Source organism: Lolium rigidum, chromosome 6 (assembly GCF_022539505.1).
Source record: "Lolium rigidum isolate FL_2022 chromosome 6, APGP_CSIRO_Lrig_0.1, whole genome shotgun sequence".
In the NCBI taxonomy this organism is placed as follows: domain Eukaryota; kingdom Viridiplantae; phylum Streptophyta; class Magnoliopsida; order Poales; family Poaceae; genus Lolium; species Lolium rigidum.
Genome location: NC_061513.1, coordinates 212,264,006 through 212,336,094, shown reverse-complemented (window position 1 = coordinate 212,336,094; position 72,089 = coordinate 212,264,006). Strand labels below are relative to the sequence as shown.

Here is a 72,089-nt window from a genome sequence, read left to right as displayed (position 1 = left end):
AGATGAATTGTCTTGATTTGCTTGTTGAGTTTTGTCTTGAACTGCCTCATAGATCAACACCTCTAGTGGTCAAGCAAGCAACTCACCTAATAAAACACCTATGTGACTTAGGAAAAGTTGTTTTCCTTTTTCTCCACATCAAACCTTTCTACTCTTGGCAACATGAGTGTGCCATCTTGTTTTTCCTCTTTGTGTTAGTCTAGCTCAAACCAACCTTGAATCCAAAACTTGGGATCATCTACCCCTCATCACATCCTTCTCTTATACCCACTCATCCTTGTTGGTTTGAGGCCTTGTCGACCATCTGTGTTGACAGGCTTTGAATATCCAGATTTTGGCAGTTGATCTCTAAGCACCCACAATTGTTTTTGATGACCTCACTGCATGGATCTCATCTGTGCAATACCCTCTTCAATCTCCACGTCTTGCATGTCTCAGTCTACCCTTGCAACTCTTTTAATTCACTTGACCTTGCACTCTATCCTTTGTTTCAACTCTGCATCACTTCCTTCACTTTTACCTCTTGTTTTTATTCAAGTTTAATCTTCACAAAACCAAGACTGGGAATGATGAGTACATTTTGTAGCCACCATCTACCCTTGAGAACACTCCTCCCTAAAATAGTTTTCCTCCTCAAAAACCCTATTGTTTTCCTTCTCTGGTTTTGATCACAAAACTACTTCTAGTTTAATTAAAGCTTCTCAAAATATTTCTTCAAAGAAAACAAGGAACTGAAATGGATCTTGTTTTCCATCCCATTTCTACCACGTACTGATTTCTGAAAAACTTTTATTTCTATTTTGCTTTTCTTTTTACAAAAAGGCTTGGTATGGTATCTATACCATTTCTTGTTTATTTTAAGTTTGAGAAAACTCTACTTTACTTGAGAAAGCAAGTAGAATATTTTGAACTCCTATGTTCCAACTAGTTTTCTCTCAACCTTTTCAAATTCCATTTCCACTTGGGTTCTTCCCCAATTGTCTCTAGACAATTGAGGTGTGCCCTATACCTTTCAATTGAACTCTATTTCAAATAACAACTCTTGCACATCTTGTGTACATTTCTGATCTACCCCATTCTGTTCCTTCATCCTCCAATTCTGGATCAAATGGATGATCATTTGATACTTTCAAACCACTCCCAATTGACCTCTCATTTGTAGAGCAACTTATATTTCATCATACCCATCTCAATCATCTATTCTTTTCCATCATGAATTGATGACTTATGTCAATATATTCATCCTTGTGAGTATATGATTACATCCTTCACTATCTCTCTAAACCTTGGACTCTTTATCACTTGAAGGAATCCATTTTCTTTGCATGACACAAGTGGTGCCGTGTGTCTTGCATGAGCACTTGAGTGCCATGTGTCTCATCTTGTTTTTGCTTAATTCAAATCTCAAATCTTGTGGCGGCTATCTCACAAATGGCCTGCACTTGAAACCTTGTACACCACCATCTCTATCGTCTCCTTGGCATGAAATAATGTGGCACCACCTTGATCAACATGCATGATGAAAGCTTCCTTTTGGATGACTCGTTTTTGCATGACCCAAAAATGGGCGCCGGCCATGTCCATGCAATGTGTGCATGCATGTGTGCCCAACTCACTTCTCTCTCTACTTCACTCCACCTTGGGAAGCCTCTCTTTCTTTGTCCCTTCCCAATGCTGCAAATAATTTCAGCTTAGGTCAAATATCTCTTTCCCAAGCCAGCCACCCACCTCCACCAATCAAAGAAGGAGGCAGCCACCCCTCTCCCTCTATAAAAAGGGCTTGGCCGGCCACCTCCTCCCCTTTGCTTCATTTTCTCTCACTCTCTACACCCTCATAACTCTCTCCTACCTCTCCCCCACGAAAATGCTGCTGCTCCTAGCTCCATGGCCGGCCATGGCCATGGAAACCACTCCAAGATGAAGCTCCCTCCTCCCCCCAAGCTCATCCTCACCATGAGAGCATCTTTCTCACTCTCTTCTCCCCTAATCTTTGATGAATCCAGCTCCCTTCTCTTTTCCCCTCTCACAAGATTGGATCTTGATGCAGGTGCATGTTGGTCCAAGCATGGAGAAGGTTGAGCAATCCTCAGATCTGAAACTCTTGATCAAAGTTCGTCCAAAACCTTGCAGTAATTTCTGTAATCTTGCTATTTCAGATTCTGGTACGAACTTATAAAATCCACCAAATCTCGTGTGCAGATCCAAATCGCGTGATTCAAAGTTCCACAGAAAGATACGAAAAAGATCTACAACTTGGCGTTTGTCTCATCCTCAAATTCGTTACGGATTGTCCGTGGTAAATAAAGTTCTGTAAACATGCAGAATCACTGCTTGTTAGATTTCTTCCGTTTTATAAAACCTTTTTGAACAAACTCAACTGTAGGTGAAAGCCCTCTTCAATACCTTTATTTTGGCGGTGGTTTCACTTCGATTAACCTCCTGAAACTGAAATGGTTCACAAATCAAGATCTGGTCAGATCTGACTTTGTCGAATTAAACCAGGAGCTTGGAAACTAATTTTTCAATGAAACCAGCTGGGTAAGAACCAGCTTCTCAATATCTTTCAGATGCAGCTGACCTCATATTTTTGTGATTTGAGTATGATTTTTGGTGAATTAAACTTGTTCTGTGTGTTCTGCAGACATGGCTGTTAGCTTTTAAATCACCAAAAATCCATCTTTGATCCAAATTGAGTGATTCCAATTTGGTAGTACTACTGGATATTTTCTTAATCATCTCAAACAAGTTTCAAACCCTTATCTGTTCTGTAACTCCAGAGGTAAAGCAAATGGTATATACATGCAGTAATATTGTCAATCCATTTGTGAGAGTTTCAGAAACTTTTTGAACCCAAATCCAATTGTGTGTGCATCTCTGTTTAAATATCTTTCAAATGCCAGTGGTCTCATATTTTTAGGATTTTTCTACGATTTATGGCTTACAGATCTTATTTTCTGTACAGTCAGATTCAAAGAAATTCCTAAAATTGTAGGTTTAATATTTTGAGGTGATTCCAATTGTGTTAGTCTTGTATTAGTACTGGCCATCTAGGCAAAATAGTATTAGTCTCTGTTCATGCATATTTGTTACTGTTAGTAAGGTATATGTGTGACATGCATTGTTGGTTCAAAACTTTTTGGTTTACTTAAAACCCTTGTCCAACTCTTTTTCTTAGAATTGGACAACCTTTGTTTTATGCTTGCAAAACAAAACCTCTGCAACTTAACATTAGCTCTTTTGTTTTGCTTAAGTTTCCAAATGATGTGGTATTTGGTTTGCTTCCTATTTTGGATGTTGTGTTATGTGAGCAAATTATGTTAGGAAAACTGTTTTCTACTTTTCCAAAAATGTTTAAAACTGTTTTCTACTTTTCCTAATGCTCTTGTCCTCTTTATGATGTTATCTACCAGGGGATGTTTGGTTCATACCATGGTGATAACCGAGAGAGGCAATTGCTAAGTTGTGATGCACTCATACCTTTACTAGGTAAATTAATGGGGTTTTCTAAATTAAAACTCTTAGAGTTGTTTTGTGGTATCTATAGGTCCTTAGTATGTTATACCTTGGCTTCCTGGTTAGTTGTTGATTGTTGCATGTTTGTTTCGTTGGTGCAAAGTGATTGATTGTGTTCCTTTTATATTTTCCGGCGATAGATGCGAACAATTCCGGAGAAGAAGAAGAAGTGGAATCGGACAAGGATTTTATTTATGTTGTTGGGATTCTTATATTGATGGAGTTGAAGAAGTCCGGGGACAAATAAGCCAAGGCAAGCCATCTTTTGATCTCTGATTTGGTGTCTAGTTGGATGTCATTTGTTGATGTCCAAAGCACCTTGATTCTATGTGTGTTATTCTCTCTATTTATGTCATCTATGTGTGATTGCAAGTGGGGTACTCCCTAGTGGTGATACTCCACTATTGTCCTTGTGCTATGGGATGCATGGTATCATGGTCGTGCTATTCCTCTTGGTTATCTTGTATGCTCGACTTGAGCATGTTCCATCTCAAGATAATGACTTACACCACACCCACCACTTTCGTAGTATGGAGGTATCAATGTCATGATCTTGGTGTATTCTCAACTTGAGAGGAGTATGTCGTGTACCCATTGGAGAGTATGTTGGATAGTGATACTCCACTATCTAGGTTGTATATTTAGCACCACAAATCTGAAAGTATAATCCTCCTTGTGTTGTCATAGTACATGCTTACCTTAAGCAAGTATGATCCACTCCATTACCACCTTTTTACACCATCTATGGCGTGATGACCCTCATCTCGGCCGTAGTGCAATAGTAGTTCAACTCATGAAACTTTAGGTTGGGAACCCCTCAAGGCTTACCTTGTTGTAAATGTTTGTGAAAACCTTGGGTAAGTTAACTCTACCCAAGTGTTTGTTTTGGAAAGACAAAGTTTTTGAACAAGGTTGTTCGGAGGAGTATGGTTGATTGTTGGCAAATAAGGGAAATGTGGGTAAAATGTTTTTAAAGGAGCACTGCGTATAAGTGTACGCCAGCCCAACTTTTATCGCGCAACCACGCTACCCCAACATGGGCACGGGGCTTAGCCCTAGTTTGTGGAGCTGGCATGAGACACCTTCACAACTCTCTAGGAGGGTCACGATGACCTCTGACACCGGGTTGCGCTCTGGAGGAGGCAATACACTGTCTTAACTGATAGCCGGACGATATCGAGGGTCTTCTGTCATGGCGCCGGAGATACGCTCAAAAGGAGGTATGCTGCCGGGGTGCCGGGAAGGGGTAAGCCCGCAGGGAAGGACTCATGTCAGTAGAGATAAGCGAAAGGTTATGTTCGGGTATCCGTCGTGGAATACGTTGTTATGCGGGGATGATGCCCACACGATAGGTATCCGGATAGTTGTGGGGAAAGTGTGCAAACTCTGCAGAGTCAAATCTATTCGAATAGCCGCGTCCGCGGTCATGGACGGGTTGCAAAGGCCTACCTTAACCGGGGCTTGAGTTTTGTTTTGATAAATGCTTTGCAAAGAAAGTGTTGTGTTGGATGTACCGGAAGGGTACGGAAAAAGGGCGTGTGTCGACCATATGGAGATGGTCGTGGAAAAATAAGACCAAGTGGGGAAATCTTTCCTAATGTTTCATGTAGAGGAACTCTTCTTTAACAAAGATATAGAGATGTCATAGGACTTCCCTAGTATCCCCATCACCTGAGATGGCGGTATACTAACTCTTCTTCAATAAAGATATAGATATGCCATAGCTACCTTTTGAAGTATCTTCTTCAATAAAGATATAGAGGTGTCATAGTACCACTTTAGTGTCTCCATCAATTGCGATGTCAAGATGCTATATCCACAAGAGAAACAGATTCTCTTTCACATGCTATATCCACAAGAGAAACAGATTCTCTTTCACATGCTATATCCACAAGAGAAACTGATTCTCTTTCACATGCTATATCCACAAGAGAAACTGATTCTCTTTCACATGCTATATCCACAAGAGAAACTGATTCTCTTTCACATGCTATATCCACAAGAGAAACTATTCTTCCTCTCTTGTCTCTTTTAGTTAGCTCTGTTAGCATCTTTCTTGATGGTTTTGCGAGTACAATTCCAATGTACTCACGGCTTTGTCCCTGGCTATTTACTTGGCCAGACTTGGAGGAACACGATGGATGAAGAAGGAGTTGGCGACGTCTATGCGAGCTAGGAACGTCTTCCCGATCGGTTGCTCGTAGGGTTATGGCGGATGACTTGGGTACTGCTGCTGCTCGAAGTGATGATGCTACTCGATGTTTAGTTAGGCCATTCGAGGCTATTATGTAAGTATTGGTCATGTGACCATGTTGTAATTTTCTTATTCCGCTTTGTAATGGATGGTGTAATTTGATATCAGTTCGGTTATGTGTTCACGGCGCACTGATCATGGGATCGTGAACTGTATACATAACAGGGTATTTCGGACCGTTAGTCCGGGGTCCCCACAGAGCTGGTATCAGAGCTATCCTGACTGTAGGAGACCTTAGTTAGCATGGACGTTAGTTTGGAAACAATTACTTGGGAAAAACTATTTACGAAACAAATTCATTCTTCAGTCGGAAGCATAGCTTCTACTCCTCTTGTTTCTTCAAAACTTCTAAATTCTTATCCCTCTGCTTTATTTATAAATGCTTGAAAATTTCTTACTCTACTGTCTCATCCACTTCAAACCTACATATTGGACGATGTCCCTAACTCAGACCGGAGACTCGAACTCAAATATGGATCAATCCCTCGGGAAGACTTATGTATCTCCAACAGCAGCTATTGAAGATCGGATGCCGACTTAGTGTGCCCACAAAAGGATAATTAGATCATGTCTTTGGTTGTCACCAAAGCCTGTCAGGGAGCTGACCTTGTTCCACCATGGACTCGCACTTTTTGCAGTCATCTGGAATCAAGCCCTCAATTCTTGACTAGTAATTTTTAGGCCAGCCACCAGAAGTTGCCGACTTCGGGAGTACCTCAACAACTACCCCTTCGAAGACCTCACGTCCCCGGGATGTTGAACAAGAATACTACGCAGTTTTTGCCTCCACCTCAACATCGACGAGACAACACCAGGCCTGCTTCGCCACTAACTGCTACAAGGATCCAAGTTGAAGTCAATGACAACAAAATGAAGACATCAACATATGTGACTAGCCCCCAAACCTATAGGATGGATAGGACAAACTCAATCGCTTCGATTGAGCTACCCCCACGTATTAGGTATCTCTGGATACTTAGAGTGCCTTGTTTGGTGTGCTGATTGCTTGTTGTTTCCTTGTGTGCTCCCTTGAGTGTCTTTTGTTTGTTTGTTGTGTGTATAATTGTCTTGGCCTTTTGGTCTGAAAAACATTCTTAGTGTGATAACCCAGCATAGGAAGCCTCCCTAAGATGTTTTCACTCTCACCTACCTCGCCGATGTTTTGCTGACAATTAGTTAGTTGGATAGGTTACCAAAAAAAAAACTCTAACTCTAAACCCGTTAGAAGTTGTTTTTTCAACCGTCAGGAAAACTAACCCAGACCCCTATCTATGCTGACTACTCTCAAGATCATCTGAAGCATCCCTACTACGCCAACAAAAAAAATCCAATACCTTCAAGATCCGCTGAAGCATCTCCACTTTGTCAAGAAAGCAGAAGCCCCTACCTTCAAGAGTGACTGCACCTCTGCGAGAAGACATACTAATTTGGTCTAATCTTAGAGCATAATCGCGCTAACCTCGAGGATATCTTCTTGAAACCACCCTCTAACACGCCGTCTAACAAAATTGAGAGGACAATAACGTCAAAGCCAAGCTACATCACCTGATTCATCTGGTCCTCATCAAGTGAAGCTCCTGAAGATACTCCAAGACTCAAGACTTTAGGCGTAGTTTACCCGCTAACTTCTTAGTTGTTACTGAAGTCAGCACCGACCCTCAAGCTGAAGATTGTCTTCGACGACCCTTGTTGCTGCTTCATATGGGTACCAACCAGGCGTTTCATCAACTTACTAACTCACTGCGCGTCCCCTATGGTTTAGTTAACACCGTGAGTGCCTCTTGAAGTTGTGGTCTGCACGTCGCCCCTGAAGATTCTTCAACTGAACAAGGAAGATCGACGACTTCTTCAGAAGCCCCTGACAGGACCGCAAGGCAGAAGCTCTGAGTTTTTCTGAAAACCCCGATGAAAAATCTTAAGGGTGGAAGACTTCGTCTTCCACTAAAAATTGGAGCTGACCCTAAAATTTTAAACCTTTCTAAAACACCGTTGGGAACTTGTTGGGATGCACTAACCCCTCTTGAAGCCGTGGACTACACAACGCCCTCTGAAGATGTTCGACTCAAGACGAGAGATCAATGACCTCTCCAAAAAGCGCCCGACAAGACTCCGTGGCCGAAGCTTAGAGTTTTCAAAGACCCCCGTGAACAATTTTAAGGGTGGAAGACTTCGTCTTAGTCTTCCACTAAAATTTAAAGCTAACTCAAAAAGGTTTTCATCCCTGCTAAATCCCCGTTGGAGTACACTAACTCTCCCAGAAATCTTGAACCACCGCTAGGATCATGAAGAAGCTACAGATCCAACACCTGCCTGGAGTAGTCAACCTCTTCATGAAGCTCGCCATCGGCAGGAACCCATCATGTCTCCCAGAAGATGAAGCAACGACTTTCTCTACAACGGCACGTCTACAGAAGAATGGAGTTTGACTTTGGTTAAACTTTACGACCCCTCTAGTTCTACACTCAGTAATCTCGGGACGAGATTATTTTAAGGGTGGAAGAATCTGTAACGCCCCACTTTTGCAACCTTGTTTATTTGTCCTTATTGCAAAAATTAGGGGGAACAAAAACTTTTTCTTTAGACTAATTAAGATGAATTGCCTTGATCTTTTTGTTATGATGAATTGCCTTGATCTGTTGGTAGATGAATTGTCTTGATTTGCTTGTTGAGTTTTGTCTTGAGCTACCTCATAGATCAACACCTCTAGTGGTCAAGCAAGCAACTCACCTAATAAAACACCTATGTGACTTAGGAAAAGTTGTTTTCCTTTTTCTCCACATCAAACCTTTCTACTCTTGGCAACATGAGTGTGCCATCTTGATTTTCCTCTTTGTGTAGTCTAGCTCAAACCAACCTTGAATCCAAACCTTGGGATCATCTACCCCTCATCACATCCTTCTCTTATACCCACTCATCCTTGTTGGTTTTGAGGCCATGTCGACCATCTGTGTTGACAGGCTTTGAATATCCAGATTTTGGCAAGCTTGATCTCTAAGCATCCACAATTGTTTTTGATGACCTCACCGCATGGATCTCATCTCGTGCAATACCCTCTTCAATCTCCACGTCTTGCATGTCTCAGTCTACCCTTGCAACTCTTTTAATTCACTTGACCTTGCACTCTATCCTTTGTTTCAACTCTGGATCACTTCCTTCACTTTTACCTCTTGTTTTTATTCAAGTTTAATCTTCACAAAACCAAGACTGGGAATGATGGGTACATTTTGTACCCACCATCTACCCTTGAGAACACTCCTCCCTAAAATAGTTTTCCTCCTCAAAAACCCTATTGTTTTCCTTATCTGGTTTTGATCACAAAACTACTTCTAGTTTAATTAAAGCTTCTCAAAATATTTCTTCAAAGAAAACAAGGAACTGAAATGGATCTTGTTTTCCATCCCATTTCTACCACGTAATGATTTCTGAAAAACTTTTATTTCTATTTTGCTTTCCTTTTTACAAAAAGGCTTGGTATGGTATCTATACCATTTCTTGTTTATTTTAAGTTTGAGAAAACTCTACTTTACTTGAGAAAGCAAGTAGAATATTTTGAACTCCTATGTTCCAACTAGTTTTCTCTCAACCTTTTCAAATTCCATTTCCACTTGGGTTCTTCCCCAATTGTCTCTAGACAATTGAGGTGTGCCCTATACCTTTCAATTGAACTCTATTTCAAATGACAACTCTTGCACATCTTGTGTACATCTCTGATCTACCCCATTCTGTTCCTTCATCCTCCAATTCTGGATCAAATGGATGATCATTTGATACTTTCAAACCACTCCCAATTGACCTCTCATTTGTAGAGCAACTTATATTTCATCATACCCATCTCAATCATCTATTCTTTTCCATCATGAATTGATGACTTATGTCAATATATTCATCCTTGTGAGTATATGATTACATCCTTCACTATCTCTCTAAACCTTGGACTCTTTATCACTTGAAGGAATCCATTTTCTTTGCATGACACAAGTGGTGCCGTGTGTCTTGCATGAGCACTTGAGTGCCATGTGTCTCATCTTGTTTTTGCTTAATTCAAATCTCAAATCTTGTGGCGGCTATCTCACAAATGGCCTGCACTTGAAACCTTGTACACCACCATCTCCATCATCTCCTTGGCATGAAATAATGTGGCACCACCTTGATCAACATGCATGATGAAAGCTTCCTTTTGGATGACTCATTTTTGCATGACCCAAAAATGGGCGCCGGCCATGTCCATGCAATGTGTGCATGCATGTGTGCCCAACTCACTTCTCTCTCTACTTCACTCCACCTTGGGAAGCCTCTCTTTCTTTGTCCCTTCCCAATGCTGCAAATAATTTCAGCTTGGGTCAAATATCTCTTCCCCAAGCCAGCCACCCACCTCCACCAATCAAAGAAGGAGGCAGCCACCCCTCTCCCTCTATAAAAAGGGCTTGGCCGGCCACCTCCTCCCCTTTGCTTCATTTTCTCTCACTCTCTACACCCTCATAACTCTCTCCTACCTCTCCCCCACGAAAATGCTGCTGCTCCTAGCTCCATGGCCGGCCATGGCCATGGAAACCACTCCAAGATGAAGCTCCCTCCTCCCCCCAAGCTCATCCTCACCATGAGAGCATCTTTCTCACTCTCTTCTCCCCTAATCTTTGATGAATCCAGCTCCCTTTCTCTTTTCCCCTCTCACAAGATTGGATCTTGATGCAGGTGCATGTTGGTCCAAGCATGGAGAAGGTTGAGCAATCCTCAGATCTGAAACTCTTGACCAAAGTTCGTCCAAAACCTTGCAGTAATTTCTGTAATCTTGCTATTTCAGATTCTGGTACGAACTTCTAAAATCCACCAAAACTCGTGTGCAGATCCAAATCGCGTGATTTAAAGTTCCACAGAAAGATACGGAAAAGATCTACAACTTGGCATTTGTCTCATCCTCAAATTCGTTACGGATTGTCCGTGGTAAATAAAGTTCTGTAAACATGCAGAATCACTGTTTGTTAGATTTGTTCCGTTTTACAAAACCTTTTTGAACAAACTCAACTGTAGGTGAAAGCCCTCTTCAATACCTTCATTTTGGCGGTGGTTTCACTTCGATTAACCTCCTGAAACTGAAATGGTTCACAAATCAAGATCTGGTCAGATCTGACTTTGTCGAATTAAACCAGGAGCTTGAACCAGCTTCTCAATACCTTTCAGATGCAGCTGACCTCATATTTTTGTGATTTGTGTATGATTTTTGGTGAATTAAACTTGTTCTGTGTGTTCTGCAGACATGGCTGTTAGCTTTTAAATCACCAAAAATCCATCTTTGATCCAAATTGAGTGATTCCAATTTGGTAGTACTACTGGATGTTTTCTTAATCATCTCAAACAAGTTTCAAACCCTTATCTGTTCTGTAACTCCAGAGGGAAAGCAAATGGTATAGACATGCAGTAATCTTGTCAATCCATTTGTGAGAGTTTCGAAACTTTTTGAACCCAAATCCAATTGTATGTGCATCTCTGTTTAGATATCTTTCATATGCCAGTGGTCTCATATTTTTAGGATTTTTGTACGATTTATGGCTTACAGATCTTATTTTCTGTACAGTCAGATTCAAAGAAATTCCTAAAATTGTAGGTTTAATATTTTGGGGTGATTCCAATTGTGTTAGTCTTGTATTAGTACTGGCCATCTAGGAAAAATAGTATTAGTCTTTGTTCATGCATATTTGTTACTGTTAGTAAGGTATATGTGTGACATGCATTGTTGGTTCAAAACTTTTTGGTTTACTTAAAACCCTTGTCCAACTCTTTTTCTTAGAATTGGACAACCTTTGTTTTATGCTTGCAAAACAAAACCTCTCGCAACTTAACATTAGCTCTTTTGTTTTGCTTAAGTTTCCAAATGATGTGGTATTTGGTTTGCTTCCTATTTTGGATGTTGTGTTATGTGAGCAAATTATGTTAGGAAAACTGTTTTCTACTTTTCCAAAAATGTTTAAAAATGTATTGTGATTGTCTGTGATGTCAAACTAATGCTCTTGTCCTCTTTATGATGTTATCTACCAGGGGATGTTTGGTTCATACCATGGTGATAACCGAGAGAGGCAATTGCTAAGTTGTGATGCACTCATACCTTTACTATGTAAATTAATGGGGTTTTCTAAATTAAAACTCTTAGATTTGTTTTGTGGTATCTATAGGTCCTTAGTATGTTATACCTTGGCTGCCTGGTTAGTTGTTGATTGTTGCATGTTTGTTTCGTTGGTGCAAAGTGATTGATTGTGTTCCTTTTATATTTTCCGGCGATAGATGCGAACAATTCCGGAGAAGAAGAAGAAGAAGAAGTGGAATCGGACAAGGATTTTATTTATGTTGTTGGGATTCTTATATTGATGGAGTTGAAGAAGTCCGGGGACAAATAAGCCAAGGCAAGCCATCTTTTGATCTCTGATTTGGTGTCTAGTTGGATGTCATTTGTTGATGTCCAAAGCACCTTGATTCTATGTGTGTTATTCTCTCTATTTATGTCATCTATGTGTGATTGCAGGTGGGGTACTCCCTAGTGGTGATACTCCACTATTGTCCTTGTGCTATGGGATGCATGGTATCATGGCCGTGCTATTCCTCTTGGTTATCTTGTATGCTCGACTTGAGCATGTTCCATCTCAAGATAATGACTTACACCACACCCACCACTTTCGTAGTATGGAGGTATCAATGTCATGATCTTGGTGTATTCTCAACTTGAGAGGAGTATGTCGTGTACCCATTGGAGAGTATGTTGGATAGTGATACTCCACTATCTAGGTTGTATATTTGGCACCACAAATCTTAAAGTATAATCCTCCTTGTGTTGTCATAGTACATGCTTACCTTAAGCAAGTATGATCCACTCCATTACCACCTTTTTACACCATCTATGGCGTGATGACCCTCATCTCGGCCGTAGTGCAATAGTAGTTCAACTCATGAAACTTTAGGTTGGGAACCCCTCAAGGCTTACCTTGTTGTAAATGTTTGTGAAAACCTTGGGTAAGTTAACTCTACCCAAGTGTTTGTTTTGGAAAGACAAAGTTTTTGAACAAGGTTGTTCGGAGGAGTATGGTTGATTGTTGGCAAATAAGGGAAATGTGGGTAAAATGTTTTTAAAGGAGCACTGCGTATAAGTGTACGCCAGCCCAACTTTTATCGCGCAACCACGCTACCCCAACATGGGCACGGGGCTTAGCCCTAGTTCGTGGAAGCTGGCATGAGACACCTTCACAACTCTCTAGGAGGGTCACGATGACCTCTGACACCGGGTTGCGCTCTGGAGGAGGCAATACACTGTCTTAACTGATAACCGGACGATTGCGAGGGTCTTCTGTCATGGCGCCGGAGATACGCTCAAAAGGAGGTATGCTGCCGGGGTGCGGGGAAGGGGTAAGCCCGCAGGGAAGGACTCATGTCAGTAGAGATAAGCGAAATGTTATGTTCGGGTATCCGTCGTGGCATACGTTGTTATGCGGGGATGATGCCCACACGATAGGTATCCGGATAGTTGTGGGGAAAGTGTGCAAACTCTGCAGAGTTAAATCTATTCGAATAGCCGCGTCCGCGGTCATGGACGGGTTGCAAAGGCCTACCTTAACTGGGGCTTGAGTTTTGTTTTGATAAATGCTTTGCAAAAAAAGTGTTGTGTTGGATGTACCGGAATGGTACGGAAAAAGGGCGTGTGTCGACCATATGGAGATGGTCGTGGAAAAATAAGACCAAGTGGGGAAATCTTTCCTAATGTTTCATGTAGAGGAACTCTTCTTTAACAAAGATATAGAGATGTCATAGGACTTCCCTAGTATCCCCATCACCTGAGATGGCGGTATACTAACTCTTCTTCAATAAAGATATAGATATGCCATAGCTACCTTTTGAAGTATCTTCTTCAATAAAGATATAGAGGTGTCATAGTACCACTTTAGTGTCTCCATCAATTGCGATATCGGGATGCTATATCCACAAGAGAAACTGATTCTCTTTCACATGCTATATCCACAAGAGAAACTGATTCTCTTTCACATGCTATATCCACAAGAGAAACAGATTCTCTTTCACATGCTATATCCACAAGAGAAACTGATTCTCTTTCACATGCTATATCCACCAGAGAAACTGATTCTCTTTCACATGCTATATCCACAAGAGAAACTGATTCTCTTTCACATGCTATATCCACAAGAGAAACTATTCTTCCTCTCTTGTCTCTTTTAGTTAGCTCTGTTAGCATCTTTCTTGATGGTTTTGCGAGTACAATTCCAATGTACTCACGGCTTTGTCCCCGGCTATTTACTTGGCCGGACTTGGAGGAACACGATGGATGAAGAAGGAGTTGGCGACGTCTATGCGAGCTAGGAACGTCTTCCCGGCCGACTTGCCTGTAGGGTTATGGCAGATGACTTGGGTACTGCGCTGCTGAAGTGATGATGCTACTCTGATGTTTAGTTAGGCCCTTCGAGGTTATTATGTAAGTATTGGTCATGTGACCATGTTGTAATTTTCTTATTCCGCTTTGTAATGGATGGTGTAATTTGATATCAGTTCGGTTATGTGTTCACGGCGCACTGATCATGGGATCGTGAACTGTATACATAACAGGGTATTTCGGACCGTTAGTCCGGGGTCCCCACAATGATTTCTATTTGCACCAAGGATTCTTGTTTAAAGCTAACAAACTTTGTATACCCGAGTCTTCTCTTCGTAAGTTTCTTTTGCAAGAGTCACATGGCGGTGGTCTTATGGGACACTTTGGGCGAGACAAGACGCTCTCCATGCTATCTACCCATTACTATTGGCCAAGAATGAAGCGAGATGTGGAGCGCCTATGCAACCGTTGCACGACATGCTTACAAGCTAAGTCTACCACCAACTCTTACGGTCTTTACACACCTTGGCCTATTCCTTATGCTCCTTGGTCCGATATAAGCATGGACTTTGTGCTAGGATTGCCGCGAACCAAATATGGTCATGATTCAATTTTTGTAGTGGTTGATAGATTCTCCAAAATGACTCATTTGATACCATGCTCCCAAACGGATGATGCTTCACATAGTGCCTCCTTGTTTTTTAGGGAAATTGTGAGACTCCACGGTGTACCAAGAAGCATTGTTTCGAACCGAGATGTCAAATTCATGAGCTACCTTTGGAAGACACTAATGGCCAAGTTCAACGTCAAGCTTTTGTTCTCATCATCCTCACATCCACAAACCGATGAGCAAACCGAAGTGGTAAATCGAAGCCTCTCCACACTACTATGAGTCCTTGTCAAGAAGAATTTGAAATCATGGGAAGATTCCATCCCGCATGCGGAGTTCGCCTACAACCGCGCCAAACACTCTACAACAATGAGAAGTCCCTTCATGGTCGTATATGGGTTTGAACCACCTACGGCGATCGACCTACTTCCTCTTCCGCTACATGAGCAAGTAAACATGAACATCAACAAGCGAGCCCAATACATGAAGAAGCTACATGAAGATACAAGGGCAACAATCGAGGAACAAGTCCTTCGTCAAGCCACTAGACTCAACATGAGAAGAAGGCAAGGATCTTCAAGGAAGGAGACTTAGTGTGGTTACACCTTCGCAAAGACCGCTTCCCTCAAGAACGAAACTTCAAGCTCAAGCCCCGAGGCGATGGTCCCTTCAAGGTTCTCAAGCGCATCAACGACAACGCCTACGTCATCGACATACCAACATCCAAGTACTTGGTGAGCAACACATTCAATGTGTCCGACCTCTCACCATATCATGAAGATGAAGAACATAGAGTCGAGGACGACTCTTTCTCAAGGGGGGGAGATGATGTAGCCCTACCCAAGGATGACACTACATCAAGATCGACTAGCCCTCCTCGTGGCCCAATGACACGAGCTCGAGCCCAAGCCATACACCAAGAGGTGAATTCGCTCCTTTCCACGTATACATTTGATACCTCATTGGATGGCATGCTACTTCATGCAAATACCCTATGTTCAATCAGGTACATCGACCAAGACGCAAGCCATGGAGACCAAGCCAATGGAGAGGGAGATGAAAATGAAGAAGATGGAGACCCAGCGCTCCAGCCAAAACTTCTGCCCCCCAGGACCGGAACTTCCGGCCAGATGCCAAGGAAGGAGAATCCATCCGGAACTTCCACCCCGAGCGACCGGAACTTCCGGCCACCGGAACTTCCGCCCAAGTTCCACCCTCGTTCCAAAAATGCGCCAAAACACCCCGGGATGTTACTGCAAGGAAACCGGTCATTCTTGGAACTAGACCAGAAGTTGGCCGGAAGTAAATCCGCCCCGACCAGAACTTCCGGCTCCCAGCACCGGAACTTCCGCCCAGATGCCCTGTGAAGAGAATCCAGCCGGAAATTCTGCCCCGAGCGACCGGAACTTCCGCCTGCATGACTTTCAGCTCAAAACAGCACGTTTCTGTAACTTACCCCTTCGCCCCACCAACTATAAATAGCCTTGTTGGCTCAGATCTGAGATTCAGACTTGATGTAAGAGAAAACCTGAGCTTTTGCTCCTCCCTATGGGAAACCCTTCTAGATCCACAAATCTATGAAGTTATCTACTCTTCTAGGTAGTTGATCTCTTCCATTCTAGAAATTCTAGTGTTGTGGATCTTTTTCTTTTGCAATTCTATCTATTTGCACTCTTTTCCTCTTTGGAACTCTATCAATTGCTATTGCCAATCTTTTGTGAGGGATTCTACTCCTTGTGGGTCTTTTTCTTGCAATTTCATTGGGTTGGTGTATCGGGCCAACGAAGAACAACAGTTGTGTGTGTGTGTGTGTTGCGTTTGTATCTTTGATCCACCCCGCTTTCCACCCGTGCTCTTCGCGTTCTTCCACCTCCCTCACGAATCCCATCCAAATCCGTGAAGATCGGGCCTCCCCTAGGGCTTAGCCCATATCATATCTTTAATGGATTCTATAGCCCTTTTATGTCCCATGTGTTATAAGTTAAACATGACATATCAAGAGTAGAGTTTGAAGTTAATCTTCAGGGTATCTATTGCCCCTTTGTACGAGTAATTACACCTCGTTCACACCATCGTGTTTATACCAATGGCTATCCATACTCCAATGACAATAAACTCGGTTTAATATGTTCTTAGATGAAAAGGTCCATCACGTAAGCGTGGCTTAAGTTAACGGTCCAAAAACAATGTCAAACTCAACTAGACAAATGACATATGCAACATATCTCATGAATCATTTTACTAATATTTTACTTTTTTTTCATAATGATAATACCACCCTTGATTGGAGGGGTTTTACCCTCATCTTTTATAACTCATTTTTTTATTATAAGGGTGGGTGGGTGCATGTCAAGTTCGTGGTCACCCCACAAGTACTTCCCCATGCCAAGCATCAACAAAAGTATAAAATATTTGGAATCTAAATAAAATAGCCCATGTAAATATACATGGAATGGAATTTAAATCCATATATAGGTAGATATGGTGGACCCACTAGAATAACTTGGCTCAAGATAATAAAGTGCTTTGAGAGATATGTTGCATCCCTTCGTCTTTATTTTATAGCATCCGAAGTTAGAATTAAACTTATTGTAGTATCTAAATAACAAACACTAGTCACATCTACAGGTGGTGGTATTTTACTAAAAAGCTGGATTGCTAAACAAAACTAAAACTAGATAAAGACACTCCAATTTTTTGCGAATATCAAATGTTGCTAAAAAAAGTATAAAGGTGTGCAATAGGTCCACTGGGGTGCGTTAGAAATTCCCAAGCTTATGGTTTTCACCATTCTTTGATAGCTCCTTGTTTTTGTTCGTCCATCCCTATCAGAAAACTTCGACACAAAACTTTCTTCCACTTCTTTTTTTGGGGTGACATTAGTGGCATAAAAAATATATTCAAACTCCTATCAAAACTTCAAATAAATTAGAATCTCAAATGTTCAATGAGTTGCTTAAGTGGCCAACATTCAAAGTATTTCAAAAGACTCAGAAATAATCAAAAAAGAAACTCAAGGAAACCTATTTTGCATCAAAAGACAAAAGGCTGGGCATGCTGCAAGGTGTCCTGGGGACTCTCTGATCGTCTTAACCATGGAAGCTCTAGCTTCGCGAGATGTTGTTTCTCTCGCGGTGAACAAAGACTATAATTGGGCACTCTTTGAGGTAGACTGTGTTGAGTTGGTGTGTATCTCGAAGGAGAACGAAAAGATCGGTCAATTATTTCGCCAATCCTATATGATGTTCATGAGCTAGGTTTTTCTTTTGAATCTTTTAGTTTAGTCCACTGCACAGGATACCATTCGGCTCGCAGTTATCCTAAATTTGCTTGCAATAATGTGGTGTCTAATGTTTGGGTCTGAGTCATCAGTGTTTAGAACACAACCTCTTGGCTTATTGTGACCCCATGTGTTTGAATTAATAAAGCTCTCAAGTTCTCACAAAAAAAGGTAGTACTAGAAGTTCCTACTCAAAAATTCAATACGTCACAACTCAATGAATTCGAAAAAAGAAACTCGACGAGTAAATCACCTAGATCTTAGCCATTGCAAATGAAATGGGGAAAATATATAACCAGCAATAAAAGCTGAGATTGATGTACAGCAGTTCAATTCATAGGGAGGGACAATATTCCCAACAATTGCTCAGTTTCAGATGCAAATGCATGAACATTACAAAGAGACATATTACGGTTCTTCTGCACTTGTACGAGCTGCCAAAATTGCGCTCTCAGTTTTACAGTTTGATCAATACTGAGGGTCACAAATGAGCGACTGGGCGCATAGCATGCAGGCATCCGGCCAAGTTCGTGACGTCGTACCCCGTGTGCTCCTGCATATCCGTGCTCCACGCCGCTACGTCCCACGCAGACCTCGCCAGGAAGATTGCAGACGACGCGACGACGGACGGCAGGTACCCGAGACACGCGTAGTTGCGCAGCGACTCGTCGGTGAGGCGATGCGCCATGCGCTGGATCTTCAGCTCCTCCTCTCCTTGTGCGTGCTTGGTGAAGCGGCTGAGGAAGGTGTGCGCCGTGGGGCCGCCGAGCTGGTACCCGAGCGCCACCACCATGCGGCGCTCCACGTCGAGCACCTCCTCCCTCGTGGCGGACCCGCCGACGTACCAGGAGATCTTGTCGGGGTCCAGCTTCGCCAAGGTGCGCTGGCCGTCCTCGTACTTGGCGGACACGAAGATGGCCACGGCGCCCAGGAGGCGGAGCTCGTGGTCGGTATGCTTCCTCATGGCTCGCGCCGACAGAACCCGGTCGACGTAGGCCACGGCGTGGTGGAGCGTGCCGTCGACGAGGTCGTGGTTCCGGACGAAGTCGTCCATCCAGTCGATCATGCGGGCGCGGTCCGACGGGGTCACCCGGTCCTGCTGCACCGTCTTCAGGTAATCCGGCCGCGGCCGCTCCTCGGGGCTCCGCTCCGTCCTCCGGAGGTTGGCGTCGATGTCGTCTTCGTAGTCGGGGCACACCCGCCGGCGCTTCGTAGTCGAGGGCTTCTCGTTCTCGGAGACGGCAGCGGATAGTGGCGGCGGCGCCGCGCGCTTTGGGAGCTTCGGCGGCACGGGGATCTCTCTGGGCGATGGCGGGAGCACCTCACTGCAAGGACGGGAGAAGACGGGAGGCGGAGGTAGAACACGGGCGGGCACGTCGTCGACGGGCAGCTGATCGCAGAAGAATCCGATGCTGGGGGGCGGGGTTCGAAGACGGGCGACGGGCTGCCGAGCGTAGGAGAAAGAGAATTCGAAGCCGGGGGGCGGAGGTCGACGACGTGGTGCGGGCAAGTCGGCGACGGGCTGCCGAGCGAAGGAGAATCCGAAGCCGGGCGGCGGAGGGCGAGCAAAGGCCCAGGGATTCACGGCGCGCTGCATCATCGCCGCCGATCGAGGGATGAAAGGTGGATTCTTTCCTGCTTGTGCTGGTCACACGGTGTGATCAGGGAAGGGCAGGGGTTGTGAGTTTGTGACTCTTGTGCTGTTGTGCAGCACCCATATATACTCCACCCATATATACTCCTTCGGGCTCGTGTCCGACTCTTCTTCCATGCGCCTAGTACCAGTTGTCCAGTCATCCTCTTTTTCGTGGCGCCAACGCCAACGGGGTCTCTCACACAGCCAATTCGCAAAAGGAACAAAAAGATCTCCCCAAATGCTAAAAAACATCCGGATGCTATCTGTCAGTTTGGGCACTCGTTTTGTGACCGTCCGATGAAGTTTATCGTGTCGCGCTTGGTTTCCCCCGTGAGACAAAAACTGGTCAAAGCCTTCTGCAGTTCCTCCCGCATCGTCTCGGTCTTCCCATCTCCACTCCCATGGGCCATGGCGTGATCCAATCGGGCCACCGGCGCGGCCACGCAACTTCAGCGGCCGGCCCTCCGCGCCACCGCCTGCCGCCGCCTCCGTTTCTCTACCCCGGCGGCGGCTGCATCGACTCCTCGCCGCCGGCCCTCCCGGCCACCACCCGCCGCTGCCTCCGTTTCTCTACCCTGGCGGTGGCTGCCTCAACTCGTCGCCGCCGGCCCTCCCCGCGCCCACCTCCTCCAGCAGGTCTCCGCCGCCGGCGTCCTCAACCTGCTTCAGGCGTCTCTGCCCCGACCTCCTCCTCGAACAGCTCCGGCAGGCAGCCTCAACCTCCCGCTCGTCCCGCATCACCAGCTAAGGTGAGGTCGTCCCGCATCCCGCCAGGGCACGTGCTGCTGCACCTCGTCCTCCATGTGTGCAGCGAGGAGCAGCTCCAGCCACTACATACACAATCAATCGATTGTGAAGCTGAATTACCTGATGTGCACGTACAGATCAGTCCTACTACTACTAGCAACCTACAGGTCCTAAACTGAGAGGTGTACTAGATGGGTTGCGTGGTGGTTTATGAAGGCTGATTTGTGACCCATGGTTGGTACCATGCTATGATACAAGCGACTCATGATACAACCCATCCAAAGACGTTGCTTGGTTGATTCACTGTTGATGCACCGCCTAACATCCGCGGCGGGGGCAGAGGGCGAGACAAGCCTGCGGTTGCAGGCTGCCGCAACAACACGGTCGTGACCAACAATCTCCTTTCATGCTAGAGCATCAAGTGCCTTTGCACCAGCCACACATTCTGCCATGTCTCCAAAGAGTAAGTTGGTTGTGTGTTGCAATTTATGCGGGGGTGCACCAGGTGTTCGTTGAATTGCCTTCAGGGCATGATAGTCTTGATGCATAACATCTGCACCTTGTTGAGTTGTTTTACCAGTGTCTTTTTATCTATGAAAATTACATATGGTTTAGATGATTCGTTGTTACTTCATATGTTTTTGGTGTTGTTATTTTCTTCTGAACATTTTTACGAGCAATGACAGATTGTTAAACTAGGGAGATACATAACCATGAAAAAATTCGATTTATTGTGATATCCTTTTTTCACTAGTGGTATTGTCAGATGTGGGTGACACCATCTAACTAAGTTGTTTTTATAACCTAACCAAGTTGTTGTACAAGCAATATCCTAAGTTTGCATAGTGATTTAATTAAGTTGCTTTTATCAGTATGCAAGTTGGTTCCACTATCTTACTAAGTTGTTTTTATAATCTAACCAAGTTATTTTACAAGCAATGTCTTAAGTTGCATAATGATTTGATTAAGTTGCTTCTATCAACATGCCTAAGTTGGTTCCACCATCTAACTAAGTTGTTTTTACAGTAACCAAGTTGTTTTACAAGCAATATCCTAAGTTGCATAATGATTTGATTAAGTTGCTTCTATCAATATGCTTAAGTTGTTTCCATCAATATGCATAATGATTTTTATCACCTAACCAAGTTATTTTACATGTAATGTCCTAAGTTGCATAATAATTTGATTAAGTTGTTTTTATCAACATGCTTAAGTTGGTTCCGTCATTTAACTAAGTAGTTTTTATCATCTATCCAAGTTATTTTTTCAAGCAATGATCTAAGTGCATAATGATTTGATAATGTTGCTTCTATCTATATGCTTAAGTTGTTTCCATCATCTATAAAAGTTATGGTTATCACCTAACCAACTTATTTTACAAGTATTGTGCTGATTTGAATAGTAATTTTATTAAGTTGTTTTTATCAACATGCTGAAGTTGGTTCCACCATCTAACTAAGTTTTTTTTTGTCATCTATCCAAGTTATTTTCCAAGCAATGCACTAAGTTTGCATAGTGATGTAAGTAAGTTGCTTTTATCAACATGCAAGTTGTTTCACACATGCGCAAAGTTAATAAAATTACAATGAAATGTGGATTTTTATTTGAACAATGAAATGTTTTTAGTTTCTTACATAGGTCAATGCTTTGTATGTTTTTCTCTGCTAGATTGTTGGGACATGCAACGAAAAAGGAAAATATCGGAAGTAACTGTGGTTCTTTGCAGCCCAAGGACAATAGAACATAGGAATTGCTTGCTGCTGCTTTCTTTGGACAAGGAGAAATCTGGACAGGACAAGGTCGCATGCCCTGGAGCAATCAGAAATAACCTTTCTGGAAGGCAGCAAGCGTCAATTATTTTCTTGTCTTTTTTAGACTTTTCAATCACCTTTGTTGTGTCAGGTAGTCATGCTTGTAGCAAGTTGTAAGACATTTTTCCTGTGCCGTTGATATTTTGAATAACGTCAAAGCAAGGCAAGGTATCAAAATTTTGAAGTTGCTTACCATTATTACTAAGTTGTCTACCGCTAGTACTAAGTTTGCTAACACCACACATATGTTGGGTACCACTAATACTGAGTTGGATAGCAATAATATGGTGAAGTTGGGCTTCATTTTTGTGAACTTATGTATCATGGTGTCTAAGTTAGCTACCACTAGTACTAAGTTAGCTAGCATTATTGTTTGTCAAATGACGTACCATTATAGTGAAGTTGCATATTGATGCACCACTGTTTGATATGAAGTTGTATTTTCGTTGCTACTAAGTTATGTACATTGAAAATCAAGTTATTAGCAGTATTAAAAAGTATGATTCACAGCTAACTGAGTATCATAAAATCTAAGTTGGTACAAAATATTAAAAAAAATAGTGTAACCAACTAAAGTTGCTTCCTCGCAATAATGAAGTTGCGTTTCCGCAATAACTAAGTTGGTTTTCGAAAATAAAGTTTGTCGAAACATATACAAATGGGATCTAGTTTCGAAGATCTTGTCGTGAGAAGTCCAATGGTGAAAACGGATCGCAATTTCGATAAACAGTTTAAAAGTTATGACTTTTTTTAGAAAAATTACATAGCATTAAATGCACGTTACATGTTGTTATAGGGAGTGCTTAGATAGACTAACAAGCATCCGAGTGCTCCCTAGCCATGTCCATCTCTGCGACAGTCCGAGTTCACGTTGGCCTTTTCTACTTCAACTAACCGACCTTTTAACGCGTCATGATCACGCGACTAAAGCCATACTCCCTCCGTCCACAAATAAGTGGACATCTAGCCTTTTAAGAAATCCACAAATAAGTGTACATCTAGACTTCTTGGTATATTTTTTACGTTTAGACCCCTAGTGCATGCCTTGATCTCAGCTCCCATTAATTAATTTTGGTTTCTCAATGTTGTTTTATTGGGTACTAGCATGCACACTATTTATTAGCGCCTAAATCAAAGCAACTTCTTGATTAATGAGCAGATTGATTGAAGGAATGAGGGTCTTTTTTACAAAAAAAATTAAAGTCTCTTGAAAACCGCGTGCGTCCACTTATTTGTGGACGGAGGGAGTAGGCAGGATGGCCGCATGCTGCCGGGCACCGTGTCCGTGTGACTTCCGGTTCGTGGCAGAGCTAAACTCCTGTCCGTGTGAGAGACCTATTTCACATTGATATATGCTATTTCTTGAAATCTAAATGAATTCGTAATGCAATTACCATTAAACATAATTGATTTTTTAGGTAATACAGAATACAGTACGTGTCTTATTTATAGAATATAAATACTTAAATTACAAGCCACGTAAACATCGACATGATAGAACTGAAAGGATAGGAGAACCCTAGACCCTCAGCAAAAAAAAAAAATTTATAATCCTAACCGAAGAAACCCTTGAGCAAAATACGAACGCCTGTCACTCAGCCTCTGGCATCACCGTAGCAGCCAACCAAGGAAAGGTGGACGGACTACCTCTTCACCCGAGCTCGATACGGCTCCATCGTTGTCCAGCAGCTTTGCAGATCTTCAAGGTAGCCTGCCAAAGGTAGAGCCATTGCCATTGAAAGAATCAGCATCGAGCTCCAGATCTTGCACCCTCACGCGACGATGTCGGAGAAGGAATCCAGATCTATCCGCCTCCAACCACAAACCTAGAACAAGATTCACCATCTTCTAGTTATCGCAACCGCATATTACAGTTCCTGAAAACCCTTCTGAGCTTTGCTCCGTCCCTGGAGCGAGCGCCATCGCAACGATAGAGCCCGATGACACAAGTCCGCCACAAGGATGCCACCGTTGCCACGCCATCCCCGCTTGAACAAACCACTAGATCTCGCTAGATCTGAAGACCGCCGAGAAGACCATGATGCCGATCTAAAGGACCGAACAACACGTATTGCCATCAACCCCGAGACACCGCCCTAGAGGTCGTCGCCAGTGTGGGAGTAGAGTCAAGGCAGATTTATTCGTTCAGGCGCCGATCCCACCACCCCAACAACGCACCATGGAAGACAAAACCTAACCCTAACGAGCCCCCCCCCCCCTCCTCATGCCACCACCAGAGCGGCAAGCAAAGGGATATGGAACCAGGCCCAACGCCCTGGCCAAAGATTGGAAGGAGTCCAACGTCGCCACCGCCTCTCACGAGAGGAAGAGGGCAAAGGATTAAAAAAACTACTGAAATACTCCATCCGTCTATAAATAGATGTCTGAGGTTCGTCTAAATCTCTGGATGTATCTAAACACTAGATAGCATCTAGATACATTAGATTTAGACGAATCTTAGACGTCTATTTATGCACAGAGGCAGTATTCTAAATATGTGGAAAATGTATGTGTTATGCTTTTGAAATAACTAAATGTATGTGGAGTACAAGATTTTATCACAGTTTTATTTAATATATTGAAAAGATTTCATACCAATGTGGAACAGGTTAGGCTCAACAGTTTTCAAATCTACGCTCAAAATCGTGGACAACATTCTAGACCAACTGAACTGACCATATAAAGTTAAAGAGTATGGAAGTCCAAGACGAGGCGCTACTGCGCTAGTTTGAGGCATAAACCCTATTTCCCTATAAAAGTTAATAGCTAGCTAGCTAGAGAAATGGCATAAACCCTCTAGGCGGAATTCGCTGCTCTAGTATACACCCTTAACAAAAAAAAAGTTGTAGTACGTGTACTAATACAAATGAGCAAAATTCCCTTTACAATTTTACCACTACATCATGTTTGCAAATGGTATTATAATGTTATCAAGCTTAGAAGATAGGGCCCTGGTGCCAGCCTTCGAATGTTCCGCAGATTCCAAAGAGCGTGATGTCTGAAGGACCATCTCGGAGTGCAGTCGCAGGCAGTTCATGGCCATCTAGGAGACAAACATGGGGAGTCAATAGTTAGTAACAAGTGGAAAGAGTAACTGCATATCAAACATATCAGTAATTGGTTTATCTTCACACATTACTGAGAGAACAGTACCCGGCGAATATAAAGATGGTTAGCTACTCCTACTTAGCAAGTAAAAAGACTGAGACAATACAAGGTTAATAGCAGACGAACTAGTAGTTAGCTTAGTTTACATTATCAGAGATATTTGTGCAGTCAAAAATCAAATATTGTACAATAATGGTCAATTTACATATAACACTTGCTATATGCTTATTATCCTATCATGGCTAATACAGATGGCGTAGAAGAGACCAAGAACTGATTCATTCTGCAAGATGGTAGGAGTACTCACGGATGTGCACTCTGTATCAGGATCAGCTTCAGCAATTTGCAAGGCCCATGTGCGTATCCATTCTAGACCAGTAGAAATGTCCCGGTTGCCTTCTATAAGAATGGATGCCACATACGACGGGTGCAAAGCAATCAATATACAAGAAGCTGCAAACAACACAGACCTTCTCACATATGCTTCAGCATGCTGCGAAATCTCCCTGAAGAAAAAAAAATCATGTCAAAATACGACAATTCGTTACCACATAAGGTCCCTAACAGCGGAAATATTTATCCTGACATGGAATACCTAGATCCTATCATATCCAGAAGAGCTGGGGCAAGAGCTGATGCTTCCAGATACATGGCCTGATGGCCATGCACTTCATACAGACACCAAGCATGTATATCAATTTACCGAGGACAACAAAGTCCCGATTGAGCAGGTCCACCCCATGTCTTCTTTTGTCATATCCTTGCATAACAGGGAGCATAAACGCAGCAGCATACAAAGGAAATTTGTTTTTTGACCCATCCACCTGCAAATCTTTTGCTTTCCTGAGACCCCATTTGCGAGATTTTCCTGATTTAACCTGACCTGATCTAGATGGAACTTCTCTTCATAACGGTGTGACCAACTCAAAAGTGATCCTGGTTCTGAGACCTCTCTCCAAGGGATTGCGCCAAGAGGTCCTCTGTCACTAGGAACCAACCAGGACGGGGAAGTATCAGAAATTAAGTTCCCATGCCGCTGTTGTTTATTTATAATTTTAGTTTCAGCAAGCTCCTGCGCTGCCTCAGTCATAACATCGATAACTAAAATACGCTGACTTATATCCACACTCGATGAATATAGCAATTTGGTCAGAACATCTAATGATTCAAATGGGTTGGTTACCAGCAAGGCGACTAATGCCTTCTGTCGCTTTTCTTCAGCAGAATCTTCCTCGCTTTCCACTGCAGCATCAGAACAACGTACATGCACCAATGCTTGAACAAGGTCACCTGCGTTGTGGCGCAATTCATCAGGTGATGCTCTCACAAGTTTTTCAGCAGAACTAAGAGCTCTTTCAACCTTGTGAAGACAAAAAAAAAGAAAGGTCAGGATTGTGCAGTAGTTTTGTATGAAGTATTCGTAGCAGTAAGTGGAAACTTACACCATCCAGATCGTCAGGTTTTCGTAGTGCAGCAGCAAGATCACTTAGATGTGTGAAATTCTTCTGCAAATCTGTGTCATCATCTGATAGATCATATGGCTCCAGCGAGGAATCACTGGAAGCATCAATGTCCATGCTTTCCTCATCACAGTGCTCCTCAAAATTTGTAGCAGCACCAGACATTTCATCAGAATCTAATGGTTTGATCTCTACGATTTTTACTCTGTTGTCTGAAATATCATGCCTGATAGCCTTTGCCTTTTTCTCACCAGCATTTCTCCTGTTCTCATCACGTGAACATGGTTTTGATTTGCTTCCAAGTTCTACATCATGTGAAGGAGCTTTGATCCTCTTTGGGGAAAGAACCCCGAACTCCCAGTCAACATTCTCAGAACAGTCGTCATCAAGGTAAAGAGGATTTTTCGGATCAACAATTTTAGAAAATGTCAATGCAACAGCACTGGCCATCTTCCGGACTAAATCAATTGGGCTCTCTAACCTACCTATAATCAAAACAACATTCATTGAATAGATATTATGATTGTGCTAAACTGCTAACCGCATTCTGGTAAGCTGATGCAAGGCAAGAGAAGTACTTACAGGTTACTCCTTGAAGAATACAATTCAATACATCTTTAGTCATCTCTAATTCTCTTTTTGACATGTTCTCCAAACATAACCCTATGCTGCAGTGATATCTGCATATTACTTAAGGAGAAGAATGCCAGATGATAACTTGCATTGATAAATGAAGAGAAAATTACAAAAAATCACCACATATCAGGTAGTCGTTTCAAAAAGCAACCACTATTCAATTTTTTTTCAAAAAACCACCAGTTCACAGGTAACACGTAACAAAAAGCACTAATTTCCTTAAAACGTTAGTCTAAGTGCAAAACTGACAGGTGAGACCCGATGTCAGGCTGACGTGGCAAGCTGTGACGATCAACAGAGTTAGATTGGTGAACACAAATTAAATTATGGGTTTTTTTGCAAGTTACCACTGGGTCCACTGTCAGTTCCATCTTTGTCCCTATCTCTTCTCTCTCCCACATCTCCTTCTTCTCTCTCAACGGGGAGAGCTCGCCAGCACCGCCCCATCCCGCTCTCGTCCGCTGGCCCTGCTCGTGCACTGTCCGGAGCTCGCCGCCATGGCCGGAGGGAGTACCCCGCGGTCGACCACGCTCACCTGCGCCCGCCCACGGCCGGAGATCGCCCAGCCGTGCTACGGCCGAGCTCGCCCTCGCCCGCTCCAGGGCGCTGGCCGCCCACCTCATCCAGGAGATCACACCCAGGCGGCCAATCCTCTCGCGGATACCATACCTCACTGGTGGTGGGGAGCGCTGTTGCCGGCATCCGAGCAAGGGGGCTGCCGGGATTGACAAGGACGGTGGCGCCCCGGCTTGGCCTGCGTCGGGGTAGCGCTCTAGGACTCGCCGGAGTCTATGGAGAAGCCTGGGAGGTGCGCTTGGCCTCGTTGATGGTCCTCAGGCTATCATCTTAGGACATAGAGCCTTACTCCGACGTTAATTTCTCGCCGGAGCCTTGGCGGCGGCGCGACGAGCTGTGGCTGGCTTGCCGCTGGTAGCGGGCGGGCATGAATTGGGGGAGCCTTTGGCTGCCTCCGGCAGGCGCGGGCAGTCTCCGGCGAGCGCGAGCTCTCCGGCAGGGGGTGGCGCGGGCGGGCTCCGACGGGAGCGGGGCACCCTGGCAGGGTGTTGCGGAGGCGCCGGCGAGCGCGAGCGCTCCGGAAGGGGGTGGGGCGGGCGGGCTCCGGCGGGAGCGGGGCACCCCGGCAGGGTGTAGGGGAGGCGCCGGCGAGCGAGCTTTGGCGACGGGGAGTGGCGGCGCCGGCGGCGATGGGGAGCGGCACGGGCGCCTGAGGTGGAGATGGGGGGTGTAAAAGAGAGGAGAAGATATGCCGTGTGGGTTCCTCAAAAAATGAAAAAGAAATAAACTGTAAAAGAGAGGAGAGGATCTGACGTGTGGGTCCCCCAAAATTTATAATGTATGAAGGGCTTTTTTGCAAAGTGCACATGCCACGTCAGCCTAGCAGCGGGACCCACATGTCAGTTTGGCCATTAAATCACTGTTAGACATGAATCAGTGCACCTTGCAACGTGTTAACCGTAGACTGGTGGTTTTTTGAAACAAATTCAAATAGTGGTTGCTTTTTGAAACGACTGCCTGATATGTGGTGGTTTTTTGTAATTTTCTCATAAATGAACAATATACATTTTCGAAAAAAATAAAATAAATGAACAATATAGTTTTAAGTGCCTCAAAGGATACAAGCTTGTTGCTCCACTGAATATGACTGAACAAACTCTTTCTTGGACCAAATACTAACTAAGGTTTGCAATGTAACTATGAAGTTTGATGTCTTTTGAATCTGAGTTTCCATGACTGAATTTGGTGGAAACTCAAAGACAGCATAGTGAAGAATCCATCTGAAGCGACACAACCTGAATACAGATTGAATCTCTGTGCTTTTCTGTGCTAGTCCCTTAGATCAATCGCTAGCACACACAGTTCGATGAATAACCAGAATAGCAAATGCGTCAATTATTACAACGTATGATCCATGGTATAATTATTACAAAGCACATAGCTCAAGGCTAGCTGAAAATAACATAGTTCAAGCAGCAAATAAATAAACGAAGAGCTCCATCACGCCACAGGCGAACATGTTGGGTGTAAGCTCGCAACCTACGGTATTCCTTACTCGTCTTCAGAATAACCTGCAACATAAAACGTTGCAGCCCCGAAGGGTCATTACACTTGGAATGGAAATGGCAAGATGTCATATGGTGGCTTTTCTGGCGCCTATAACTACATGATATTTGGCAGGTGGAGTTCATATTTGCGTAAAGCCAGTTTTATTTTCCCTACTCTCAAAACATTTCTTAAAACGTAGTATTTCAATAAGACTAATTACTACCCATAAACCACCTGGTGCATTAATTTCAGAAATTCGATCGACGAGATCATCCAACAGTTTCAAGCTCTAATTGCTCATAGATGTCCGTAACCGGGGACACGGCTAAGTACTTAGTTTTGACACTCTCGAGAGGCTGTACACATTCCACACATGACCTAGTCTGTTCTTCTTCCATGATGCGCATTTTGCTCAAATGGACAGATGCCGACTAGGACAAGACCTTTCAGAAGCAATACCTCAACCACAATGGACGCGCTCCGTCCTACCAATATCTACCACCCTCTGTACATTGGGTCGAGTTCTCGCAACCTACTCAATCTAGCAAGAGCCCATATAGCATGTGGTTGTACTGGAAGCTACTAAAACAAGAAAACCGGGCTAATCTCTTTGTTCCTGGGTGGCCAACCTCAAGTGTGATGCACACGGTGCTGCCATAGAAATGACCCCGGTGCAACGACTCAACATAAACCAAGCATTACCACTTACCACCCAGGGGTGTATTAATTTGACCTGGTTGTTTTCATTAAGAGAATAAAACATTTATCTCTCGCAACCTCTCCACTTTTGATAATATCCCAGGGCCAGCAATTTGAAAACATTATGCACATAAAACAACTACCAATGCATAGAAAACAGTAGGATATTGAGTTTGTGACACTTGCCTTGATCGGTGTTCAGACAGTCGTCGCAATCGCACTCGTTGCACTCCGGGCAATCTAACGCAAGAAAAATAATTCACAATCAAACACCAAACAACGCAAACAGGTAAAACACATAATGAAATTATGCATGCATGCTCTACAAAGAAATTTGATATCAAACCTTTTTATAAACAATTATTTTATGCAATAAAGGTTTTAAATAGTCATTTAATCATGGACAAAATATATATGTATAAAATAGTTTCTAATATCATTTGCAGGTATACTGGTGGATAGACAATTTAAGTATCTGCAATTTTGCGTTGGGTTCATATTAAAATAGTTTACAGAATTTAAAATATACTAAAAATACTATATAAACGATTTTAAATTGAAAAATTCGCAAGTTTCGTAAAAGCACAAAACTAACAGTACCAAAACGTTCCTCTCATTTTTCTGAATCCAACGATATATTATTTGTCCAATTCCGAGTTACGAAACTTTAATAATGAATTTCACAAGATTAAACATTTCGCGGTTTATCAATAATTTTATCCGAAAAGCTGTCAGGAAAAGTTTCTCGGATGGAGAAACTTTCTACACGAAAGTTACAGAGAATTCAATTACGAACTCAATGCAAAAGGAAGCATCTAAAACGGAGCTATAGATTATTTGTTATGAATTTTCAAAATCTTTATGGACGAACAAGCTAGCACATAAGCAGTGATCGATCGATTCGGTCGTAGCACATGCTGAACCGATTCAGTTAACTTGGATCTTCAGATTTAAATCTAACGACTTAAACGCTACTGCATACTACATTGATTATTCGAGTTGTAAAACCAAAGGAGATGCTCACGGTGGCAGGGCGCGGCAAGGTGACGGCAGGACGGCTCGGCTCCGATGGTTCTTGGCGTCTCCGGACGGTTTACGACGGTGGTCCGACCGATGTGGCAGACAGCGGCAGTACTGGTGTGGTCTTGGCAGCGTCTAGTTCTTCTTCGACGGGCGGCAACAATCAGCTGATCGTTCTTGTCTTCGGCACAACTCCGGCGACAATTTCCCGGCTCCTTAGTGGTCTGTAGATGGGGTAAAAAGAATGAGAGCGAGGTGGTAGATCAAGGGGAAAAATACTGGAGCAGGCGAGAGGGTCTCAGGAGGCCTGAGACGACGGCGACATCAACCTTCGAAGCTCAGCGATGGCGACGGCGCCGCGAACTCCGGCGAGAAATTTGCGCAGCCTGGCGGCGTAAAAATTGGGGATTTAAGGGAGCAAAAACGGAGGAAATTATGGGGTATTTATAGAGGGATTTTCGTGGCAAAGGGAACACGAAATCGAACGAAACCGGGAGATTCTTTCGGCTTCGTTTTGGAATAGAGTTTGTTTCAGATACGAAGCTATAGTGTGGAGGTTGGAGATGATCAGGAAAGAAAAAAAAAATGAAAAGGCAAAGGGCACGTAGCTTGCCAGACTTTCCCCGCGTGTGGTCTCGCTCGCGAGCCCGCGTGTGGTTGGCTGGCCGTTTGGCCTGGCAGGCCGATCGGTTCTCTCTTTTTTTTTTCCTTTCTCTGCTTTCTTTTATCAAATTACTGAATTAGCTACAGTTATAAAACTGACGCAAATCAAAAAAACGAAAATTTGTAAAAACTCTCAGTACAGTACTGGATATACTGGGCACAGCCCCAATCCAGTAAAGCACTAGGGTAAAAATAGTATGCATATAGATTAATCAACAAGGAGCAATACTAGCAGTATAAAACTTTTATGTAAGATACAAGTAAAACATTTTCTAAAACTGAAACTTTAACATGCTGATATAATGCAATGCATGAATTTGAAAATACACAGTTTTTAGGATGTTACACCATCTCAGGCAGCATAAAGGAAATGTTTTCCAGAGCAAATATTTGTCAATAAACATTGACCTGAAGCACAGCAAAATTTATGTTAAGCAAAAGAAAAGGGTATAATTTATAAGAAATAAGCAATTTAATAAATTGCTTTCAAAGTCATGCAGGTTTGGACGATCTAATAATAGTTGAACATACATGGACCATGTGTTTGTCCATCATAGTAAAACAGCAACAGTAATTTTTCTTTTAAAGGGCCTGAACAATATTAATTGCCTTATCACCTAACATGCGGACTAAAGAAAATTAGAAAAAAGAAGAGCTTAGAGCCTTAGACATGACAACATATCAAGAAAATATAGCTTTCCAACCGCAGCAAATGTTAGGTCCTTGATATGAGCAAATATTACTTTATGCTTAGACATCTATAATTTATGCTTATACATCCATGCTTTTCCTAGATATATGTCTTCAACATCTATACCTTACATGTCCACCATTCCATGAAGGAACATCGTGGCAGGCACCAAACATATCAGGGACAAGCTTATTGGATGTTACCTGAACATGCAACGCTGAACCATATGGCAATGATGCATGCAAAATACATCATCACAAAATAATCTGTACCCATTAACAACTAAACCGCATAAAACGCATTCAACAAGTTTAATGAACACATACCGGGCAGATTAACATGTGTACCCCCCCGTCCCATAATATAAGATGTTATTACAATTTACAACCAATATACTAACATCCTATATTATGGGACAGAGGGAGTACTAGTCAGCATCCACACAACAATCTTCACAGAGAGAAAAAGGGAACCCTGCAGTGACAAATACTGGTTTGCATAGTTGTCAAATTGGAAATTTGTGAACTAAATCCTGGCCAAGGAAGCCTTTTCAAGTATACTTCCTTCCATATAGTAACATAGCATGCCAAATAGACAGTTGACTAAGGAAATAGCTAAGCTAGAACAAGCACTTAAAGTATTTAGTACAATTAAAGTGGTCATAGGTACTATCTCACCTCATAACAGTCATATGCATGATACTCTGATTAAACAGCATCCACAAAATCCAGTAAGCTTCTTCATCACTTATATGCTGTGATGCGAGTTGGAGCAACATCTCTTCAGTCAATCTTTCAATAGAATGTTGATCTCTCAATGCTTCAACCACATTGAACCAAAATCGAGACTGAGAAACATTCTTGACCATGTCAGGAATTATCGTCTTACGATCTGATGCTACACATCTCTGTAAGTGATTACGGATCAAAGGAATCAATTCAGCAACTAAAACGCCTGAAAAGATCAATGTGTCTTATCAGACATGAAGATCCTGATGCCTTTTATGTGCCATAACGATAGTAAAAAAAAGGGTACAAATCTTATGAAATATAAATTGTTGTGGACCAAGTACTTGATATGCTAACTATCAGGAGATCCAATCCATTGGCCCAAGTCTGGTCAACTTCGAAGAAATCGGGATTGCAGACAACAGCTAAAAACAGGAATCAAGTGTAAACCGAAATTTACTTTTAAATCAAATCAACCAACCGATTGTAGTGGTAGTAATCATATCCATGTCAAAAGCATTACAAAGAGTGGAAAAGAAGCTGCTGCCTCATCCAAGCCATAGTAGTAGATCACATAAATGCAGAATCAAGATGCCAACCTGAAGCATAAGGAGTTGAATGTACTACAATTATTGTATCCTACCAACCGACATGGCAGAATCATTACTGTAACAACCAGAATTGGGCACACTGTTTGTCGAAATGATTTGAGAATTCGTAAATGTAAATTTCAAGAATAAGCAAGTCAACAGCACATATGAATTTGCATTCTGACAGATGAGGTCTCACCAGTAGACCCACGACGGCTAATACGTGACAGCACTTGACCCACAAAGAGGAACACGGGACTTAGCACACCCTGTTCATTGCCATCTTTGTCAGCAGATGACTCGATAGCTGCTTCTTCGGCTCGAACAAGAAGTTAGCTGACAACACTCTTGAAGAATGATCTTGCTTGTGTTAAGGACTTCAAATTTCAAGTGAATATTGTGCCAAATAATGGAGAAAATTAATTAATTAAGTCCTACCCCCCACCCCCTAACCAAACCCACATTTAGACCATTCTATACTTGCGACCCACTCACATTGAAACATGCTAGAAGGATGGAATGAGAAAATTAAGCAGGGAAGAACCCTGAGTGATTTAATTTAGACTTGAAGATATACAGTAGATACAACAAGGATACGATGATGTAAGAGCAGATGCGGCTCCAGTTGTTGCTTTATCTGGAATAGATGCAAGTAATTGTGCAACTCTTGAGATGAAAGTCGATTTTTCTGGGTTGCGAATGCCATCATCTTGCTTAATGGAAAAGGTAAACTCTTCAACAATCTGGCACACCCCCTTATTCTCAATCAAGCATAGAACTAATATCCTACAATGAAGGGAAAATCATAAAATATCAATAACAAAGCAAAAAACAACTAGCAGGAATGCATCAAGTATTGGCTTATGGGGTAGACGAGTGGTCAAAGAGATATAGAGTGGCCTGCTTTTCTACTTTTACAATATTTTCTTGCTTAAGATCATAGTTGGAGAAATACCATAGGAACAAACTTCAAGGAGTTCATACATCAGAAACTAATCTTGGTTAACTTCAGGAGTTAAAATAATAATTACAGATTGTTGAATTGTGCAATCAATTGCTCTTCATGACACTATGTTGTCTCCATTCCATTCCACACTTCCATCTGTCCTTACCACATATGCCCCTTAGCTCCGCTAAATCGTTCAGCAGCTTTCAAGAGCCAACTTGAAACGACCAGTTAAATATATTAAGATATCATATAAGCGATTACCTCCTTTTTATTTTTAACTGGACAACTTTGGACATCAATAGTCTCCACACATCTTTGGCCAATGTTTTTTCTAATTATTGCTAGCAAAATTAACCAATATAGCATGCTTTTGATAAGAATATCTAACATAGTAATTTTCATCTCACAAATCCAAATACTTTATGTCTATCTGTAGTTGTGCACATTCTTAAATGACAAGTATAAGAGAACAGGTTGAGTATCAAGTGTGATCTGCATCTGTATACTTTTTTTGTTTGGTTATATTGTGTTATCTCCTCTTCCTCAGCAACCTTCCCTGATAATAGATTATCAGAAAATGTTCACATGTTGCTTCTGCTATAGCTACATAAAATACAATACTCGGAAGTGCAAGATAGGATCTGCACAAAACTCTGCATGCTGAATTGTTTGGCACCACATGGCAGTGATTCAGTAAAAATACAAACCAACCATCAGGAGAAAAAAGAAGGCATGATACTCCCTCCGTTCCTCAAAAGTAAGGCCTATAAATTTCTTCAGAAGTCAAAGGACGTAAACTTTGACCTTTTTCTAAAGACTTGGTCAAACTTTACACTGTTTTGACTTTTGAAAAAAAATTATAGGCCTTACTTTCAGGAACAGAGGGAGTACTAGTTAAGACTTACATAGTTCAAGTGTTGAACTGTCATGCAAGATTTGTGTGTGCTAAGAGACAATTGTTGGGGTTATCTGATGTCTAATAAAAAAAGCTTGATAATTGTCCAGACCAAAACAGTTTAATTGACACAATATTCAGGTGTGATGACATATCATAGGTAGAGGGTTGCTTAAGAATAGACCTTTCAATGTTCAAACAGAAAATGTTATGATCCTCCTTAGAGCATCTCCAGCAGGCGCGCTATATCGCGGCGCGCTAAACCTCAGATTCTGCGCGCTATAAACCTTTGCGGCGCGCCGGAGAGATTTCTCCCCCGCCGGACGCGCCATTTTGCAGCGCGCGTTGGCGCGGTAAAATAGCACCTCCGCCGGACGCGCCATTTTGCAGCGCGCGGGCGCGGCGCAAACAAGAAACACACACAAGTATGCATCCAACAAGATCAAACAATACATAAAAATTCACATAATAAATTGTACCATCGAAATACAATACATTGTTCACAACAATACTTCACACCAAATACAACTCGTCCAACATACAACAATACAACATGGTTTTGATACAATACAACACATAGTTTTCAAACAAATACAACAAATATTCAACTATTGTTGTCCATTCCAATTCCACCATTCTTCCATGAGATCTTTTTGAAGCTCATCATGTGTGTCGTTGCACCGAATGGCATGGTATGAGGCAATGAATCGGGCAATCCTATGCGCGGACCTCCTCACTTGCACGGAAACCCCCATCAAGTCGTAGTGGGTATGATCCACATCTTTTCCGCGATCATCCTCTATAATCATGTTGTGCATGATTACACACGCGGTCATGATATACCAAAGGCATTCTTGATCCCAAAATCTAGTCGGTCCTCTAACAATGGCAAATTGGGCTTGCAAAATCCCAAATGCTCTCTCTACATCTTTCCTAGCCGCCGCTTGTGTATTATGGAATTGGGTTTGCTTCTTACCTTTTGGTTGAATATTTGGCTTCACAAATGTTTGCCACCTTGGATATATTCCGTCGGCGAGGAAGTAGCCATAGTTGTACTTGTGGCCATTTGCTTCAAACTCCACCAATGGACCTTCCCGCATTGCAAGTCTTGTCATTAGTGGTGACCGTTGAAGAACATTGATGTCATTGCAAGATCCGGGCATTCCAAAGAAAGCATGCCATATCCAAGTCTCTTGGTCGGCCACCGCTTCAAGTACTATGGTGGCATCCTTCTTGTAGCCTTTGAATTGTCCATGCCATGCCGCTGGACAATTCTTCCAACTCCAATGCATACAATCAATGGAACCAAGCATACCGGGAAACCCCCGGTTGGCATTGATCTCCAAAAGCCTTGCCGTGTCTTGAGCATTGGGGGCTCTCAAGTATGTGGAGCCAAAGACATTGACAATTGCAACGACAAAGCGCTTCACACACAAGATAGAAGTGCTCTCTCCCATGGCCAAATGATCATCAATAAGATCCGCCGGTATACCATATGCCAACATACGCAAGGCGGCGGTCACCTTTTGATATGTGCTATGACCAAGTTCTCCGGCGGCATTCCTCCTTTGCTCAAAGAAACGATCATATTTGGTGACCTCCGTTGCAATGTGCCTGAACAAGTTGAGACTCATCCGGAAACGCCGCCGAAAATAGCTTACGGGGAAAATCGGATTCTCATTGAAATACGACCGCATCAACATCTCATGCCCTTCAATCCTTTCTCTCCACAACTTTTGTCTACCGAACACCGATCCACCAAATTTTGGCCTCTTAACGGCGCGGTATGCTAATAGTATCGATATGTTCTCCTCTTCTTCTTGGTCGAACTCGTCATCTGATGAATCATATGATGAACTCCACAAACATATGTATGAATTACTTCACTATGAACTATTGTAGCTAATTGGCGAGTAATAGAGGCCGGCCGGCGGAGGTTCATACCTTGCGAGCAAATGGGCGAGCACCATGGGCGCGCCATGTTGCTAGCAAGCTCGAGGACGACGAGGACGACATGTCTACGCCTGCGCGGAGAAGAACGCGACGCCGGCGCCAAGGGGGCCGCGGAGAATGACCGCCGACTAAAACTCATCGCTGGCGGCCGCGCGAGCGACACAGTCCGGCGGAGCGTCCGCCGCTGCCAGGAGGAGGTGCGGGCGACGCGGATCTACGACGCGGCGGCGCGCAGAAGCGGGGGCGGCGGCGGAGTCGACCGGCGGCGGCTGGATTTCGCGCCGGCGGTAGGTGGGGAAATGAGGGCGCGGGGGAGGAATTTTCCGGCCGTTGTATTTTTCGCGCTTGGACGAGCGATGCTCGCGCGTCGTAGCCGACGCGCCGGATATGCCGCTCCGGATTGTGCAAAACGCCGCGCGCCCTAAAATTTTTACAGCGCCGCGCCGTTTACCGCGCCTGCTGGAGCGCCACATTCTCTCCCGCGCGCGCTATATCGGACGTTTTTATGCCGCGCGGCCTATATAGCGTGCCTGTTGGAGATGCTCTTAGAGCCTTTATTTTGAGATAAAGCCGGAACAAGAGCCTGAATCACTTCAGTAGGAGGACCTCTGACAAAAAATGAATCGTAGATTTCTTTTCTCGGAGAGCTGCGAATCTGCCGTAGCCACTTCAAAGCAATATCTGGACAAACAAAGTGCAAAAGTAGGATTATAAACAGAAACCATATGCATGGGACTAGCAAACTGCAAGAAGCTTAGTGAATGAGGTACCGCTCAACACTATAATAATCTATGAGAACATAATAAGCATATCTATATCTATACCTAATAATAAAGGAGCTAAGGTTTCTGCCAAAAAATTTCGTCAACGTTTTTTTTGGACCGTTTTGCCCTCCCATGAAATCCCATATTACGAACAGATGCCACCGGATGACGAACCGTTTTTTCTGCCGTCCGCGGAGTTTCCGCGTCATCTATTGTCCCTGGATTCGTCCGTCCCTTGCGCACCTTGGAAAGTCCAGAATCCTGCCAAAAGAAAACCCGATCGAAGCTTTTGATACTCCAACTGCAGCACGATGCACGTAAGAATTATTACTTCTATAAATGTTGAAAGACTACCCTCTCAACCAGGCCATCTGAAAGGGGCAAATCAATCCTGGTCGCACGTTTGTGAAACCCACCTCCCACTTTCTTCCTCAGCCGTCCGATGTGGTGAATTTTTCTCACCGGTTGCTTCTCTGGATGAGTCTATGACGCTCGGGGCCAGCTACATGCGGGGGCCAACGGTTAGAGACAGCCACGTACACTCGTTCGGGTCACCTTCCGTCTCCATCCGCGGGACAGTGAAAACCTAGATCGAGGCATCCAAAGCCGCGACCCAATCCCCGCCCCTCCTCTCGTCTCACCTCCTCCCCAATCAGCGGAGGCCAGCGGCGCGCCGCCTCTCCCGAATCCGCGGCGCCGGAGAAGGAGCAGCCAGCCCGAGCAGCTTGGGCGGCCCATTCAGGTGGCGACATCGGTGGCGGCGGGCGGAGGTGAGGCGGGCGAGGCCGGAGACAGGCTGGCGCGGGCGGATCCTCGGCAGCGGCGAACGGAGGCGTCGGGCGCGGCCGGAGACGGTTCGGCGCGTGACGGAACCGCGGCGGCTTCGACTGGAGGCGCCGGGCCTCAGCCGCGGCGCGGAGGCCCGGAGCGCTTGCCTCAGTTCCACCTCCATCTAGAACACCAGCGGCCGGATGAGGCCACTCCGCCATGCCTCCGTCTCTGTCCAACCAAATCAGACGGCGGAGGCAAACCGTAGAGTGGTTGGCGGCCGTGCGGCGCGAGATTGAGGTCGACAATGGTTGCCGCAGCAGGTGGGCGCCGATGGCCGCTACCATGCCTATAAATATGTCTGAAAGCCCTAGGTGAATCCCCATCTTCTTTGATTTGGTTTAATTTTGTTTCTAATTTTCGAAGGAATAGGTAGCCCATGGAGATCCGTTCTTGTTTGTGTTACGTGCGACTGTTTTGAGGGCTTCCGAATCGGATTGAGAGCCCTAATGTGGCAGTCCGGGATGCAGTCGGTGTCTTTGTCCAAGATGGTGAGATCTTCTGGTTCGGCTCGTGTTCCTCCGTAATGACCTCCCACGGTGTGATTTGGCCAGATCCATCCCCTTCTCATATTATTTGGGTACTATGCTGCCAGACTGTGGTTCTTTTCTCCAATATAATCCTCTGTAACTTCTTTGTTTCTGAAGATCTGGTTGGTGCTCTAAAAAAATTGCTAACTAGATTTTGATTATCGTCTCATTTATGGATATTCAGGATCTCTGGTTCGTCTCCATATGGTTGAAAATATGATAAGCCTAATAGTCCAAGTTCGACATGTATTCTACAAATGCTATCTGGCCTTTTATCAGTTCACTCCACGTAGTCACATAGGTCTTATTCATTCATGTAGTTCTGTCAAATTGTGTGATCACATTAATTAAGTTTCCATGGTTTCATCTTTTCCTTCCTCTAACTTTGCTTTTAGCTGAATAGCAACCCCTGCTGGTATAATTCTATCCATGTTCTACACGAATACTGGGATTCAAATCTTAGATGGTGTTATTGACACGTTCTGCTATTCTGCAAGTTCCTCTCGATTATGTTCTTTTCTTGGATACTTGGTTGTGACTCGCGAAGATAAATAATTCATGGAAACTTCATTTTGCGGTTTCCCTTTTTCTTTGTTTCGATTTACTAATTTATTTGATGATCAGTTTTAGTTATGTTATTTAAAGTTGTGAGAGAATCTGCAAGAAAAGCAGTGTAGACAAATTTATGGAACTCCAAAGGCTAAATAAATCATATTCTTTTAGTCGTTTTTTATGCTTTCCAACTCCCAAGGATGACACCCTGGAGCAGTTTTACCATCCTGACATGTATAGAGCTTCTAAGTTTTACAATAACAACTTATAGTTTAGCTAGATTTCCGCCCTAGCCTATTGTAATGTCGATAAATCCATTTGATATGGGCATCATATTCAATTGAATATCTTTTTTATTATCAAGAAAATTATATTTATATCATAGCCTATGGTGTAGTGATGTCAAATTCCCAATGTTTAGTTGTACATCTTATTGTGCTTCCAGATTGTAAAATAAATTCAGCAAGAGTTGTTTGCAATCAAGCTTACCACATTACTGACAATCATGTCTATAATGAGCATATTGCATATCTTTGTTTTAGAATATAGCATCCGATTTTGAGTTCACTGAAGAAAAATGTGGAATCTTTTTACACAGGGTGCATGAAATGTGGACTACGTATACAAGATTGCAGCATCATGAAATGGTTTGATACTTGGCTTGGTAGGTCCAAAGCTAATGTTTCATTTTCTTGTTTTGCAAAATCTTACGACTATTTGACTACACCAAGATAACTATGTATGCTCCTGAAAAAAATCATTCTTTTCTTCTGTAGTTTGATTACAAGTGTTCCCTATAACTTCTATTATATACTGCATCTGAAGTAGAAAAATGTGCTTATCTGTGGATTTGTAGCGAATAATTATTTCTTTGTAGGAGTACCTAAGTAACATGGTAGACTGATAGTCAAGCTGATCCTTGCATATAAATTAGAATGATTTATCGAATATCTCACACCTTTATATAATATCTTGGTAGCTAAGATGGTAAAGGAATTGTTTTACATTAGTAGCGATCGATACAAGAAATATTATCTCTGCCATTTGGTTTTACCAGTCTTTTAAGTCATTAGACTCAATGATGGTAAACATCGGAGTTCCAAGTATAAGTTTCAGAACATGAGCTACTGTTTTTCATGCCTCGGGCACTGACTGTCAATGTATTTGGAGCAGATATGCTTTACCATGCAATATTTCAACATTTAAACAAACCATCTTTGGTTTATCAACTGGAGTTAGTAACACAAACCGTGAGATTGTGCGGAGAATCCCTCATGGATATATCAATTCCATGTGTTCATGGAACAGTTCTAGCCTAAATATAATGTCCCTTCCTTTAATCTTATCTAGCTGCCTTTGTTTCCTTTAAGCTTTCATGCCTTCCTCGATCGATATGTACGGTACATTGGCCACTGTTCACCTCTCCGTCGGTGTTCCCTGCTAAATTTTCTTCTAGATGTCCGATTAAATCGCCACACGCCATCTGGGGTTTGCCCTTTGGCGTGATTTCACCACCAGTTGGAATGTCTATCGTCTCTCAGCCATACGCCGTTGCGAACTGCCACCACGCACTTCATGTGTATGTGAAAGGTGTTTTTCTTAGACCAGTTGCCACAATTCAGGCATCTGATTCATGTTGTTTCTTGGGAATCAGATTTCTAAAAATATTACTTATATGTATGTGGATATGTAGCACAGAAATCTGCTGAGGCGAGAGGTGAGAGCTAATTGTTTTAGCAGTTACAAGTTGTTTTCCTCGTGTTTTTTTCCCTTGCAAGTCAATACCCATGGCACAATATTATTAAAATTTTGTTGAGATTTGTGGTTTGATGATCTTTTTTATCAATTGATTATTGTTTGAGACTTTGAGGCCATTACTATTGTTAGGTGAACAGAAATTACAAAGGCGCATGCTTATCAGAAATTAAATATGCCATCAAATCACTTAATTCCATGAATGTGCTGCATTTACACAATGTTTAATTCTACATGAATGTGCTGCATTTACACAATGTTTAATTCTACTTATAATCTTGAGAACAGTGGGCAATGGAGTCTAATGCGAGCACTTCAGTTAATGAGATTATTTCTGCCATCTACGGATTTATTAAATTTAGTTGTTGCATATTTAGTGTTTTCTATTACTTATCTTCCATCTAACCTGAACAAATATCAAATGTTCATGGTTTGATACATAAGTGGCATGGCATTTGAGAGCCTTCAGGATATTATGCTCACATTTGCTTCAGAATGTGAGAGTTTTGCACAAAAATACAGTGGTTATGTAGTTGGACATGCTATCTGATTGCATGATCCTTCTAGAGCAGCTCCCTTTGCTAGCCCCTTGATCAGCGTATATACTAGATCTGTTTTTATTATTGGCATACTGCTATATGCATAATTCCTTTTGGTTAGAGAATATTACCAAATGATATGTATTTTCACAGGTTCAGAATTATACAGCGGCGAGGGCCTCGCGTTCGAGCCGACCAGGCTGCGGGAGAGGTGGGCGAGGGAGCGGAGGGAGGAGGCCGAGAGCCTGGCGGACCTCGGGATGCCCGTGAAGAGGGCCGGGGCACGGAAGCCGCGCCTCGCGTTGGTGAGTTGTTGTTGAGCTCGTGGGTGGCGTGGTGATTGGGGGCTAGCTCCGTTTTCTCGCGATTTTTTGGTTTTAATAATATTTTGATGTATCTCCTGATGACGCGATTACTGATCAGCATGGCTGTTTCTCTAAATCTATTTAACGTATTTACCATTGGCTGGGGTTTTGCAAATTCGGGGCAATCGCCTGCCGCTGCGGTCATATGAAAATGCAGCCAATGTGTTGGCCTCAGCTGATTTCCTGGGAATCATGTGTGGAGTAAGTAATTGTCAAATTAGTTTTTCAAAATTCTACTGTGTGCTCCTATGTTAGTTTGCATTGACTTCTGGCACATCTTGTAGGCGAGTTCAGGAGCTTTTATAATTTTAAGCCGCAAATACTTGTTTTTGTCGCCTGCATCGTTTCAGCCCATGATGAAACTATGATGGTTTCAGTTACATTTTCTATTGGTGAGAAGTGTGCAAGGCGGTCACTTGTTGTGTATAAGTAGAATGGAGTAATTGGTGTGGGAGTTGACGTGGTCACGTGGCACTGGAGCCGTATACGTTGTTGTGCCAAATTCGTGTAAGATAGCGTATTTATCTTTTGAATGTTAGATTCTGTAGGTCACTATCCACATTTGTCAACACGCATAAAAGAAGGTCTACCGGTCAAGCAAAACCATTTACTGTTGTCTCGTAGTTGCTTCTGATAAGCTTGCCCTTCAGCTTCTAACCTAGAAGCAAAGTAAACCTGCTAAAACATAACTGTTATTTTTTTTTGGTTGAATTATGTTTTTTATAAGCCCGCGAAGAATAAAATGATCTGTTAGAAGCTTCAGATTGATGCCAAATAAATGGGTAAACCTGTATTTTATCGTGCGTTAGCTGACAACATTGTGCATTCACATGACTCCTGCTTCAAACATTAGCTGACAGCTTTTTTGATTGCTATGTTTGTAATCATACACTTTACCATTCCTTATTTATTCCACCTGTGAATATGTGTGCTGGTAGGGTTGGTAGAAATATGAGCACTGATTTTGTGCATCAGGAGTTTGAGTACCAGGTTGCTTACAGAAAGTTCTGCTTTTGGCAAAAGTAGAGTGTTCTATACACAGATCTACGAGCCCCTGTACATGGGACAGGCTCCACTACCTGTACCGTATAAGCGCTACTTATGTCGCACAAATGGGCTGGTTAGGTCACATACTCGCTGTTAGGCGGGTGATCAAACGGATACCGATTACCAAATTTTTAGAACCTTGCAGAGATAAGAGCTGAATAGTTTATGGATTAGGAATGCAGTATCCTATGAGATTTTCGTTGTATATTAGAAATTTGATTCAGTATCCAAAATGGTTTTCAGGTGGATAATTGTCACTTTATTTTTGTTGCTTGATATGCCTGTGTCTTTGCAGACCTATTGGTGCAATGGTCTAAAATGACATACCAATAATACCATATCCCATAGATGCATATATCAAGTATAGAGCTATTCACGGTCTGCATTCTGGATCCTACTTTCATTACTAAAAGTGAGGCATGTGCTGATGCTACTTCTGGCATATGGATCACATAACTCATATGGGTTTGTTTGAATAAGTGAGATGGATATTCTGAATATTTGAATTTCAGCATTTTTACGGCATGGACCTTTCTTGGTGGACATATTTAACTGTTGTTAATGAGCTGTAGAAACCAGGTCTTCATTTTGAGTAATTGAGTTGCTGTGCGTGCTCTTAAATAGTGTTTTTTTTCTTTCACATATGCTCCTTATCTTTTGTATGAATTCTTAAGCAAGCATTTTTCTCTTTATTGAAGCTTACCTTTTAAGCGAAATATATCTCTACAGGATGAAAAACTTCAAAAATTGTTGGGTCATTTCCAGAAGGACTATGAAGGTGGAGTATGTGCTGAGAACTCGGGTAAGAGGAAACAAAGCTGCCACCCTGCCTGCTCTGTAGAGGTACTGTTCTTGGATTGCTGTATCTGAAAAATCTTTTCACTACATAGGGTCACAAATGGGAGGTTATGGTTCATTCTTGTACCCCCAGCGTTCTCTGTCTGTTATATCTCAATCTAGAAGTCCTGCAGTTCCTCCAAACCATGGCAATGCCTCTAGATCACCTTATGTTCCAGTGGAGGTATACTTCTGCAGATTTCACCTTTATATGTTGACTTAATAGGATCCATGCTGTACTGCCTATATACTAGCACCGTATGAAATTTTATTATGTACTTCCAGAGTGCACAGAAGAGTCATTTTGTCAAGACTGAATTAGATAGCAGGGGAAAAGATGATTATTGTCGAAGAACATCGAATGGGATCAATGGTAATCCTCATCAACAGATTTTGAACAGAGCAGTCAATGGTCCTGAGCAAAAGGCACCTAAAATACGTATCAAGGTGAACAGCAGTAGAAGTTTGGCAAGAAATACTGCTGCTGTCTACAGTGGTCTGGGCCTCGACATTTCTCCTTCATCCTCTATGGATGACAGCCTTGGTGGGAGCGCTGGAGATCCTGAGCCCAAAAATTTACCAGATGCATCTCCGCATACCATTTTACAGGTTACATTTTGCTCCATTAATAAATTTAATCTTGGTGAAAAATTAGTAGATGATTGATTTAAAAGAGTTATCCACTGTGTTGTTTGAACAGATAATGACCTGCCATCCTATTCCTGGAGGACTCTTGCTTTCACCACTTGCAGATAATATTATGGCGCTGAGAAAAAAGACAGCATCTGTAACAAAGGAACATGAAGCACCTGAATTTGATTATGACAAAGCAGAACTGAACAGAGACTGGTGTCCCACGACCTCTGCTGCAGGAGATAACAAAAATAAGGTGTCAAATAAAAATAAGTATGTTGAAAAGAAAGATCACCTCCCAAGTATCAAGAATTCACAATGCAGACATAATGATTCAACAATTGTGAATAAGGGGACTATGCATCAGTTACTGGATATGTCAGATGATGCAGGTTCAGTCCTCTTACCTAGAAGCATGAAGACAGAACAACATTCAGTTGAGGAATCAGAAAAATTGGTGGCTGATATTCCGAATCACCTGAAGGAAACAAAGAATGGTCCACTGAAAGCACGAGGTAGGGACGCGAGTTCTTTCAGAGATATTGAGTCAATATTAGATGTTAAAGCTGTTTCAGCAAATGATGATAATCATAAAAAGAGTCAAGGTTGTGTCTGCTTTCTTATGTTACTATTGTGAAAATGTAGGCATGAGTTTGCCATACTTGATAAGGAAGAGAATATATGAAGCTAGGCCAAAGTTAGGGTGAACACTTCTATTTCTCTTATTGAACTTTCTTGGCTTATTTGGTTCTTCCCGATGTGTCGCCTAGGTTGAAAAAATTCCTTATCGTGCACTCATTCTTATGTCTTAGGACCGACACTGCTGCTAGCTCATGTGGAACGGGCAACAAACCAAACCAGAAGTTGGTCTGATGTATCTGCAAATGCTGTATGTGTATAAGGTAGAACCTACTTACTTTGTGTATACACTTTTATGATCTTTGATACTGCTATCTTGAAATAGTTCTGTTTCTATGTCGTTCCTTTTTTCACGGGACTCTTTTGCTTCCGAGTACCAGTACACTATAATGGTTCTTTGTTCTTTGTTCTTTTCTCTCGTTTACCAGGTCATGTTATCTTCATGACGGGCTCGGCTGCGGGGGCTAGGTGAGAGCTCATCAGTATATGTTAGTAATGCTCACTACCTCGGCGTCCACTGGTACTTGGTGCGACTTCCATACATCATCAAGCTAGCGAGATGGGCTCACCGCCTTGACAGCATCAAGCTAATGTGATGCCCTTATTATTTGCCTATATGCTTCCGCTGGATGTGTCTTCTATGCTGCGGCATTGACCTGCTGTGGTAGCTACGTAGATAGGGCTATGTAAAAGTTATTTTGTGTAAGTGCAGTACATCCTCTGGCTGATTGGGAGGCTTGTAAGACAATCCTTCATCCAGACCCTATGTTGAGAATACGGGCTTAGCTTTATATTCTCTTTAACTACTCCTATGCATGACACGAACTGTTGCCCAGGAAGAATTTTTGTTGATACACTTTCCGTCTGTTTCTCCTTCGCAGTCGTGATATTGCTTATTTTGTCTTCTGTGGTAATTGTGATAAATCATGCTGTCTTGGCCTTACATTTTGGACAGCAGTGGCTGCTGCTCCAATTTGTTGTTAGAACTTAATTAGCACCTCTAGGGTGCACAATTAAGGGGAATATATAGTAGTTTTCAGTGTCCTGAAGAGGTATGAGATACACTTCCGTGGTTTTTTCGCCATCGAAACTATAACCTGTAAGGTAAAGTGATTATCATATGCATGTCATCCCAGTAACCACTCAAGCTCATTAATCCACACCATGCATATAATATTGTAAGAGATCTTTCATGGCCTTCACAACATTTTGGTGCCCTGTGAGTGTGAGTCTCACTGTACGTTACATTCCAATTATGTGTTGGTTGGTCAGTTGAACCGATCCGGTGTAACTACTACCAGTTCAAAATTGCTCTGGCAGGGGCAGGGCATGCGGCGGCGGGCCGAGCGCGAGGTGCGACAGGAGTTCCTGTTGTGGCTGCCTGCTGCGGCAGACAAACTGCCGGAATTCCTGCCGTGGCAGCCTGCCGCGGCAGAGAAAACGCCGAATTCTCTGCCGTGGTAGAGGACCCGGCTGGGCGAGGCGGTGTCGAGGCGGGGGCGCTCGAGGCCGGGGCGGGCGCACTTGGGCTGGCGCTAGGGTGCGCGGGGCTGGTGCAAGAGCTCGCGTTGGCGGCACGGGCGGCGTGCCGAAGAGGTCGTCCGAGTCCGCGCGGCGCAGGAGGCGCAAGCGCGGATGACGAAGCTGCATGCTGAACAGGAAAAACCTTCTCATCGAAGACAGCATGTCGCGAGACGAGTATTCTTCCAGTGACAGGGTTAAAGCAGCGGTAACTCTGATGGTTAGAGGGATACCCAAGAAAGACACATGCCATGGAACGAGCACTAAGCTTATGTGGAGCGGTGGACGCGATTTTAGGATAACAAAGACAACCGAAGACACGAAGATCAATGTATGAGGGAGGACGACCGTGGAGGCATGTGTACGGAACCTGGGACTTTATGGTTGTACTAGGACAACGATTAAGCAGGTATGTGGCAGTAGCCAGAGCGTCGGCCCAGAGAGGAGCTGGAATGTGAGCCTGGAACATAATGGTGTGCATAGTATCATTAACGGTACGAATGACACGCTCGGCTTTACCGTTCTGCTGGGAAGTGCATGGGCATAATAGTCGCAGGGCGGTGCCGTGGGTGGTGAGGAGATTATCAACAGTCTTGTTAAGGAACTCGGAACCGTTATCTATCTAGAGGGAGTGAATAGTGACACCAAACTGCGTGCGCGTAAGCGAATTTTTTTTCCGAGAGTACGTGGGCAACTTATTAGTTGGGCAACTTGTTAAAGCGGCGTCTTTCTAGAAATTATTTCAAACTTATTAAAACGCCGTGCATAGGTACACTTAAACATTGCGATGAGAGACAAATGTGCAAGTAACGAAATAAGAAATCGCAGCCACTTTCCGGTGATGGCAACTGCATTGCCCAAAGGAAAGTGGAAGAGACACCGAGAGCATTACCCAAATGAGAGTACAAGGGCCGTCGAGGGCGTTTCCTCCAACGAAACACGCTGAATACTACTATAGCTCACCATGGGACGGCCATCGAAAGAGCTACACGCTCCCAAGCCTCCGGTATTGAAATAAACCAACGGTTACGATGAGCAACGCGGTAACACGCCCCGTCGGATACTATTGTACTCGATGCAAGAGCTCTGCTCCAACCCTCGGTACAAAAAATAAGCCAAACCCTATGGTTAGCCTCCGCCATTTGCGCGATAGCGCAACGGGTATTATTTGAAAGTTATTAAAACGCCGTGCATAGATACACTTAAACATTGCGATGAAAGACAAATGTGCAAGTGATGAAATAAGAAATCGCAGCCACTTAACCATAATATTCCCGTGATAGCAAGTGGATTACGCAAAGGAAAGTGGAAGAGATATCGAGAGCATTACCCACATGAAAGTACAAGGGTCGTCGAGCAATGCGATAACACGCACGTCGGATACTATTGTACTCGATGGAAGATCTCTGCTCCAACCTTCGGTACTAAAATAAGCGAAACCCTATGGTTAGCCTCCGTCATTGCGCGATAGCGCAACGGGTCATCTAGTCCCATATAAAAGGCTATCCATCCGAGCGTTTCCGCCACACCACGACACGATCTCTAGATCGATTTCCGCCACACCACAACAGCACGATCGCCCGACGGTTGTGTTCGCCGGCCCCCGCCCACGGCTGCGTGCGTCCGTTCCGCCCGACGCCACACGCGTCTTGGCTCGAGTGGCCGCTGCGCTACTCTGTAATGGTCATTGTGGCCGCACGCGAGCGGTCGTGGGTGACTTCGCTCTGTTGCCGCCGGGACGGCGACGGGGCATATCGGTTGTGTCCGCCGCTCCTTGTGCCGTCCGACACCACACGCATCATGCCTCGAGCGGCCGTGCCGCGTGGGGATTCGGCGAGATTGAGGATTTGATCGGGATTAGGCGAGATTGAGGATTTGGTACAGCCGTACAGGTACAGGTGCTTTGGAAGATTCCGGGAGAGGATTCCCGTAGAAGGGTTCTCGAGCTGCCCTGCGGCGGCAGAGCTCGACGGAAGCACCTCCGTCGTCGGTGACCTCCTCGCCAGGCGTTACCGCAACCTCCAGGTCCGGCGTCGTCCGCCCTTTTCAGTTCCGTAAGTCACCGCCTCCAAGTCCGCGGTCCGTAAGCTTGAGGATGAAGACAGCCAAACAAGCGCGGACACACGCAGATGGCCTCTGCTGGTGGCGTTTTGCTTGCGTGCAATCATAATTACTCTGGTCTGATGGGCAATCTCGATATCTCCCTGTTGGTCTGAACTAAAATAGCTTTGGTGATTATATACTCCATTACTTTCTTTGCTTTTTTTTTTTTCCTTACACATGTATATTTTGATGATTTGATCGTGCATATAAGGTCGGTGACTATGGTCACGGCCTGTCCTTGCTCTGGTGGTAGCAAGAGGAAGCCTCTTCCATTCTCAATAACTGGCTCGGTTGTTGTAGATTTCAATCACATTGACATTCAGCTGTATATTCATATCATTATATGCAGCTTCGATCTAGCTTGTTGGCGTGCTCTTTCATTGAGCCCTTATGCTTCAGCGCCGCCGGCTAATCAAGTTGCTGCTCGTTCTCAATTCCTCCTGGATCTCTTGAGTAGTTGCTGAGCAAGTCGTTTCATACGCCGACACTAATGGCGACATCGGCTACCACGGAAGAGGCACCTTCTATTGCGACGGATCCTAAGCCTACCATCTGAGTTGAGGTTGTGTATTATCTGTGGCCGAAACTGTGGCTTATTTTTGTTAGTTGAAACATTGAACCAATATCATTGACGAGGAGTGATGAATTTGTGGTGTTCCGTCATGAACTAGCATCATTTTTTGTTGGGCGTGAACTGCTTATTCCAAATGTGTGGGCCAATAGGCCTTTTGAGGCGGCGTATGGGGGCCTCGGTTGGTAATCGGCGCCTCCCAATACAAACATCACCGACACCTCTAATATGGCCCATCTGTTGGGGGGGGGGGGGGGGGGAGATGCTCTCAGTGGAGCGGAGTGAGGCGGCGTATGGGGGCCTCGATTGGTAATCGGCGCCTCCCAATACAAACATCGCCGATGCCTCTAATATGGCCCATTTATGGGGGAGGTGGGGAGTGGAGATGCTCTCAGTGGAGCGGAGTGTTGTTGTAGATTTCAATCACATTGACATTCAGCTGTATATTCATATCATTATATGCAGCTTCGACCTAGCTTGTTGGCGTGCTCTTTCATTGTGCCCTTATGCTTCAGCGCCGCCGGCTAATCAAGTTGCTGCTCGTTCTCAATTCCTCCTGGATCTCTTGAGTAGTTGCTGAGCAAGTCGTTTCATACGCCGACACTAATGGCGACATCGGCTACCACGGAAGAGGCACCTTCTATTGCGACGGATCCTAAGCCTACCATCTGAGTTGAGGTTTGTGTATTATCTGTGGCCGAAACTGTGGCTTATTTTTGTTAGTTGAAACATTGAACCAATATCATTGACGAGGGAGTGATGAACTTGTGGTGTTCTGTCATGAACTAGCATCATTTTTTGTTGGGCGTGAACTGCTTATTCCAAATGTGTGGGCCAATAGGCCTTTTGAGGCGGCGTATGGGGGCCTCGGTTGGTAATCGGCGCCTCCCAATACAAACATCACCGACACCTCTAATAATGGCCCATCTGTTGGGGGGGGGGTGGAGATGCTCTCAGTGGAGCGGAGTGAGGCGGCGTATGGGGGCCTCGATTGGTAATCGGCGCCTCCCAATACAAACATCACCGATGCCTCTAATATGGCCCATTTATGGGGGGAGGTGGGGAGTGGAGATGCTCTCAGTGGAGCGGAGTGTTGTTGTAGATTTCAATCACATTGACATTCAGCTGTATATTCGTATCATTATATGCAGCTTCGACCTAGCTTGTTGGCGTGCTCTTTCATTGAGCCCTTATGCTTCAGCGCCGCCGGCTAATCAAGTTGCTGCTCGTTCTCAATTCCTCCTGGATCTCTTGAGTAGTTTGCTGAGCAAGTCGTTTCATACACCGACACTAATGGCGACATCGGCTACCACGGAAGAGGCACCTTCTATTGCGATGGATCCTAAGCCTACCATCTGAGTTGAGGTTGTGTATTATCTGTGGCCGAAACTGTGGCTTATTTTTGTTAGTTGAAACATTGAACCAATATCATTGACGAGGGAGTGATGAACTTGTGGTGTTCTGTCATGAACTAGCATCATTTTTTGTTGGGCGTGAACTGCTTATTCCAAATGTGTGGGCCAATAGGCCTTTTGAGGCGGCGTATGGGGGCCTCGGTTGGTAATCGGCGCCTCCCAATACAAACATCACCGACACCTCTAATATGGCCCATCTATTGGGGGGGGGGGGTGGAGATGCTCTCAGTGGAGCGGAGTGAGGCGGCGTATGGGGGCCTCGATTGGTAATCGGCGCCTCCCAATACAAACATCACCGATGCCTCTAATATGGCCCATTTATGGGGGAGGTGGGGAGTGGAGATGCTCTCAGTGGAGCGGAGTGAGGTGGCAATAGTGGTACATGGCTTTAATGGCGTTCGAGCACATGCACCGGGTGGCTTGGCTGAAGCGTTGGTGAGAGGAAACGTTGGCAGCTTAGACACGTCTAATCGCAACGCATATATTTCAGTCTCCCGTCGCAACGCACGGGCATTTGTGCTAGTAAAAAAGAAAGGAAGGATATGAAAAACTAGTTGGCAAAGAACGTTAGATTACCCAAGTCCTCATATTTTAGTGACATGAGCAAACATGCATTCTTTCATTATAAACAGATGACACGACGAGTATAATCCAGTAAATACTGAACACTTCTGCTGCAAATCTCTCTTCACTCTTGCCTGCCACCCACGGTATAGTGAATATATATAGATGATTTTAGGATGGACCTGAGCATGAAATAATTTAATAGTATTTTATGACCATAATTTTTTAACAGACTCTATGAGTTCCAGGTTCAGGTTTTGGTTTGATTAATGGCACAATCACTAGTCAAGCAATGCATATACACATGACACTGAGAGCAATTCCAATAGTATAGCCAACTGTTGGCTATAACAAGATGTCATATCATTTGTAGTCATCATATAGCTAATATGTACAATAGTTGGCTATAAGAATGTAGTACTTTACTAATATATGGCCCCCCTTTCACTCTCACAAGGTGCACTAGGAGACGCGTATGAGAACTTTGCTATTGCATAAGTAGCCTCACCTCCCTTCTCTCTCCTCTTCTCTCTCCTCCAACTCATCTAAAATATATTATTTAATGTCTTATAGTCAGCTGACTGGACTCTATTGTACTTGCTCTGATGAGTCGAACAGATAAAAAATGATTGTATGACACAGTTCGCAGATGACATTAATGGTGTATGTTTACGAGACTGAGTACTGTATTTTCCGTTCTATCCTGATTCGTAATAGACAGCCTCACGGTTAAAAGTATAAAACTAACATCCCTACAGTTACAACCCTACTACCGTGCTTCCCAGCAACAGAATCAACCGAAACCCTCAAAAAAATTGTGATCGAATGAATGAAACTGGAGAACCAAGGCATAGCCGGGATGGTGGGTATGGTTTGATGCATGCATGCCGGCCTGGGTTCGAGTCTCCGCACTCGCAACCCAGGTTCTACTCACTAATTCCTCTATAAAACTGCCAAGGGCCTCTTCCTCCTGTTAGGCGTCTTTTCTTTTTTGAATGAATGAAACTGAGGCTTGGAGTCCCACCTGGCTTCTGAAGGGCTCGTCCACGGTACCTGCAGGGGAGCGAACGCGGAAGAGAGCGCGTCAGAGACCTGTGGAGGGCGCAACTGAGAGATGGGGATGGGGTTGAGGGGGATTAGGATTCGGGGCCTCACCAGCGACGGCCCACGGGGAAGAGGAGGACGGCGACGGCGTGGATCGCGCGGACCACCTCGCCGGCGGTGGACGCTCCGGCGACTGCGTCGGCCGCCTCCGCCACTTTGTCCATGGCTACGGCTTCCAGGCGCGCGCCTCCGCCTCCACCCTCCGGGGAGACCGCGGCCGCGGCGTTGTTGAGGGGAGAGAAGTGGGAACAGGCGAGGACGAGAGCGTTCGAGGGGTTGCGGGGGGTTTTGGTCCTTTTGAGCTAAAGAAATCTCTACTAATAAAAGCCCCAGAGGTGCTGATCCGAACAATCGTGGCCGTCAAACCAATATATCCAACGCATCAAAATCCCTCCGTGTTTGATGGAGCGGAACACCCGCCGACGTGCTAATCTCTCGCTAAACTAATCAAAGCAGTTCATCCAAGTCCTTCTCCTAAAGGATAACTACTCCCGTCCTTCCCTCATCTCCCTCCCATCGCAATGCTCCGCCCAATCCCGTCGACCGTCGCAGCGCTATGTCTTGCCGCCTCCACAGCCCAGCTCGCCCTCCCGTCGGGCGACGCCACACCGCCGTACTGCACCCGGAGGCGAGGAGCTCATTGACGTCCTGCTCCCGAGGCAATAAGCTCATCGACGTCCTGCTCCTCGAGGAGAGACGCTCATCTCTACTAATAAAAGCCCCAGAGGTGCTGATCCGGACAATCGTGGCCGTCAAACCAATATATCCAACGCATCAAAATCCCTCCGTGTTTGATGGAGCGGAACACCCGCCGACGTGCTAATCTCTCGCTAAACTAATCAAAGCAGTTCATCTCTACTAATAAAAGCCCCAGAGGTGCTGATCCGGACAATCGTGGCCGTCAAACCAATATATCCAACGCATCAAAATCCCTCCGTGTTTGATGGAGCGGAACACCCGCCGACGTGCTAATCTCTCGCTAAACTAATCAAAGCAGTTCATCCAAGTCCTTCTCCTAAAGGATAACTACTCCCGTCCTTCCCTCATCTTCCTCCCATCGCAATGCTCCGCCCAATCCCGTCGACCGTCGCAGCGCTGTGTCTTGCCGCCTCCACAGCCCAGCTCGCCCTCCCGTCGGGCGCCGCCACACCGCCGTACTGCACCCGGAGGCGAGGAGCTCATTGACGTCCTGCTCCCGAGGCAATAAGCTCATCGACGTCCTGCTCCTCGAGGAGAGACGCTCACCACCACTGTATCCCTGGCCGCCACGGTTGCCATGGGAGCCCATCTTCGCCGTCAGAGGGAACCGCCCATGCCCAGGTTGTCCTCTTAACCGTATGTTTTCCAAACCTTTTAATTTTTGTTAGCTCATGAATCAAACAGGGAGTATCCCACAACTTATGTTTCTGCAAATTCGCATTGGAACTTTGTAGTTTTGGCTAGATGCAGATTTAAAATCGCCAATTCTGAATCCTGCTCCAAATGAGAATAAATTGATTTATCTTTAGAAGCTTGTTGATGAATTGAGTAGAGATTGTCTCATGTGGGGTCCTTGCACGGTATGTGTTTCATGATTTTTCTGAAAGGCAGACGTTGTATGCTGCTATGTCTTTTCAACCTGTGTGTGGAATTTTGATGTGAGTTATCTGGTGCAGAGAATTACAGCGAATTGTTCTTTTTGATAAGCGAGCAGGCAGAGCATGGGAGTGATGTAGTACCCAAATACCAAGGTTACTTATTCCAGTTTTAGCATCTCCCAATATAATGTGTCCAGATACCTACAGAATAAACTAATAGTATTCATGATTTTAACATTTTTCATATATGATGACCTCTTTGTAATGTTTGCTTAACGTTTCTATAGGACATTGTACTGAAGGCCCATGAATCCAAATACCACTTCTAATTATTTCTGATGTAATTTACTGAAAACATATATGACACTGCAAGCAAAATATTTACTCTTAATTTGTTATATACAATATAAATGTCATATTTAAGAACCATGTTTCACATGGAACAACTGATATGTTAATATGTTATGAAGAAAAAATTGCTCGGGAGGAATTGGGTCCAGTTTTATTGTTCATATTGAAATTATAATGAACATCCCGAGGACCTTGGCATGTGTAGTTCTGTAGTACAAAAAGATAGAACTGCTCGAACTTATGTAGTACAAAGAAAATTTAAAGATATTCACAATTAGAGTGTAGAGGCTTCAAGGTTCCTTAGAATGTCTCATTTTTGGCACTCGGTTGTGGCGTAGCCACCACTAGGGCAGAATCAATAGTACCGACAGGCTGGCACCTGGTCGTCAACCTCTCACGCCCTTAACAACGGCTATTCATTCTCTAACACCCATGTAACTTTTTTAAAATTGAGCGAAGCAACCATTTGAAGGCTATGATATCACTTCTTTATTTGCAACAAACAAATCAATAATAGCTTTTTGTTCATGGGTTGCTAAACTTATGTACATTGTTTGATATCGTATTCTACCTGGTATTGTCACCTAGCAGGAAAATTGGCCTCCTTTTCTACAGTGCCGCGTTTATTCTTCTTAAACCATGCGATGGAGCTCAATACTGCTGCAATAAGGACTCTTATTATGTTCAAGAAGCGAGGTATTAAAGCGAGACACCAGTGAGTTTCTCTAGATGAGTTGAGATCTACTGCAAGGTTAAATTTATTTCTAAGATATGAGATGGTACTATTACTTGCAGTACGAAAATGATCGGATTTATTTCGAAACATTCATGCCTTTTAGTGTAGGGTAACACTGTCAAGTTTTAGCTCTCAAGCAAGCAAATATTATTTGCTATGAGTACTGAAACAGTGAACTTACTCTTACATATCTCTCTTTCTACTTGTAGATATTGTCAAATTCATCATAGCATTACTGTGTTTTTTTCTTTTCGAGTGCATACATTTCTGAAACTGCTTTTGGTTATTATTCAGTTTTGCAGACGGTAGTTATCTTCATGGCTATTGAGGGCTGCAGCTTGCCATGATACCGAGCACAACAGCCCAGGTGGGTGCATTCATCATTTTCATGGCTGCCAGAGCATGTGTAGTTTGTGGAATGCGCAGCCACTGTTAATGGCGGTTAGTAGTTGGCGAAGTCTAGAAAGATCGTGTTGTATTCTCTGCCTTTCTAGAGAGTGGTTTAATTATACAAATAAAATTACTTGCATGTTAGTAAGAAAATGTTCTCCAACTATTTAGGTATCTCATTACTGTTATCATCACAAATAGCACTACAGATTCTGTACATAATTGAGGAGAGGCTACAGATGCTTATATAGTATATTCAGCTACCTATATGAATTGTGAATTCCTACTTCTGTACTTTACTTGGAATCATGATTGGTTTCAGTTTCAGAAACAGTCTTTGCAATCAAGCTCTCTCAGGTAGAATTCCCATATTGGTTGTCCTTGAAAATAATACAGAGGACCATTATATAAACTTGACTATATGTAAGGAGAATAAATTATTGGTTTAATTTAACTAATCTTCTTTGTATTCTTTGTATTTTCACCAGAGGAGGTCGGTGCAAAGGCTCATTTATAATGATGCGGGATCAAGTATAGTTACACAAAATGTTCTCAATCTTGTGCAACGTGGTTTGGACATGTAAAGTCCTTTGAGATTTTATCAGTTTTTTGCTTCTACGCATCAGGATGAAACTTAGCATATATTACTTTTCAAGTTGCTTTCAGGTAGAGGGTAAGGAAGCCAATCTTTTCCAACCAGCAAGTGAGTTTTTAACTATGCTCGGTGGTGTTGACATGTAAATTATGGATGACATTGTATGCCATATGGACCATCAATTCATGTTTAGCTTGCTTACCTTGGTGGCTTGTCCATGTTCAATAATCTTAATGAGAGAATCAAGCACATTGCCTGTGCATTACTGAAACATCGCACCACATGTAAATCTAGATTTAAGAGTTTCTTTTGCTTTCTCTCATAGAATATAGTTTGTATTTTTTTTATTCTCTCAACTATATCTGCACTTCTCCACTAACTGTGTGATCTCTTGAGGCCAGGGATAGTGAGGAGGAGGTGAAGGTATATGGTGCATCAGTCTTCCTGCATCTGGGTGGTAGTAGCAGACAGAGGACAGTGGCATGATGGAAGATCTCGAGATGATGTGCTGTTGTATACAAATTGGCATTCACCAATAAAGGACTCATGTCAAGTGGGGCGGTCCTTTTGCACTCTTGTTGTTCCTTCTTATCGAGGGTGGGCTGTCAAGGTAAATAGGTAATCACTTTGATTCGGTCTTCCAATTTTTTTTTTCTTATTGTTTCCAGTGTAGGTGCTTACATATTTTTTACTCAATGTTGTTGCCATATAAAATATAGATGTTGCCAATATATGTATTTCTTACCTGAATGATGTAGTAGGCTGGACTGAAAATATGGTTTATTCAAGCATCAATATCTGTGAAAACTTACAACCTGGCCCACATATTTTAACGACCATAGTTGTGAAAAAATATATTGAATATGTGTATGTTAAATTTAATTCCATGTCAATTTTGAAGTGATATTCAACTCTTACGAAAGAAAAATCATGTATTTTATTGGAGATGAGTCTTTTCTCTACTGGTTTGTCCATGAAAATTATTTCGTCGATGTTCACATTAAGTAAAGATGATGTTATATGAAGCCCAGCTTCATGTGCTGAACATTTATTCTTTTCATATTAAGTCCCGTTATATGGATCTTCATATGTGATTTTTACTCTTCTATTTCTTACTCGCATTTGGATATTCTAAATCAAAGCGAGGCTGCAGTGTTGCATGTTTGTCCAGCGTGAAGTTACCATAGGCTTATCGTATTCCCCACCAATTCAGGTGTTGCCCAAGCTAAAGTATACAAGGCAGAGTCGGCCCTCCATGCTACTGCTAAAGAAAGGCTGCCTTCGTTTTTTTCTAGGGCGTCAATGTCTAATCCAATGGGCATAGTATTCAACAAAGTGATAGATTATGTTCACCGCTGTATGAGCCGGCCTCCCATGCGCCCCGCGGTCCAGGACAACATACTTTTCTCTTTGGAGCATGTGTAAGTTCACCGGTATTCTCCTATTGCTTCTTTCATTATCAGAGCATCTCCACTCGTCCCCCGACGAGGCCCCGAGCGACGTTTTTCCCATCCGGACGGCGAAATTCGGTCCAGTCGCGCCCCCGGTTCCTCGTTTTCGTCCGGATTTGGCCCTTCATCCATCCGGCGAGCCCACGCCATCCCCGGCCCCCCGGGGACCTATCGGGGACTCCGGACGACTGAAAAGCGGGGAAGGGCCCGATCTGTCGGCGACTCGACACACGAACCCCACCGACACCTCGCTCAAAATCTCCCCCACCCCTCGTATCTCTCTCGCCGCCGGCACCACCCCGCCGGTTTGTTGCCCAGATTCTGCAGTCCCTCCTTCCCCACCTGCCTATATTCCGCCGTCTTTCGACGACGGCCTATCTGGCTGCGCCTCCGCCGGCCTGTTTTCCGACTTTGGCCTACTCCTCGTCGCTCGCGGCTCGGGTTGCCTCGACCACGCCCGTCAGGTGTTCGTCCATTTGCCTCGCCGGCCATGGACTCGGACGAAGAGGAGGAGCAGATGTTCGTCGAGCTTATGCGAGAATAGATGGCAGCCGCCGCCCAAGACGAGGAGCACATGATGATCCTCGGTTGCTTGTCAAGCATGTACGCCGGACTGGCAACTGGTCGACGTGGTGGGTCGGCACCAGGTCGCCGGAAGTGCAAGCCGAGACAGCGAATGGAGGGCTACTGCATGTTGTACGCCGACTACTTCGCCGACAATCCATTGCACGATGAGAGTGTTTTCCGGCGTCGTTTCAGGATGAGCAGAAAGCTATTTCTGGAAATTGTGTATGCCATCCGAGACTTTGACCCCTACTTCAGATGCAAGGCGGATTGCACTGGTTTGGTTGGATTTTCGTCACTGCAGAAGTGCACAGTGGCTATGAGGATGCTGGCGTATGGAGCTCCCGGTGATGGTGCAGATGACTATCTTCGGATGGCGGAGTCCACCGCCCTTGATTGTTTCTACCGGTTCTGCAGGGCCGTCATAGCAGTGTTCGGGGACTATTACTTGAGATCACCCACTGTCGAAGACACTCAGAGGATCCTTGCAACAAATGAAGCTAGGGGTTTTCCAGGGATGCTTGGAAGCATTGACTGCATGCATTGGCAATGGAAGAACTGTCCGTTTGCGTGGCGGGGAATGTACAAGGGTCACAAAAAAGGCTGCACTGTGATACTTGAAGCAGTGGCTACCCATGATCTCTGGATTTGGCACTCTTTCTTTGGTATGCCTGGATCCAACAATGATATCAACATCCTAAACTGCTCCACGATCTTTTCCAAGCTTGTTGAGGGTCATGCTCCCCCGGTGGACTATGTGATCAATGGTCGGCACTACAACAAAGGATACTACCTTGCAGACGGTATCTATCCAAAGTGGGCAACATTTGTGAAGACTATCTTGAAACCTAGCACCCCCACTTTGCGAGTTTGTCAAGAAACAAGAAGCTTGCCGAAAAGACGTCGAGCGTGCATTTGGTGTCCTCCAGCAGAGATTTGCTGTCGTCCGGTTCCCCGCTATGACTTGGTCCAAAGATCACATGTGGGAGGTGATGAACTGTTGTGTGTGCCTACACAATATGATTATTGAAAATGAGCGAAAACATCCGGTTCCTCTGGCTGAGCAACAAGCACCATATGAGAGAGAGGGTCCTCTTGCACAGCCTAATCACCAGGTGCCTCCATCATGGGCCGCCTTCATTCCTATGCGCCAGGAGATTCGAGACTCTACAATGCATCAGCTGCTGCAAGATGATCTGGTGGAGCATATATGGACGCTCCGAGGCAACGCCGACGCCAACTAGTCTGTCATAATTTGTTTGAAAAATTGTGAAATTGTGTGCTTCATTTGTTTCAGCACTTGTTAAACATTGTACTGATTATCGCCGAATTTGTTTCAGCAATTTTCGTACTCTTGCTCGCCGAACTTGTTAAATTTTATGTTAAATTTGTTTGAAATATGTCAAATGGTCGAGGTTGGGGGTTTCCTGCCGGGGGGGCGGCTGGAACTTCGGCACTCCCCAGGCCAAATCTTCCTCCAATCCGGACGAAAATTTCGCCGGATTTGGGCGTGGGGAGCGCCAACGAGTGGAGATGTTCTCAGTACAACAAGTCAGGGAAAGTTCCTCAGGAATCTCTACTACAAGGATCTGTACTTAGTAGCTGTAGTAAATCAGACGAATGTGAATATTAGCTGATTTGTAAGAGAATTATACACATTTATTTCAACCCCTTTTGATGCAATGTTTGAAGTTAGCATTCTTCTTACATACTTTTCCAGGTGCAATTATTTGGCTCTGCTGCTTCTCACGTTTTATACCGTTTGAATTTTTAGATATTGTACTAATATTCACATAGTAGAAAGGAATATGTTTTATCATTTTTGTGCTTCAAATGAAGAATGATCAACCACTTGAAAGAAGCATCATTTATATTCTTGAAAGATCACCTCGCTATAGCTTTGGCTAAAATTATGAAATTGACCCTGACTTGCGAGTAATATGAATCTAGGGCACAACTCAATTCATATCTGATTTGATGAAAATTTGATGTTGTTCCACCCTAGAAGAAAAATGAATAGACATTGATCGTTTGTGTTTTTTAAGGGACAATAACACATATAATTATACGTAACGTGCATATGCACGTGCTTGATTACTAGTACAGAGTAGGAGCACATTTTGCAGGTTTTGGCTGGAGATAGCTCGTGGTTTCAGCATATCGGTACCAGAGTTTGAAGTGTTGGGTTTGACAAAGTAAATACTAGTTTTATTCCGTATTTGTTAAGCTCATTTCATAAAAGTTTTAAATCGCTTATTCACCCTTCTCTAGTCGACATCCGTGTCCTTTCACCATCTAGTTACTTCTATGGATCCGTAATCCAGATGAACTACTCACGCATCACTTCGGAAGCGGGCATGGTGATGAAGAGGCCTCTGGTGATGATCTCCCTCTCCGGCAGAGTGCCGGGAAGAGCTTCAGAATTTCCTCCCGAGCTAGGGTCGACGATGGCGACGGCTACGGAACTTTTCATGGATGGAGGCTCGAGTTTTTAGGATTTTCCCAAGGATGTGAATTTATAGGTTAAAGGGCGAGGTCAGTGGACGCCTGAGGAGCCCACACCACCCCTAGCCGCGGCGAGGGGGCCCGCACCAAGGCATGGTGTGGCCACCTCCTAGCTCTTCTCCGTCTCTTCTTTGGACTCCGTCTTCGGGGCGGAAAAAATAGGAACTTCGGCTTTTGTTTCGTCCAATTCTGAGAATATTTCCCGTATAAATTTTCTGAAATACAAAAACAACAGAAAAACAGGAACTGACACTGTGGCATCTTGTCAATAGGTTAGTTCCAGAAAATGCATAAAAATGCCACGAAGTGTAAACAAAACTTATAGAAATTGGTGTAAAACAAGCATGGAGCACCAAAAAATTATAGATACATTTGCAACGTATCATGTGTGCATAGAGCTTCTTGAAGCAAGCAAAGTCTTGCTTCCTCCCTGGCTCGATCCCAAGGCACTCCTTCTCGGTGGGCTTGATCTTCTAGGCTTGTTCCCTCGTGTTCATATCTATCAATGGTGAAGTTGGAAAAAATAGCACTTTAGTTCCAATAGATTAGAGTAGTAATTGGTCATCTACAAGTTACGTGTAAATATCTCCTCAAAATAATAGGGCTTTCTATTTCCGTGCCCTCGGGTCCTTAGTTGTGCTCAGTTTTCCTCAGCTCCTTAGTTTTTTCTCAGTTTTCCCCAGGCCTTGTCTGAAATCCGCAGAAGGAGCTCGGACGGGAGGAATCCCGTTAAGTTGACCGTTAGTGGGGCCGCTGTTGGTGCCCCGCAGTGGACACGTCTCCACTTATCCAGATTATCGTGGGACCCCGAGCCAGCCCCGCGCCCGTGCTCGTGCCATTGCTTCCCCTTTCTTTCCCCGCGCCCCATTGTTCTTCTTCTTCGCCAGCGGCAGCCCTTCTCCGGCAAGCGGATGATGTCTAGTTTCTCTTCGACCTCCGCAGTATGGACCCATGCCTTTGACAAGATGCCCTGACTGCCCATGCAAGGAGCCTCTGAAGAGGCTGATGACATGTAAGACACACGCCCGTTGGGAACCCCAAGAGGAAGGTGTGATGCGTACAGCAGAAAGGTTATCGAACCAGTAGGAGTCAAGGAACACGTGAAGGTTGTTGGTGGCGGAGTGTAGTGCGGCGCAACACCAGGGATTCCGGCGCCAACGTGGAACCTGCACAACACAATCAAAGTACTTTGCCCCAACGTAACGGTGAGGTTGTCAATCTCACCGGCTTGCTGTAAACAAAGGATTAAATGTATAGTGTGGAAGATGATGTTTGTTTGCGAAGAACAAGTAGAGAACAGAGTTTGCGGTAGATTGTATTTCAGATGTAAAAGAATGGACCGGGGTCCACAGCTTCACTAGTGGTGTCTCTCCGATAAGAAATAGCATGTTGGGTGAACAAATTACGGTTGGGCAATTGACAAATAGAGAGGGCATAACAATGCACATACATATCACGATGACTACTATGAGATTTAATTAGGGCATTACGACAAAGTACATAGACCGCTATCCAGCATGCATCTATGCCTAAAAAGTCCACCTTCAGGTTATCATCCGAACCCCTTCCGCATTAAGTTGCAAACAACGAGACAATTGCATTAAGTATGGTGCGTAATGTAATCAACACAAATATCCTTAGACAAAGCATTGATGTTTTATCCCTAGTGGCAACAGACACATCCACAACCTTAGAACTTTCTCGTCACTCGTCCCGCATTCAATGGAGGCATGAACCCACTATCGAGCATAAATACTCCCTCTTGGAGTTACAAATATCAACTTGGCCAGAGCCTCTACTAGCAACGGAGACCATTCAAGAACATAAACAACACATATATGATAGATTGATAATCAACTTGACATAGTATTCCATATTCATCGGATCCCAACAAACACAACATGTAGCATTACAAATAGATGATCTTGATCATGATAGGCAGCTCACAAGATCTAACATGATAGCACAATGAGGAGAAGACAACCATCTAGCTACTGCTATGGACCCATAGTCCGGGGGTGAACTACTCACACATCAATCCGGAGGCGATCATGGTGATGAAGAGTCCTCCGGGAGATGATTCCCCTCTCCGGCAGGGTGCCGGAGGCGATCTCCCGAATCCCCCGAGATGGGATTGGCGGCGGCGGCGTCTCTGGAAGGTTTTCCGTATCGTGGCTCTCGGTACAGGGGTTTTCGCGACGAAGGCTATAAGTAGACGGAAGGGCAGGGTTGGAGGCGGCGCAGGGGCCCCACACCATAGGTCGGCGCGGGCCCCATGCTGGCCGCGCCGCCCTATGGGTACGGGCCCTTGTGGCCCCACTCCGTATCCCCTTCGGTCTTCTGGAAGCTTCGTGGAAAAATAAGACCCTGGGCGTTGATTTCGTCTAATTCCGAGAATATTTTCTTTGTAGGATTTCTGAAACCAAAAACAGCAGAAAACAGCAACTGGCTCTTCGGCATCTCGTCAATAGGTTAGTGCCGGAAAATGCATAATAATGACATAAAGTGTGTATAAAACATGTGAGTATCATCATAAAAGTAGCATGGAACATAAGAAATTATAGATACGTTTGAGACGTATCAAGCATCCCTAAGCTTAGTTCCTACTCGCCCTCGAGTAGGTAAACGATAACAAGGATAATTTTTGAAGTGACATGCTATCATAATCTTGATCAATACTATTGTAAAGCATATGAGATGAATGCAGCGATTCGAAGCAATGGTAAAGACAATGATTAAACAAGCTGAATCATATAGCAAAGACTTTTCATGAATAGTACTTTCAAGACAAGCATCAATAAGACTTGCATAAGAGTTAACTCATAAAGCAATAAATTCTTAGTAGAAAGCTTTGAAGCAACACAAAGGAAGATATAAGTTTCAGCCGTTGCTTTCAACTTAAACATGTATATCTCATGGATAATTGTCAACACAAAGTAATATAACAAGTGCAATAGGTAAACATGTAAGAATCAATGCACACAGTTCACACAAATGTTTGCTTCTAAGATAGACAGAAGTAGGTAAACTGACTCAACAATAAAGTAAAAGATAGGCCCTTCGCAGAGGGAAGCATGGATTACTATTTTTGTGCTAGAGCTTTTCATTTTGAAAACATAGAAACAATTTTGTCAACGGTAGTAATAAATCATATGTATTATGTATAAGACATCTTATAAGTTGCAAGCCTCATGCATAGATTACCAATAGTGCTCGCACCTTGTCCTAATTAGCTTGGATTTACATGGATTATCATTGCACAACATATGTTTCAACCAAGTGTCACAAAGGGGTACCTCTATGCCGCTCGTACAAAGATCCAAGTAGATAGATCGCATTTGATTTCTCGTTTTTGATAGATCTCAACTTAGGACATCCATACCGGGGCAACCTAGACAACGGATAATGGACTCCTCTTTAATGCATAAGCATTCAACAACAGATAATATTCTCATAAGAGATTGAGGATTGATTGTCCAAACTGAAACTTCCACCATGATTCATGGTTTTAGTTAGCGGCCCAATGTTCTTCTCTAACAATATGCATACTCAAACCATTTGATCATGATAAATCACCCTTACTTCAGACAAGATGAACATGCATAGCAACTCACATGATATTCAACAAAGGTGTATGATACGTCTCCGACGTATCGATAATTTCTTATGTTCCATGCCACATTATTGATGCTATCTACATGTTTTATGCACACTTTATGTCATATTCGTGCATTTTCTGGAACTAACCTATTAACAAGATGCCGAAGTGCCGGTTCTGTTTTCTGCTGTTTTTGGTTTCAGAAATCCTAGTAACGAAATATTCTCGGAATTGGACGAAATCAACGCCCAGCTTCCTATTTTTCCCGGAAGCATCCAGAACACACGAGAACCGCCAGAGAGGGGGCACAGGCCCACCAAACCCTAGGCCGGCGCGGCCAAGGGGGGGCCCGCGCCCCCCTATTCTCCTATAAGAAGCCCCCTGACCTAAATCTTCGATACGAAAAATCCACGGTACGAGAAACCTTCCAGAGCCGCCGCCATCGCGAAGCCACGATCTGGGGGACATGAGTCTCTGTTCCGGCACACCGCCGGGACGGGGAAGTGCCCCCGGAAGGCATCTCCATCGACACCACCGCCATCTTCATCAACGCTGCTGTCTCCCATGAGGAGGGAGTAGTTCTCCATCGAGGCTCGGGGCTGTACCGGTAGCTATGTGGTTAATCTCTCTCCCATGTACCTCAATACAATAATCTCATGAGCTGCTTTACATGATTGAGATTCATATGAGTTTTGTATCACTACTATTCTATGTGCTACTCTAGTGATGTTATTAAAGTAGTTTTATTCCTCCTGCACGGTGTAATGGTGATAGTGTGTGCATCCGTGTTAGTACTTGGCGTAGGCTATGATTGTAATCTCTTGTAGATTATGAAGTTAACTAATACTATGATAGTATTGATGTGATCTATGCCTCCTTCATGGTATGATGGTGACAGTGTGCATGCTATGTTAGTTCTTGGTGTAATTGTGTTGATCTATCTTACACTCTAAGGTTATTTAAATATGAACATTGAATATTGTGGAGCTTGTTAACTCCGGCATTGAGGGTTTGTGTAATCCTACACAGTTAGCGGTGTTCATCATCCAACAAAAGAGTGTAGAGTAGTCCTATTATGTGATCATTGTTGAGAGTGTCCACTAGTGAAAGCAGGATCCCTGGGCCTTGCTTCCAAGCATCGAATCTCCGTTTGTTTACTGTTTTACTGCGTTACTACTGCTGCGTTACTACTGCTTGTTTACTGTCCTGGGCAAAGCACTTTTCTGGTGCCGTTGCTACTGCTTATTCATACCACCTGTATTTCACTATCTCTTCGCCGAACTAGTGCACCTCTTAGGTGTGTTGGGGACACAAGAGACTTCTTGCTTTGTGGTTGCAGGGTTGCATGAGAGGGATATCTTTGACCTCTTCCTCCCTGAGTTCGATAAACCTTGGGTGATCCACTTAAGGGAAACTTGCTGCTTGTTCTACAAACCTCTGCTCTTGGAGGCCCAACAACTGTCTACAAGAATAGAAGCACCCGTAGACATCAAGCTATTTTCCGGCGCCGTTGCCGGGGAGGAAAGGTAAAAGGCACTCATACTCCGGTTCCAGGTAAAGTACTTTTCTGGCGCCATTGTGTGTGTGCTCGAAGCTATTTCCTTTAGATCCTCCAATTGCATCTTTTTGTTTCTTGTTTACACTAGTTTGGCATAATGGACAACAATGAGCTTCTTATTCTATTTCCTGATTTAAGACATGGATGGTTTGATCCGAAAATTAAAAAACCCATGGAACATATTAGCATGAATACTTTGAATACCATTGTTGCTAATGATATGGAAAATTCTAAGCTTGGGGAAGCTGGTTTTGATGAGCATGATCTTTTTAGTCCCCCAAGCATTGAGGAGAAAATTTTCTTTGATGATACTTTGCCTCCTATTTATGATGATTATAATGATAGTGGTCTTTTGGTGCCACCTACTATGGAGAGTAAATTTTGTTGTGATTATACTATGCCTCCTACACTTGATGAGAATAATAATGATAGCTACTTTGTTGAATTTTCTCCCACTACAACCAATAAAATTGACTATGCTTATGTGGAGAGTAATAATTTTATGCATGAGACTCATGATAAGAATGCTTTATGTGATAGTTATATTGTTGAGTTTGCTCATGATGCTACTGAAAGTTATTATGAGAGAGGAAAATATGGTTGTAGAAATTTTCATGTTACTAAAACGCCTCTCTATGTGCTGAAATTTTTGAAGCTACACTTATTCTATCTTCCTGTGCTTGTTACTTTGCTCCTCATGAACTTGTTTATTTACAAGATTCATTTTCATAGGAAGCATGTTAGGCTTAAATGTGTTTTGAATTTGCCTCTTGATGCTCTCTTTTGCTTCAAATACTATCTCTTGCGAGTGCATCATTAAAACTGCTGAGCCCATCTTAATGGCTATAAAGAAAGAACTTCTTGGGAGATAACCCATGTGTTTATTTTGCTACAGTACCTCTATTTTATATTTGTGTCTTGGAAGTTGTTACTACTGTAGCAACCTCTCCTTATCTTAGTTTTGTGTTTTGTTGTGCCAAGTAAAGTCTTTGATAGTAAAGTTCATACTAGATTTGGATTACTTGCACGAGTTACTGATTTCTTTGCTTGTCACGAATTTCGACCTGCCTCCCTGTAGGTAGCTCAGAAAATTAAGCCAATTTACGTGCGTGATCCTCGGATATGTACGCAACTTTCATTCAATTTGGGCATTTTCATTTGAGCAAGTCCGGTGCCTCAATAAAATCCATCTTTACGGACTGTTCTGTTTTGACAGATTCTGCCTTTTATTTCGCATTGCCTCTTTTGCTATGTTGGATGAATTTCTTTGATACATTAATGTCCAGTAGCTTTATGCAATGTCCAGAAGTGTTAAGAATGATTGTGTCACCTCTGAACATGTTAATTTTTATTGTCCACTAACCCTCTAATGAGTTGTTTCGAGTTTGGTGTGGAGGAAGTTTTCAAGGGTCAAGAGAGGAGAATGATATACTATGATCAAGAAGAGTGAAAGCTCTAAGCTTGGGGATGCCCCGGTGGTTCATCCCTGCATATTTCAAGAAGACTCAAGCATCTAAGCTTGGGGATTCCCAAGGCATCCCCTTCTTCATCGACAACTTATCAGGTTCCTTCTCTTGAAACTATATTTTTATTCCGTCACATCTTATGTGCTTTGCTTGGAGCGTCGGTTTGTTTTTGTGTTTGTTTTGTTTGAATAAAATGGATCCTAGCATTCATTGTGTGGGAGAGAGACACGCTCCGCTGGTTCATATGAACACATGTGTTCTTAGCTTTTAATGTTCATGGCGAAGGTTGAATCTTCTTCGTTAAATTGTTATATGGTTGGAATCGAGAAATGCTACATGTAGTAATTCTAAAATGTCTTGAATAATTTGATACTTGGCAATTGTTGTGCTCATGTTTAAGCTCTTGCATCATATATTTTGCACCCATTAATGAAGAAAACTTAGAGCTTGCTAATTTGGTTTGCATATTTGGTCTCTCGAAAGTCTAGATAATATCTAGTATTGAGTTTTGAACAACAAGGAAGACGGTGTAGAGTCTTATAATGTTTACAATATGTCTTTTATGTGAGTTTTGCTGCATCGTTCATCCTTGTGTTTGTTTCAAATAACCTTGCTAGCCTAAACCTTGTATCGAGAGGGAATACTTCTCATGCATCCAAAATACTTGAGCCAACCACTATGCCATTTGTGTCCACCATACCTACCTACTACATGGTATTTCTCCGCCATTCCAAAGTAAATTGCTTGAGTGCTACCTTTAAAATTCCATCATTCACCTTTACAATATATAGCTCATGGGACAAATAGCTTAAAAACTATTGTGGTATTGAATATGTACTTATGCACTTTATCTCTTATTAAGTTGCTTGTTGTGCGATAACCATGTTCCTGGGGACGCCATCAACTACTCTTTGTTGAATATCATGTGAGTTGCTATGCATGTCCGTCTTGTCTAAAGTAAGAGAGATCTACCACCTTAATGGTTGGAGCATGCATATTGTTAGAGAAGAACATTGGGCCGCTAACTAAAGCCATGAATCATGGTGGAAGTTTCAGTTTGGACATATATCCTCAATCTCATATGAGAATACTAATTGTTGCCACATGCTTATGCATTAAAGAGGAGTCCATTATCTGTTGTCCATGTTGTCCCGGTATGGATGTCTAAGTTGAGAATAATCAAAAGCGAGAAATCCAAAATGCGAGCTTTCTCCTTAGACCTTTGTACAGGCGGCATGGAGGTACCCCATTGTGACATTTGGTTAAAACATGTGTATTGCGATGATCCGGTAGTCCAAGCTAATTAGGACAAGGTGCGGGAACAATTAATATACTATGCATGAGGCTTGCAACTTGTAAGATATAATTTACATAACTCATATGCTTTATTACTACCGTTGACAAAATTGTTTCATGTTTTCAAAATAAAAGCTCTAGCACAAATATAGCAATCAATGCTTTCCTCTTTGAAGGACCTTTCTTTTACTTTTATGTTGAGTCAGTTCACCTATCTCTTTCCACCTCAAGAAGCAAACACTTGTGTGAATTGTGCATTGATTCCTACATACTTGCATATTGCACTTGTTATATTGCTTTGCATTGACAAACTATCATTGAGATATACATGTTACAAGTTGAAAGCAACCGCTGAAACTTAATCTTCCTTTGTGTTGCTTCAATACCTTTACTTTAATTTATTGCTTTATGAGTTAACTCTTATGCAAGACTTATTGATGCTTGTCTTGAAGTACTATTCATGAAAAGTCTTTGCTTTATGATTCATTTGTTTACTCATGTCATTACCATTGTTTTGATCGCTGCATTCATTACATATGCTTACAATAGTATGATCAAGGTTATGATGGCATGTCACTCCAGAAATTATCTTTGTTATCGTTTACCTGCTCGGGACGACCAGGAACTAAGCTTGGGGATGCTGATACGTCTCCGACGTATCGATAATTTCTTATGTTCCATGCCACATTATTGATGCTATCTACATGTTTTATGCACACTTTATGTCATATTTGTGCATTTTACGGAACTAACCTATTAACAAGATGCCGAAGTGCCGGTTCTCGTTTTCTCGCTGTTTTTGGTTTCAGAAATCCTAGTAACGAAATATTCTCGGAATTGGACGAAATCAACGCCCAGGTTCCTATTTTGCCCGGAAGCATCCAGAACACACGAGAACCGCCAGAGAAGGGGCACAGGCCCACCAAACCCTAGGCCGGCGCGGCCAAGGGGGGGCCGCGCCCCCCTATTGTGTTGGCGCCCCTTCGACCTTCTGACGCCGCCTCTTCGCCTATAAGAAGCCCCTCGACCTAAAACCTCGAGACGGAAAAGCCACGGTACGAGAAACCTTCCAGAGCCGCCGCCATCGCGAAGCCAAGATCCGGGGACGGGAGTCTCTGTTCCGGCACGCCGCCGGGACGGGGAAGTGCCCCGGAAGGCTCCTCCATCGACACCACCGCCATCTTCATCAACGCTGCTGTCTCCCATGAGGAGGGAGTAGTTCTCCATCAAGGCTCGGGGCTGTACCGGTAGCTATGTGGTTAATCTCTCTCCCATGTACCTCAATACAATAATCTCATGAGATGCTTTACATGATTGAGATTCATATGAGTTTTGTATCACTACTATTCTATGTGCTACTCTAGTGATGTTATTAAAGTAGTTGTATTCCTCCTGCACGGTGTAATGGTGACAGTGTGTGCATCCGTGTTAGTACTTGGCGTAGGCTATGATTGTAATCTCTTGTAGATTATGAAGTTAACTATTGCTATGATAGTATTGATGTGATCTATGCCTCCTTCATGGTATGATGGTGACAGTGTGCATGCTATGTTAGTTCTTGGTGTAACTGTGTTGATCTATCTTACACTCTAAGGTTATTTAAATATGAACATTGAATATTGTGGAGCTTGTTAACTCCGGCATTGAGGGTTTGTGTAATCCTACACAGTTAGCGGTGTTCACCATCCAACAAAAGAGTGTAGAGTAGTCCTATTATGTGATCATTGTTGAGAGTGTCCACTAGTGAAAGCAGGATCCCTGGGCCTTGCTTCCAAGCATCGAATCTCCGTTCGTTTACTGTTTTACTGCGTTACTACTGCTGCGTTACTACTGCTTGTTTACTGTCCTGGGCAAAGCACTTTTCTGGTGCCGTTGCTACTGCTTATTCATACCACCTGTATTTCACTATCTCTTCGCCGAACTAGTGCACCTCTTAGGTGTGTTGGGGACACAAGAGACTTCTTGCTTTGTGGTTGCAGGGTTGCATGAGAGGGATATCTTTGACCTCTTCCTCCACGAGTTCGATAAACCTTGGGTGATCCACTTAAGGGAAACTTGCTGCTGTTCTACAAACCTCTGCTCTTGGAGGCCCAACACTGTCTACAAGAATAGAAGCACCCGTAGACATCAGTGTAATAGTTGGTGGCGTCCCCAGAAACATGGTTACCGCTCAACAAGCAACTTATAAGAAATAAGATACATAAGTACATATTCAATACCACAATATTTAAGGCTTTTTTCCCATGAGCTATATATTGCAAAGACAAAGAATAGAATTTTAAAGGTAGCACTCAAGTAATTTACTTTGGAATGGCAGAGAAATACCATGTAGTAGGTAGGTATGGTGGACACAAATGGCATAGTTTTTGGCTCAAGGATTTGGATGCACGAGAAGAATTCCTCTCAATACAAGGCTAGGCTAGCAAGGTTGTTTGAAGCAAACTCAAGTATAAAACGGTACAGCAAAACTTACATAAGAACATATTGCAAGTATTATAAGACTCTACATTGTCTCCTTGTTGTTCAAACACCTTAACCAGAAAATATCTAGACTCTAGAGAGA

At 43.6% G+C, this 72,089-nt stretch overlaps 2 protein-coding genes and 1 pseudogene across 8 annotated transcripts; 1 reads left to right on the top strand and 2 right to left on the bottom strand.

Moving 5' to 3' along the window:
- Positions 1-18,503: 18,503 nt before the first annotated feature.
- Positions 18,504-19,622, bottom strand: LOC124663727 (cyclin-F2-2-like). The gene has a single exon (XM_047201400.1). It carries the CDS (start codon positions 19,620-19,622, stop codon positions 18,504-18,506), a length of 1,119 nt encoding a protein of 372 aa, XP_047057356.1.
- Positions 19,623-24,924: 5,302 nt separating this feature from the next.
- LOC124663726 lies at positions 24,925-36,051 on the bottom strand (annotated as a pseudogene).
- A 3,309-nt stretch (positions 36,052-39,360) lies between these two features.
- On the top strand, positions 39,361-47,022 carry LOC124660249 (cysteine-tryptophan domain-containing zinc finger protein 5-like). Of its 7 annotated transcripts, none has more exons than XM_047198047.1 (11): positions 39,361-39,527; positions 39,637-39,844; positions 40,945-41,010; positions 42,794-42,945; positions 44,782-44,854; positions 44,943-45,073; positions 45,175-45,498; positions 45,590-46,037; positions 46,168-46,225; positions 46,335-46,424; positions 46,590-47,022. In XM_047198047.1, the coding sequence occupies exons 3-10, from the start codon at positions 40,950-40,952 to the stop codon at positions 46,393-46,395; spliced, it is 1,308 nt and encodes a 435-aa protein (XP_047054003.1). In that variant the 5' UTR covers positions 39,361-39,527; positions 39,637-39,844; positions 40,945-40,949; the 3' UTR covers positions 46,396-46,424; positions 46,590-47,022. The 7 variants fall into 7 exon arrangements, with proteins under 7 accessions (XP_047054003.1, XP_047054002.1, XP_047054005.1 ...); XM_047198046.1 differs by having other exon boundaries at positions 39,631-39,844; XM_047198049.1 differs by lacking the exon at positions 39,637-39,844 and having other exon boundaries at positions 39,361-39,578.
- Positions 47,023-72,089: the final 25,067 nt, after the last annotated feature.

Coding starts and splice junctions, on each gene's coding strand:
- LOC124663727 (XM_047201400.1), bottom strand. CDS start 19,622: ATGATGCAGCGCGCCGTGAATCCCTGGGCCTTTGCTCGCCCTCCGCCG.
- LOC124660249 (XM_047198044.1), top strand. CDS start 41,870: ATGTCTATCGTCTCTCAGCCATACGCCGTTGCGAACTGCCACCACGCA. Junction 46,038..46,167: donor TGGTCCACTGAAAGCACGAG/GTAGGGACGCGA, acceptor GTGAAAATGTAG/GCATGAGTTTGCCATACTTG. Junction 46,226..46,334: donor GAAGCTAGGCCAAAGTTAGG/GTGAACACTTCT, acceptor CTTATGTCTTAG/GACCGACACTGCTGCTAGCT.